Source organism: Salmo salar, chromosome 23 (genome assembly GCF_965601325.2).
Source record: "Salmo salar chromosome 23, fSalSal1, whole genome shotgun sequence".
In the NCBI taxonomy this organism is placed as follows: domain Eukaryota; kingdom Metazoa; phylum Chordata; class Actinopteri; order Salmoniformes; family Salmonidae; genus Salmo; species Salmo salar.
Window position 1 is genome coordinate 42,645,982 of NC_138313.1, and position 72,089 is coordinate 42,718,070.

Consider the following 72,089-nt stretch of genomic DNA (forward strand, 5'->3'; position numbering starts at 1 on the left):
GAATGAACCTTCAGGCTCAGGTAGACTCAGGTGAATGAACCTTCAGGCTCAGGTAGACTCAGGAGAATGAACCTTCAGGCTCAGGTAGACTCAGGTGAATGAACCTTCAGGCTCAGGTAGACCCATTCAGGTGAATGAACCTTCAGGCTCAGGTAGACTCAGGTGAATGAACCTTCAGGCTCAGGTAGACTCAGGTGAATGAACCTTCAGGCTCAGGTAGACCCATTCAGGTGAATGAACCTTCAGGCTCAGGTAGACTCAGGTGAATGAACCTTCAGGCTCAGGTAGACTCAGGTGAATGAACCTTCAGGCTCAGGTAGACTCAGGTGAATGAACCTTCAGGCTCAGGTAGACCCATTCAGGTGAATGAACCTCCCAAAACATTTTTTATTCGGAGATCGTACATTTTATTTACTTTCACAGAATAAATGTTGCTGACATGTTTCTTGTCTAAATACATGGCTCTGCCTGCACTCTCCTCTTTCCTCTGACAGTGTTCATTACACAGTTATGAAACATTGGAGACATCGACATGTTTGACAGTTATCTGATCACCAATCCATACAGCGTTCTGTGCATCTAAAGGTTAATAAAGGCCCATCAAGCTGCATTTCACTGAGTTACTCACATTGATTATGATTATGACTGTAATAGTTTTATATCATGTTCAGACCTAGTCGGGGGCCGCTGCTGACTGCTCCATTCAACTGTCTTTAGGCCCTGATACAAACAAACATTTTCAGGACAAGTGTGGATTTCTGTCAATTTTGAATCACAAGATTGCAGTGGAAAATCAAGCACAGTGTAATGTCTGTTGTGTGCAATTCCTTAGTCCCAGAGCCTAGCCTTTCCTGATAACACTGTCGTCAGATGTTTATCAAATGTTTGATCTCTATCCAGTTTAACAATGTATTTAGTCTATGTCGTGTCAATAGCTCTCCTACCACCACCACCACACCCTGCCTCTCCACCTCCACAACCACTCAGCTATGACCACAACATCAAAAAAGACACAAGCAGAGATGGTGGCTGAAGATGAGAAATAGTGTTGGACAGAGATGTCTTCATTGAGAAACTAATCCATCAGAACTAAGAGACATGGGTACTGAGTGATGATGGAACAAAGACATGGGTACTGAGTGATGATGGAACAAAGACATGGGTACTGAGTGATGATGGAACAAAGTTAAACATGTGCCTCAGTTGAATAGAAAACTAAAACTATATAAAGGAGGCTGCTGGGGGAGGACGGCTCAACAATGGCTGGAATGGAGTCAATGGAATGGGATCAAACACATGGAAACCACGTGTTTGATGTGTTAAATTACCATTCCATTAAATCCATTCCAGCCATTACTATGAGCCTGTCCTCCCCAATTAAGGTGCTACAAACCTCCTGTGGTACTGAGTGATGATGGAACAATGTAAAACATGTGCCTCAGTTTAATAGAACACGAAAACTATATGAAAGTGGTGGTATGTGGGGGGGGTGCAGCCCAAGACAGTCATCACACACTATAACATTACTGTACATTATTGCATACATTCCTGTATATCACTGTATATTATTGTTCATAGCTGTGTTGTGTAAATGTTGTCCAAAGACCTCCACTACATATGCCCTCTGCTGGCCAGACTGTCTGATATCCCAGTTCAGACAAAGAACCAGGCAGAAAGCCCAGATTCAAGGGAAGCCACTCCTACTGCTCAGAACAAACCGTTAAACCAGGAAACGAAACTTATCTCTGGGAATCTGCTGCTCAGTCTGATAGGGCGTTTCACAATGGCAGAAGCACATTTTGCAGATATGGATTTGATGACCTGTTCAATCTGTCTGGATCTACTGAAGGATCCGGTGACTACTCCCTGTGGACACAGTTACTGTATGGGCTGTATTAAAGAAAGCTGGGATCAGGATGATCTGAAAGGCTTTTACAGCTGTCCACAGTGCAGACAAACCTTTATCCCAAGGCCTGTTCTGAACAGGAGCACTGTGCTGGCTGAGGTGGTGGAGAAACTGAAGAAGACAGGACTCCAGGCTGCTCCTGCTCACTGTTATGCTGGACCTTTAGATGTGGGGTGTGACAGCTGCACTGGGAGAAAACTCAAAGCTGTCAAGTCTTGCCTGATGTGTCTGGCCTCTTACTGTGATACTCACCTCAAACTTCACAATGACCTCAACCGAGGAAAAAAACACAAGTTGATTGATGCCACTGGACAACTACAGGAGAAGATCTGCTCTCATCATGACAAACTGCTGGAGGTTTACTGTCGTACCGATCAGCAGTGTATCTGTTATCTGTGTACAATGGATGAACATAAAGGCCATGATACAGTGTCAGCTGCAGCAGAGAGGACTGAGAAACAGGTAAAGATGGGAACAGTCAAATATCACACAATGCATTTAAAGATGTGTTCATCTCTTTTAGCCTGGCATCCAGACCAGTGAGTGAGAATAGGTGTAAGAAGAATAGAGCGAATCACACGTAGTTCGTGTGGCAAAACGTTTATGTATGTAAAGTATTTTTGTTTAAAAAGAAATGTCTCATCTGATAGGCTGGCGAGAGATTTCAAGGGTGGGGAGAGAGCGAGAGAGGGGTGGACATGGAGGGGGCTTGGCTTGAATCGCTGAACACAATGACATGACGTGAATAAGAACGTGCTTGGGCTATTACTAGCATCATAACTTCACTGAATTACAGAATGATATACTAGACATTAGAAATTATTTAGGAACAAAAAAGAACATGATTACCCACACACACATAGTATTACATTACAGAAAATTATTATGCACCATATATTGCTGTATATTATGTAAGAGATAATCAACGTGGGGCTATGCGATCTATGGAAAATAAAGTGGAAGGTGTGCTATCCAATGTCCCCTCTAAACTGCGCACTTGCGCCGCGCCCGCGCTCTTCCTCCAGGATAATAGTTTGCACTATATAGATCAACATTTATTCTGTGATCGAATCAACATTATATCAGCCCCTTTTCAACGCAACAAACCAAAACAAATCTAACTATGCAAGATTGAGTCTGCTTTTCAGATCAGTTCATGTCAGATCAGAGCGCAGGAAGCGCGTGTGCACATTTGTTGAAATTCTTTGCTAGTTAGCGAGTTATTAGCCTAGTTATAGATAGCTATAGGTCAGCAATGGGGAGTTACTGCTTCCTACAGCAGCACAAAATGTATAGGCTACATGTCAAGCTACCTTTATAAAGCCAATCAGGTAGAAAGATTATGTCAAAATTAAAGGGGCAGTGTTATATTTTGATACAGGCTTGAATATGCAAGTAAGCCAATAGGCAGAGGGGTAACCTACATTGTCTAATTCTCTGTGTGGTGATAATAATACATTTTATTTTGTACCCCTGTTTCTTGTATCATAGAACACAATACAATGGTATTTACAGTCACCTATTTGGCCCACAGTGTTACAGACCAAGTAAAGCATTGTTAATTAATGTCAAGCCCTTCATAATGTAAAAACATTTCATGCAATGTAGACCTGCATTGAACACCACATATAGGCTACTGTATGTTATGGGATTTGCTCCATTGATTTTGTTAGTAGACTTACATTATGCTCAGACAGTAGCCACAATGCATTGTGCGACTGTCTAAAACTGTAAGGGTACCGCCTCAGTGTTCACTGTAAATGCGCGCCGGACGTTGCACGTTTCTGCTCACAAGACTTAAAATTTGCTCTGTGCCCCAAAACGTGATGGAACATTGATGCAAACCTTTCATGGAATTGCATTAATAACAGTTCTGTTCTGGAACACTACAGATCGCTTTCGTTCCCGGTTCTGTTTCCGATCCTCTAAAAATGAGTTCTGTTCCATGAACTGTTCCTTCAGAACTGAAAGTGAATGTGGTTTCAACATCAGGAAAAGATGCTTTTTCAACCCTTTTTACGCCATTTTGCTTTCTGGGTACCTTGTCAGATGCACAGTAGCCTACCTGATAGTTAGTGATTTATTGGTCTGATAATGTTCTCTGCTGTCACAGTTGTTGTCGGTGAATGAGGACCAAAACGCAGCAGGTACGTGAATGCTCATCTTGATTTTTAATTATCTTTCAAAACGAACATACAAAATAACAAAAACACGAACGATCAACAAAAACAGTCTGGTAAGGCACAAGGCGAAACACAGAACAATCACCCACAAATCACACATACAAACACACCCTAATATATGGAACTCTCAATCAAAGGCAGATAGACAACACCTGCCTTCAACTGAGAGTCCCAACCCCAATCAACCAAACATAGAAACACACAACCTAGACTAACCATAGAATACTAAACATAAACCAAAACCCGGAATTACTAAATCAAACACCCTTTACACAAAACACACCACCCCGAACCACATAAAACAAATACCCCCTGCCACGCCCTGACCAAACTACAAAACAATTAACCTTATATACTGGCCAGGACGTGACAGTACCCCCCCCTTAAAGGTGCTACCCCAGAAGCACCTTAACAAAAAATAATCCCAAGCAACACCAACAAAAAGTCCCCTTTTCTAAAGGGAGGGAAGGGAGGGTGGCTGCCGTCAACGACGGCACTGTGCTACACCCCCCCTCCCCAACCCACCTATTTCTGGAGGTGGCTCTGGCTCCGGCCGTTCCAGGCTGTCGGGCCACTCTGGCATCGCCGGGGGGCAGTCGGGGCAGTCTGGCAATTCGGGACAGTCTGGGCAGTCTGGCAATTCGGGACAGTCTGGGCAGTCTGGCAATTCGGGACAGTCTGGGCAGTCTGGCAATTCGGGACAGTCTGGGCAGTCTGGCAATTCGGGACAGTCTGGGCAGTCTGGCCACTCCGGCAGTTCAGGGCAGTCTGGCCACTCCGGCAGTTCAGGGCAGTCTGGCCACTCCGGCAGTTCAGGGCAGTCTGGCCACTCCGGCAGTTCAGGGCAGTCTGGCCACTCCGGCAGTTCAGGGCAGTCTGGCCACTCCGGCAGTTCAGGGCAGTCTGGCCACTCCGGCAGTTCAGGGCAGTCTGGCCACTCCGGCAGTTCAGGGCAGTCTGGCCACTCCGGCAGTTCAGGGCAGTCTGGCCACTCCGGCAGTTCAGGGCAGTCTGGCCAGTCCGGCAGTTCAGCGCAGTCTGGCCACTCCGGCAGTTCAGCGCAGTCTGGCCACTCCGGCAGTTCAGCGCAGTCTGGCCACTCCGGCAGTTCAGCGCAGTCTGGCCACTCCGGCAGTTCAGCGCAGTCTGGCCACTCCGGCAGTTCAGCGCAGTCTGGCCACTCCGGCAGTTCAGCGCAGTCTGGCCACTCCGGCAGTTCAGCGCAGTCTGGCCACTCCGGCAGTTCAGCGCAGTCTGGCCACTCCGGCAGTTCAGCGCAGTCTGGCCACTCCGGCAGTTCAGCGCAGTCTGGCCACTCCGGCAGTTCAGCGCAGTCTGGCCACTCCGGCAGTTCAGCGCAGTCTGGCCACTCCGGCAGTTCAGCGCAGTCTGGCCACTCCGGCAGTTCAGCGCAGTCTGGCCACTCCGGCAGTTCAGCGCAGTCTGGCCACTCCGGCAGTTCAGCGCAGTCTGGCCACTCCGGCAGTTCAGCGCAGTCTGACCTCTCTGGCGACTGTTGACTGGCGGGCAGCTCTGACGACTGTTGACTGGCGGGCAGCTCTGACGATGACTGTTGACTGGCGGGCAGCTCTGACGATGACTGTTGACTGGCGGGCAGCTCTGACGATGACTGTTGACTGGCGGGCAGCTCTGACGATGACTGTTGACTGGCGGGCAGCTCTGACGATGACTGTTGACTGGCGGGCAGCTCTGACGATGACTGTTGACTGGCGGGCAGCTCTGACGATGACTGTTGACTGGCGGGCAGCTCTGACGATGACTGTTGACTGGCGGGCAGCTCTGACGATGACTGTTGACTGGCGGGCAGCTCTGACGATGACTGTTGACTGGCGGGCAGCTCTGACGATGACTGTTGACTGGCGGGCAGCTCTGACGATGACTGTTGACTGGCGGGCAGCTCTGACGATGACTGTTGACTGGCGGGCAGCTCTGATGAAGACTGTTGACTGGCGAGGCTGGGTTGACGCACTTGTAGCCTGGTGCGTGGTGCTGGTACTGGGATTACCAGATTATGTACACGCACCTCCAGGCTAGTGCGGGGAGCGGGAACAGGACGAGTCGGACTGGGTTGACGCACTTCCGGGTCCGCACGAGAGACAGGAGCTGGAAACCCAGGGCTATGGAGGCGCACAGCCGGTCTAGATCTTACCTCCTGCACAACCCGCCTTGGCTGGATGGAACTAGTAGCCCTGTACGAGCGGGGTGCTCGTACAGGGCAGACTGGGCTGTGCAGGGGCCTGATGGTAGCCGTGCGTAGAGCGGGAGTTGGGTAGCCTGGTCCTCGGAGGCGTACCGGCGACCAGATGCGCTGCGCAGGCATCCTCCTACCAGGCTGGATGCCCGCTCTAGCACGGCACCTGCGAGGGGCTGGAATAACGCGCACCGGACTGTGCGTGCGTATGGGTGAGATAGTGCGCTCCTCAGCGAAACATAGCGCTCTCCACCCCATACGCTCCTCCATATAACCACGAGTAGCTGGCTTCCGGCTCTTCTTACGCCTAGCCAAACTACCCGTGTGCCCCCCCCCAAAATTTTCTTGGGGGTGCCTCTCGTGCTTCTCCTTCAGCGCGTACTTGGCCTCGTACCACCGCCTCTCTGCCTTGGCTGCCTCAATTTCCCCCTGCGGGCGTCGATAATCCCCAGCCTGATGCCAGGGTCCGGCCCCGTCCAGAACTTCCTCCCAAGTCCACTTCTCCCGCCAGTCCAACTCGAACTCCGTCTGCTCCTTCCTCTGCTGCTTGGTCCTTTGGTGGTGGGTGATTCTGTCACAGTTGTTGTCGGTGAATGAGGACCAAAACGCAGCAGGTACGTGAATGCTCATCTTGATTTTTAATTATCTTTCAAAACGAACATACAAAATAACAAAAACACGAACGATCAACAAAAACAGTCTGGTAAGGCACAAGGCGAAACACAGAACAATCACCCACAAATCACACATACAAACACACCCTAATATATGGAACTCTCAATCAAAGGCAGATAGACAACACCTGCCTTCAACTGAGAGTCCCAACCCCAATCAACCAAACATAGAAACACACAACCTAGACTAACCATAGAATACTAAACATAAACCAAAACCCGGAATTACTAAATCAAACACCCTTTACACAAAACACACCACCCCGAACCACATAAAACAAATACCCCCTGCCACGCCCTGACCAAACTACAAAACAATTAACCTTATATACTGGCCAGGACGTGACAGTACCCCCCCCTTAAAGGTGCTACCCCAGAAGCACCTTAACAAAAAATAATCCCAAGCAACACCAACAAAAAGTCCCCTTTTCTAAAGGGAGGGAAGGGAGGGTGGCTGCCGTCAACGACGGCACTGTGCTACACCCCCCCTCCCCAACCCACCTATTTCTGGAGGTGGCTCTGGCTCCGGCCGTTCCAGGCTGTCGGGCCACTCTGGCATCGCCGGGGGGCAGTCGGGGCAGTCTGGCAATTCGGGACAGTCTGGGCAGTCTGGCAATTCGGGACAGTCTGGGCAGTCTGGCAATTCGGGACAGTCTGGGCAGTCTGGCAATTCGGGACAGTCTGGGCAGTCTGGCAATTCGGGACAGTCTGGGCAGTCTGGCCACTCCGGCAGTTCAGGGCAGTCTGGCCACTCCGGCAGTTCAGGGCAGTCTGGCCACTCCGGCAGTTCAGGGCAGTCTGGCCACTCCGGCAGTTCAGGGCAGTCTGGCCACTCCGGCAGTTCAGGGCAGTCTGGCCACTCCGGCAGTTCAGGGCAGTCTGGCCACTCCGGCAGTTCAGGGCAGTCTGGCCACTCCGGCAGTTCAGGGCAGTCTGGCCACTCCGGCAGTTCAGGGCAGTCTGGCCACTCCGGCAGTTCAGGGCAGTCTGGCCACTCCGGCAGTTCAGCGCAGTCTGGCCACTCCGGCAGTTCAGCGCAGTCTGGCCACTCCGGCAGTTCAGCGCAGTCTGGCCACTCCGGCAGTTCAGCGCAGTCTGGCCACTCCGGCAGTTCAGCGCAGTCTGGCCACTCCGGCAGTTCAGCGCAGTCTGGCCACTCCGGCAGTTCAGCGCAGTCTGGCCACTCCGGCAGTTCAGCGCAGTCTGGCCACTCCGGCAGTTCAGCGCAGTCTGGCCACTCCGGCAGTTCAGCGCAGTCTGGCCACTCCGGCAGTTCAGCGCAGTCTGGCCACTCCGGCAGTTCAGCGCAGTCTGGCCACTCCGGCAGTTCAGCGCAGTCTGGCCACTCCGGCAGTTCAGCGCAGTCTGGCCACTCCGGCAGTTCAGCGCAGTCTGGCCACTCCGGCAGTTCAGCGCAGTCTGACCTCTCTGGCGACTGTTGACTGGCGGGCAGCTCTGACGACTGTTGACTGGCGGGCAGCTCTGACGATGACTGTTGACTGGCGGGCAGCTCTGACGATGACTGTTGACTGGCGGGCAGCTCTGACGATGACTGTTGACTGGCGGGCAGCTCTGACGATGACTGTTGACTGGCGGGCAGCTCTGACGATGACTGTTGACTGGCGGGCAGCTCTGACGATGACTGTTGACTGGCGGGCAGCTCTGACGATGACTGTTGACTGGCGGGCAGCTCTGACGATGACTGTTGACTGGCGGGCAGCTCTGACGATGACTGTTGACTGGCGGGCAGCTCTGACGATGACTGTTGACTGGCGGGCAGCTCTGACGATGACTGTTGACTGGCGGGCAGCTCTGACGATGACTGTTGACTGGCGGGCAGCTCTGACGATGACTGTTGACTGGCGGGCAGCTCTGATGAAGACTGTTGACTGGCGAGGCTGGGTTGACGCACTTGTAGCCTGGTGCGTGGTGCTGGTACTGGGATTACCAGATTATGTACACGCACCTCCAGGCTAGTGCGGGGAGCGGGAACAGGACGAGTCGGACTGGGTTGACGCACTTCCGGGTCCGCACGAGAGACAGGAGCTGGAAACCCAGGGCTATGGAGGCGCACAGCCGGTCTAGATCTTACCTCCTGCACAACCCGCCTTGGCTGGATGGAACTAGTAGCCCTGTACGAGCGGGGTGCTCGTACAGGGCAGACTGGGCTGTGCAGGGGCCTGATGGTAGCCGTGCGTAGAGCGGGAGTTGGGTAGCCTGGTCCTCGGAGGCGTACCGGCGACCAGATGCGCTGCGCAGGCATCCTCCTACCAGGCTGGATGCCCGCTCTAGCACGGCACCTGCGAGGGGCTGGAATAACGCGCACCGGACTGTGCGTGCGTATGGGTGAGATAGTGCGCTCCTCAGCGAAACATAGCGCTCTCCACCCCATACGCTCCTCCATATAACCACGAGTAGCTGGCTTCCGGCTCTTCTTACGCCTAGCCAAACTACCCGTGTGCCCCCCCCCAAAATTTTCTTGGGGGTGCCTCTCGTGCTTCTCCTTCAGCGCGTACTTGGCCTCGTACCACCGCCTCTCTGCCTTGGCTGCCTCAATTTCCCCCTGCGGGCGTCGATAATCCCCAGCCTGATGCCAGGGTCCGGCCCCGTCCAGAACTTCCTCCCAAGTCCACTTCTCCCGCCAGTCCAACTCGAACTCCGTCTGCTCCTTCCTCTGCTGCTTGGTCCTTTGGTGGTGGGTGATTCTGTCACAGTTGTTGTCGGTGAATGAGGACCAAAACGCAGCAGGTACGTGAATGCTCATCTTGATTTTTAATTATCTTTCAAAACGAACATACAAAATAACAAAAACACGAACGATCAACAAAAACAGTCTGGTAAGGCACAAGGCGAAACACAGAACAATCACCCACAAATCACACATACAAACACACCCTAATATATGGAACTCTCAATCAAAGGCAGATAGACAACACCTGCCTTCAACTGAGAGTCCCAACCCCAATCAACCAAACATAGAAACACACAACCTAGACTAACCATAGAATACTAAACATAAACCAAAACCCGGAATTACTAAATCAAACACCCTTTACACAAAACACACCACCCCGAACCACATAAAACAAATACCCCCTGCCACGCCCTGACCAAACTACAAAACAATTAACCTTATATACTGGCCAGGACGTGACATCTGCAGAAGCAGATGGGGGAAAACAGTCTGAAATCCATGCTGAGAATCCAGGAGAGAGAGAAGGAGATGCAGGAGCTGAGACAGGCTGTGGACTCTCTGAAGGTGAGGATGGGACCAACTATACTTTCATTATATTCAGGCTGTCTGGGGTCCTGATGAGAGATAAGTTAATAGGGAGGTGGAAATGTCCCCCCTCACCTCTGTCCTAACAGCGCTCTGCACAAGAGGAATTGTCTGACAGTGAGAGGACCTTAACTGAGCTGATCCTCTTCATTGAGAGAAGGCGCTCTGAGGTGAATGAGCTGATCAGTGCCCAGGTGAAGGCTGAAGTGAGTCGAGCTAAAAGGCGACTGCAGCAGCTGGAACAGGAAGTGGCTGAGTTGAAGAGGAGAGATACTGAACTAAAGCAGCTTTCACACACAGAGGATCACATCCATTTCCTCCAGGTGACACTAACTTAAATGTCACAAACAAATTGCTTTTCAATGGCTATCTCTAGATCTCTTTACCTGTGGTATGTGTTTGAAATCAAATAACCTTTGTCTTTCTCAACATCATAGAGTTTCCAGTCTCTCTGTGTTCCTCCTGGATCTGAGGCCATACCCAGCATCAATATCACATTTAAACATGCGAAGAAATACGTCTCTGACCTGAAAGAGATCTGCAAGGAGGAAATGGACAGGATATCTGGGGAAGATGTGTTTAAATCAAATAATATGATTATAATATTTGTTTTTATTATTGTCTTGTTTGTAATGTTTTTTGGGAGAGGGGGCACGGGATAAATCAGCTTTAATATTGCAGATAGATTGTGGCTTGTATCAGCGTAATTGTCTGCATAATTTCCAATACCCCATACATATATTTTGAAAACATAACCTTAAATATATTTTCCTTTTTTATTAATTTCCCCGAACCCTACCACCACTCCCCTAACTGGAGTAAACTAATGGACAGAAACCTTAGGCTTCCACTTCCAGCTTATACATAGTACATACATTTCACAGACACTATATTTGACATTAGTTATCTTTTGTTTGTTTTTACTCCCATCCCTCAGCTACCCTCAACCCCTCCCATCTACCGCTGAAGACCATCCAGTTTTGATTTCTATTTGCCATATATATTTCTAATGTTCTGAACCTTTCTAATCTCACAGTTTCTACAGATTGTAAATATTAAAGATAAACACCTTTGCTAAGAGTATTATTATATTATTGATTGATTGACTGTGACTTTTCAAATCACACAGCAGTGCTATTTGCAGAGTTAGCAATTTTTCATCCATTCCTGAGACTGCGACCAAAAACAAGCTACATATGGGCAGTACCAAAACAAGCTACAGTACATATGGGCAGTACCAAAACAAGCTACATCTGGGCAGTACCAATACAAGCTATATATGGGCAGTACAAAAACAAGCTATATATGGGCAGTACAAAAACAAGCTACAGTACATATGGGCAGTACCAAAACAAGCTACAGTACATATGGGCAGTACCAAAACAAGCTACAGTACATATGGGCAGTACAAAAACAAGCTACATATGGGCAGTACAAAAACAAGTGATCTAATGATTCTGTTGGATCTCCCACATGTGTAACATTATATTGGTTGCAAGAATTTTGTATAATAATTGAAATTGAAAAAGTTAAAGTTTTGAATCTGGCGTCGTTTTGTATATCAGTTCATAAACCATGTGCCATGGAATCGGTACATAAAGAAATCTCCCAACTATTTTGCAACCTGCATGACACAGCTGTCAACCTGCATGACACAGCTGTCAACCTGTATGACACAGCTGTCAACCTGTATGGTACAGCTGTCAACCTGCATGACACAGCTGTCAACCTGTATGGCACAGCTGTCAACCTGCATGACACAGCTGTCAACCTGTACGACACAGCTGTCAACCTGTATGACACAGCTGTCAACCTGCATGACACAGCTGTCAACCTGTACGACACAGCTGTCAACCTGTATAACACAGCTGTCAACCTGTATAACACAGCTGTCAACCTGTATGACACAGCTCTCAACCTGTATGGTACAGCTGTCAACCTGTATGACACAGCTGTCAACCTGTATGGTACAGCTGTCAACCTGTATAAAAACAGCTGTCAACCTGTACGACACAGCTGTCAACCTGTATGGTACAGCTGTCAACCTGTATAACACAGCTGTCAACCTGTATGGTACAGCTGTCAACCTGTATGGTACAGCTGTCAACCTGTATAACACAGCTGTCAACCTGTATGACACAGCTGTCAACCTGTTTAACACAGCTGTCAACCTGTATGACACAGCTGTCAATGTTTTGTCTTTAAATGTAACCGGTGTACTTTTTTATGTATCACAATTGTTTTTAGCCAATTTTGGTCTGTAATGCAGGGCCGACAGACAAGTTCCTTACCTTCTCCCTTTTCCACTTGCCTCCTCCATTTTTTGCGGTAATGCTGCAATCAGTTTGATGTAATTTTGGATAAAGCAGACATTTCCATTTATGATATCATTTACAAAGATTATGCAGTTTTTTTTCTTTCTTCATATATATTTAAGAAAAAAAAAATATTAATATATATATATACTGCTCAAAAAAATAAAGGGAACACTTAAACAACACATCCTAGATCTGAATGAAAGAAATAATCTTATAAAATACTTTTTTCTTTACATAGTTGAATGTGCTGACAACAAAATCACACAAAAATAATCAATAGAAATCCAATTTATCAACCCATGGAGGTTTGGATTTGGAGTCACACTCAAAATTAAAGTGGAAAACCACACTACAGGCTGATCCAACTTTGATGTAATGTCCTTAAAACAAGTCAAAATGAGGCTCAGTAGTGTGTGTGGCCTCCACGTGCCTGTATGACCTCCCTACAACGCCTGGGCATGCTCCTGATGAGGTGGCGGATGGTCTCCTGAGGGATCTCCTCCTGGACAGTCTGTGGTGCAACGTGGCGTTGGTGGATGGAGCGAGACATGATGTCCCAGATGTGCTCAATTGGATTCAGGTCTGGGGAACGGGCGGGCCAGTCCATAGCATCAATGCATTCCTCTTGCAGGAACTGCTGACACACTCCAGCCACATGAGGTCTAGCATTGTCTTGCATTAGGAGGAACCCAGGGCCAACTGCACCAGCATATGGTCTCACAAGGGGTCTGAGGATCTCATCTCGGTACCTAACGGCAGTCAGGCTACCTCTGGCAAGCACATGGAGGGCTGTGCAGCCCCCCAAAGAAATGCCACCCCACACCATGACTGACCCACCGCCAAACCGGTCATGCTGGAGGATGTTGCAGGCAGCAGAACGTTCTCCACGGCGTCTCCAGACTCTGTCACGTCTGTCACATGTGCTCAGTGTGAACCTGCTTTCATCTGTGAAGAGCACAGGGCGCCAGTGGCGAATTTGCCAATCTTGGTGTTCTCTGGCAAATGCCAAACGTCCTGCACGGTGTTGGGCTGTAAGCACAACCCCCACCTGTGGACGTTGGGCCCTCATACCACCCTCATGGAGTCTGTTTCTGACCGTTTGAGCAGACACATGCACATTTGTGGCCTGCTGGAGGTCATTTTGCAGGGCTCTGGCAGTGCTTCTCCTGCTCCTCCTTGCACAAAGGCGGAGGTAGCGGTCCTGCTGCTGGGTTGTTGCCCTCCTACGGCCTCCTCCACGTCTCCTGATGTACTGGCCTGTCCCCTGGTAGCGCCTCCATGCTCTGGACACTACGCTGACAGACACAGCAAACCTTCTTGCCACAGCTCGCATTGATGTGCCATCCTGGATGAGCTGCACTACCTGAGCCACTTGTGTGGGTTGTAGACTCCGTCTCATGCTACCACTAGAGTGAAAGCACCGCCAGCATTCAAAAGTGACCAAAACATCAGCCAGGAAGCATAGGAACTGAGAAGTGGTCTGTGGTCCCCACCTGCAGAACCACTCCTTTATTGGGGGTGTCTTGTTAATTGCCTATAATTTCCACCTGTTGTCTATTCCATTTGCACCACAGCATGTGAAATTTATTGTCAATCAGTGTTGCTTCCTAAGTGGACAGTTTGATTTCACAGAAGTGTGATTGACTTGGAGTTACATTGTGTTGTTTAAGTGTTCCCTTAATTTTTTTGAGCATATATTTTAATCAAATAATATATTTGAGTTTAACCATAATATTTGTTGGAATATTTGTTCTGTCTTTTCTGGTGTATCAAACTAAAATTGCAACCACCTTTCTATTGCTTGTATTAAAAATAGCAATATTTTGGAGATGATTTCATTTTCAAATAACCAGAAGTGAGAGGTTGTAACTTAAATGAAAGGAAAAGGCCATTCTTGAACACTGGGTGAGCCATTCTTACTAATCGACTAGAGAACCAGTTCTGATTTAACTATAGAGAACCAGTTCTGATTTAACTATAGAGAACCAGTTCTGATTTAACTATAGAGAACCAGTTCTGATTTAACTATAGAGAACCAGTTCTGATTTAACTATAGAGAACCCGTTCTGATTTAACTATAGAGAACCAGTTCTGATTTAACTATAGAGAACCAGTTCTGATTTAACTATAGAGAACCAGTTCTGATTTAACTGTAGAGAACCAGTTCTGATTTAACTAAAGAGAACCAGTTCTGATTTAACTAAAGAGAACCAGTTCTGATTTAACTATAGAGAACCAGTTCTGATTTAACTATAGTTATGATTGAAGCCATTAGTGAGAGGTCTTATGCTTTAATATTTAAGAATTTCTGCCATCGGAATTCATGTTCATTATATAAACAGGCCCGTGTAATATTGTCTGGTTTGCCATTCCAAATAAAGTGGAATATGTTTTGCTCATATAATTTAAGTCGTTAGGTGTAGGCAGGGCCATAAATATATAGGTAAACTGGGATATGACTAATGAATTAATCAGGGTGATTATTCCAGAAATAGACAGGTGTTGTCCTCAGAGGTTGGTGGAAGGCCAATTTCAAGCTCATATAAGTGCTCTTTTTGTGTATTTGTTCTAGCTATTGTGTCTGCTGTAGAAATGCATGCAGAATGATTTGTGGTATTTGTACAGTTGATGGCTAAGTTAGCATTGCTGAGTGATGTCGTCCTCCTGAAACTTATTGTGTTGCCAACTGATAATGAATGTACCTGTGTCTTAAGTTCTAAATGTTCTCCCTTCTGAGCCCAAGACCAGTTCTTAGAGTGGGAGCAAAGTGTATACGCACGCATGCACAAACGCATGCACAAACGCACGCGCACACACACACACACACACACACACACACCACACACACACACACACACACACACACACACACACACACACACACACACACACACACACACACACACACACTGTAAAAAACAGCTAGATGTAACAGTTCTGGGCCCTCTCCTGCTATATAGTCAACTCTGACTGCTAGTGATGTGACCCAGACCCTCCATAGGGGATCTCATAAGAACCAGGCAGATGTATAACATGTTGCTCACCAACCAGACCCTCCATTGTATGTGTGGTTTCTAGAAGTAACAGAAACATCAATATTAGAAACATGCATATGGAAAGGTAGATATATGATAGCATTGACAAACACAACCAGTCTTCCCTGTGGCTCAGTTGGTAGAGCATGGTGTTTGCAATGCCAGCATGGTGTGTGCAACGCCAGGGTTGTGGGTTTGATTCCCACGGGGGGCCAGTACAAAAAAAAAAAAGTATGCATTCACTACTGTAAGTTGCTCTGGATAAGAGTGTCTGCTAAATGATGTAAATGCAACCAGATAAATGCAGGCTACACATGCTAATAGTCAAAGCTATACAACTGGAGATATGCCTAGGCCTATAGAGGCCAGTAAACCCTATCAGTCCTGAGACCACAGCAAAAATCCTCTTTTCATTTTCCCCACTTCCATTTATCTCTATGTCCAGCCTTTATATTTAGCTTCACAATGAAGTATTTTACCATTTTCCTTTCAGGACAACCAGGGCTAAAATTAGAACACAACACAATTTGACATAAACAGTTGCATTCATGAGTTTCATTGACAAATGTCAATTAACAAAATAAAATCTGCCAAAGCAAAAACCTGATAAAAAGTTCCATGAATGCTGTAAGCACAAAACTATTTAACAGGATGTATGGTCCATATTTAACAGGATGTATGGCCCATATTTAACAGGATGTATGGTCCATATTTAACAGGATGTATGGCCCATATTTAACAGGATGTATGGTCCATATTTAACAGGATGTATGGTCCATATTTAACAGGATGTATGGTCCATATTTAACAGGATGTATGGTCCATATTTAACAGGATGTATGGTTGATATTTAACAGGATGTATGGCCCATATTTAACAGGATGTATGGTCCATATTTAACAGGATGTATGGTCCATATTTAACAGGATGTATGGCCCATATTTAACAGGATGTATGGTCCATATTTAACAGGATGTATGGTCCATATTTAACAGGATGTATGGCCCATATTTAACAGGATGTATGGTCCATATTTAACAGGATGTATGGCCCATATTTAACAGGATGTATGGTCCATATTTAACAGGATGTATGGTCCATATTTAACAGGATGTATGGTCCATATTTAACAGGATGTATGGTCCATATTTAACAGGATGTATGGTCCATATTTAACAGGATGTATGGCCCATATTTAACAGGATGTATGGTCCATATTTAACAGGATGTATGGTCCATATTTAACAGGATGTATGGTCCATATTTAACAGGATGTATGGTCCATATTTAACAGGAAGTATGGTCCATATTTAACAGGATGTATGGTCCATATTTAACAGGATGTATGGCCCATATTTAACAGGATGTATGGTCCATATTTAACAGGATGTATGGTCCATATTTAATGGTAAGAGAGGCAAGCATGAATGTCAACAACAAACAGTAGTATGAATATGTTAGCATAGCAAACACTACACAGCACTGCTCACGTTGAGTGGACGCACACATCACTCATTAACACGCTCACTTTTAGAAACTCAAATGGGGTGCGTTCAGTTTGATTAAACGCTTGCTTTGTTGCGTAACAGCTTATACTGAATGGCACGTTTCCCCAAAACGCTCTTCAATGTTCTGCTCCATTTGGTGGGTGTGGCGGGGTGTGGCATGAAGCAACAAGTGGCGTATTTAAAGGAAAGCGGCCATGCTGACAGCATTCCCCAAATCACAACCCCTTGCGGTTTTTCAACTGGTCGTTCAGAACAGCACCGTATCCGTTTAATTGAATGATGCATTACATTTTATTTGTGCTGAATGCAGCCCTGATGCCCAAGGGAAGGGCGCCAGAGGTGATTGGCCAACATATGGGTGCAGAGATTGGCTGACTGACTTGTCAATAATATATTCTTAAAGGCACAGGGCCTTTTTCCTCTTCCTGGACTGGTTCCCGCTGACATTGGATCCCAACACAGCACATCAACTCCTGCGTCTGTCTGAGGGGAACCAAAAGGTGACCAGGAGTGATAAGATCCAGCCTTATCTCAACCATCAACATAGATTCAGCCACTGGAAACAGGTGTTGTGTGGAGAGGGTCTGTCTGGAGCCTGCTACTGGGAGGAAGAGTGGACCGGGTTGAGGTTGATTTAGCCGTCTCAGATAAAGCCATCAGCAGGAGAGGAAGTGGTAATGACTGTTGGTTTGGAGGTAATGACCAGTCCTGGAGGTTGTACTGTTCTGCATCTACATGCTGTTTCTACCACAATAGTAAAGAGACAGATATCCCTGCCATCTGCTCAGACTCCAGAGTAGGAGTGTACCTGGACCACAGCGCTCCTACCGACAGTGAGTCACGTGGCCGTGGAACGTTATAATGGGGAAAACGAGTGATATAAGCGACTTTGAGTGTGGTATGATCGTCGGTGCCAGCCGCGATGCATCCAGCATCTCAGAAACAGCTGCCCTCCTGGGCTTTTCACGCATGACGGTGTCTAGGGTTTACCGAGAACGGTGCGACAAACCAAAAAGCATCTAGTCAGTGGCAGTTCTGTGGGCAAAAACAGCTCGTTGATGAGAAGTCGAAGGAAAATGGCAAGAATCATGCAAGCTAAAAGGTGGGCCATGAACGGACAAATAACGGCTCAGTACAACAGTGGGGTGCAGAACAACATCTCGGACCGCAGAACTTGTCGATCCTTGTCACGGTTGGGCTATTGCAGCAGACGACCACATCGGGTTCCACTCCTATCAGATAAAAACAAGAACAAGTGGCTCCATCCCGGTTTCTGTTGCGTCATGCTGATGGCAGAGTCAGGATTTGGCCCAAGCAGCATGAGTCCATGGCCCCATCCTGCCTGGATTCAACGGTACAGGCTGGTGATGGTAGAGTACTGGTGTGGGGAATGTTTTCCTGGCACACATTAGGTCCCTTGATACCAATTGAGCAACGATTGAACACCTGTCACAAAGAATTCAGGGTGTTCTGGAGCGTCCGACCCAGGAGTAGATGGGTGTACCTAATAAACTGGCCACTGAGTGTAGATAACACTGCCTATGTCAAATCAAATCAGAGTGTTTTTGTCACATTCTCAGGATCACAGATCTAATTGCAGGCAGGGTACAGTGAAATTCTTAAGCTCCGAGCTCCAACAATGCAGGTCAAAGAGAAGTGAGTGAAACAATATTAAAATAATAATAGTAATAATACTAAATAAAATAATAGAATAGTAAAAGATGACATGACAGCAAACATAGTTTGGTTACCTTTGACCTTTTTCAAAAGGAGGAGAGAGGATACAGGAGTTGAGCAAATCTAATTGAGAAAAGGCCCATGTCATGTCTGTACTGTATACTATGAAGTCAGAGATGGGCAGTATTTCTGTTACATGTATTTGAAATACGTATTTTAATTACTTCGGAGTATATTGTAATTTAATTTACACTCCAATGTATGTTGTATTTTCAAAATTATGTCATTTGTATTTTCAAAATACTAAACTTTTCATGAAAACATTTTTTGAACCCTCTTTCACCCTGCATTGGTATCAGCATTATTATAGTACTATGGTGGGATAAGACTGTCTGCTAAATGACAACATTGGTATCAGCAGTATGATAGTACTATGGTGTGATAAGAGCGTCTGCTAAATGACAACATTGGTATCAGCAGTATGATAGTACTATGGTGTGATAAGAGTGTCTGCTAAATGACAACATTGGTATCAGCAGTATGATAGTACTATGGTGTGATAAGAGTGTCTGCTAAATGACAACATTGGTATCAGCAGTATGATAGTGCTATGGTGTGATAAGACTGTCTGCTAAATGACAACATTGGTATCAGCAGTATGATAGTACTATGGTGGGATAAGACTGTCTGCTAAATGACAACATTGGTATCAGCAGTATGATAGTACTATGGTGTGATAAGAGTGTCTGCTAAATGACAACATTGGTATCAGCAGTATGATAGTACTATGGTGTGATAAGAGTGTCTGCTAAATGACAACATTGGTATCAGCAGTATGATAGTACTATGGTGGGATAAGACTGTCTGCTAAATGACAACATTGGTATCAGCAGTATGATAGTACTATGGTGTGATAAGAGTGTCTGCTAAATGACAACATTGGTATCAGCAGTATGATAGTGCTATGGTGTGATAAGACTCTGCTAAATGACAACATTGGTATCAGCAGTATGATAGTGCTATGGTGTGATAAGACGTCTGCTAAATGATAACATTGGTATCAGCAGTATGATAGTACTATGGTGTGATAAGACTGTCTGCTAAATGACAACATTGGTATCAGCAGTATGATAGTACTATGGTGTGATAAGACTGTCTGCTAAATGACAACATTGGTATCAGCAGTATGATAGTACTATGGTGTGATAAGACTGTCTGCTAAATGACAACATTGGTATCAGCATTATTATAGTACTATGGTGGGATAAGACTGCTAAATGACAACATTGGTATCAGCAGTATGATAGTACTATGGTGTGATAAGACTGTCTGCTAAATGACAACATTGGTATCAGCAGTATGATAGTACTATGGTGTGATAAGACTGTCTGCTAAATTAACTAAATATAAATGTAAAAATGTTGATAAATACTTTGTTGAGGGAAAATGTACTTGATACGATTGTGAGAGGTTGTTGGCTCACCTAGCTGTCTGAAGGTAAATGCACACATTTTAAGTCTCTCTGGATAAGTGTCTATTAAATGACTAAAACATAAATGTGAAAGTGAACAATTTCAGTTGAGTATTATTCTAATGAGCTCCGCCCCAAAACAAGATCATATGCAAATAGTCTGGGTAGCCATCTGAACACCCCCCTCTTCTACGCTGCTGCTACTCTCTGTTATTATCTAGGCATAGTCACTTTAATAACTCTACATACATGTACATATTACCTCAATTACCTCGACACCTGTGCCCCCGCATATTGACTCTGTACCGGTACCCCCTGTATATAGTCTCCACATTGACTCTGTACCGGTACCCCCTGTATATAGTCTCCACATTGACTCTGTACCAGTACCCCCTGTATATAGCCTCCACATTGACTCTGTACCGGTACCCCCTGTATATAGTCTCCACATTGACTCTGTACCAGTACCCCCTGTATATAGTCTCCACATTGACTCTGTACCGGTACCCCCTGTATATATTCTCCACATTGACTCTGTACCGGTACCCCCTGTATATAGTCTCCACATTGACTCTGTACCAGTACCCCCTGTATATAGTCTCCACATTGACTCTGTACCGGTACCCCCTGTATATAGTCTCCACATTGACTCTGTACCGGTACCCCCTGTATATAGTCTCCACATTGACTCTGTACCGGTACCCCCTGTATATAGTCTCCACATTGACTCTGTACCGGTACCCCCTGTATATAGCCTCCACATTGACTCTGTACCGGTACCCCCTGTATATAGTCTCCACATTGACTCTGTACCGGTACCCCCTGTATATAGTCTCCACATTGACTCTGTACCGGTACCCCCTGTATATAGCCTCCACATTGACTCTGTACCGGTACCCCCTGTATATAGCCTCCACATTGACTCTGTACCGGTACCCCCTGTATATAGTCTCCACATTGACTCTGTACCGGTACCCCCTGTATATAGTCTCCACATTGACTCTGTACCGGTACCCCCTGTATATAGTCTCCACATTGACTCTGTACCGGTACCCCCTGTATATAGCCTCCACATTGACTCTGTACCGGTACCCCCTGTATATAGTCTCCACATTGACTCTGTACCGGTACCCCCTGTATATAGTCTCCACATTGACTCTGTACCGGTACCCCCTGTATATAGTCTCCACATTGACTCTGTACCGGTACCCCCTGTATATAGTCTCCACATTGACTCTGTACCGGTACCCCCTGTATATAGCCTCCACATTGACTCTGTACCGGTACCCCCTGTATATAGTCTCCACATTGACTCTGTACCGGTACCCCCGGTATATAGTCTCCACATTGACTCTGTACCGCTACCCCCTGTATATAGCCTCCACATTGACTCTGTACCGGTACCCCCTGTATATAGCCCAGCTATTGTTATTTACTGCTGCTCTTTAATTATTTGTTTTTCTTATCTCTTACTTTTTTGTGGGGGTATTTTCTTAAAACTGCATTGTTGGTTAAGGACTTGCAAGAAAGCATTTCAGCTGCTGGTCATTGTGAAATAACCTCTGTCTCGAGTTCCCTCCTCTAGTCTTTAAACGGTCAGGCTGATACATGAGTCAGTCCGGCCCTGATAGATACAACGACAACTAAAAGTCCTAATATAATACAGTTTCTAACCAGATTATTCTCCCTCTACCTCCTTGACCTTTTTCTTCTTTTTCTTTTTCTTTGATGATTCCCCTGTTGTATTCGGCACATGTGACAAATAACATTTGATTTGAAGATCAATGATAATACCCAGTGTGCTTTGCAGTTCATTTAAGTATGTTCATTTTCACATATACATTTACATGTTGGTCATTTAGCAGACACTCTCATCCAGAGTGACTTGTTCAGCAAGGTAGATATACATTATATCAGTCATAGCAAGAAATGTTTTTGTAACCGTTACTGAGAATGTTGTTAATTTTGATAAATTGATCTTTATGGTATTTTTATATTATATTTGTAGTTTTTGTCCATCACCATCAGCAGTATCCTACTGTCTGAGTGTAATAAGTCATAGTGGGAGGACTACACAACATATCATAGTGGGAGGACTACACAACATATCATAGTGGGAGGACTACACAACATATCATAGTGGGAGGACTACACAACATATCATAGTGGGAGGACTACACAACATATCATAGCGGGAGGACTACACAACATATCATAGTGGGAGGACTACACAACATATCATAGTGGGAGGACTACACAACATATCATAGTGGGAGGACTACACAACATATCATAGCGGGAGGACTACACAACATATCATAGCGGGAGGACTACACAACATATCATAGCGTGAGGACTACACAACATATCATAGCGGGAGGACTACACAACATATCATAGCGGGAGGACTACACAACATATCATAGCGGGAGGACTACACAACATATCATAGCGGGAGGACTACACAACATATCATAGCGGGAGGACAACACAACATATCATAGCGGGAGGACTACACAACATATCATAGCGGGAGGACTACTCAACATATCATAGCGGGAGGACTACACAACATATCATAGCATGACTCCCAGCCTTTATAACTCCAATTTCTTGCATAAAGACTCAAAGACTCAATCATGGACACTCTTACTGACAGTTGTGGCTGCTTTGTGTGATGTATTGTTGTCTCTACCTTCTTGACCTTTGTGCTGTTGTCTGTGCCCAATAATGTTTGTACCATGTTTTGTGCTGCTACCATGTTGTGTTGCTACCATGCTGTGCTGTCATGTGTTGCTGCCTTGCTATGTTGTCTTAGGTCTCTCTTTATGTAGTGTTGTCTCTCTTGTCATGATGTGTGTTTTGTCCTATATTTATTTATTTTTAATCCCAGGCACCCGTCCCCACAGGAGGCCTTTTGCCTTTTGGTAAGCCTTTTGCCTTCTGGTAGGCCATCATTGTAAATAAGAATTTGTTCTTAACTGACCTGCCTCGTTAAATAAAGGTTCAATAAATAAAATAATTCTACCAACACTGAAAGATCCCACTTTGCATATTTTATTGAAATTTGGAAACGTTTAGCGATAAAATTGCTTTTTCCATCAGGCCTGTCATGACATTTGTTATCTGACATGTACTTCAGAGGTTGGATGGAAACCTGGTTAATGATTTGTTGTTCTGAGTTCTCTCTGTTCTATCCAGTAACAGAACATTTACGCCCTCTTCTGGCCAGACCTGTTACCTGACATTACAGAGAGAACCAGGAAAACAGAAAACTCTTCTCAGTAAAACTGTGTCGTCTGTAGAGGTGAACGACTCCAAGATTTTTGGAGTCGACTCACTCCCAACAACTGGCCTTCTATAAAACATTTCTGTAATTGTATGTCAGTTTACATGACTAGAGACGTTATCAGATTTTTTAATACCAAACAAATTGCAGACATTTTAGGCCAGAAATGGTCAGAGAGATAGGTCTGTGTTCATCAGTGTGTCTTGTTTACAACGAATCTGTCCCCGTTTTCAAATAATAAAATCTGAGACATCATTATGCATGGTACTTTCAGAAGTTAGACCTACATTTCCACCCCGGACAGAGTGGGACTACCTTTCCACCCCAGACAGAGTGGGCCTACCTTTCCACCCCAGACAGAGTGGGACTACCTTTCCACCCCAGACAGAGTGGGCCTACCTTTCCACCCCGACAGAGTGGGCCTACCTTTCCATCCCGGACAGAGTGGGCCTACCTTTCCATCCCGAACAGAGTGGGCCTACCTTTCTACCCCAGACAGAGTGGGCCTACCTTTCCATCCCAGACAGAATGGGCCTACCTTTCCATCCCAGACAGAGTGGGCCTACCTTTCCACCCCAGACAGAGTGGGCCTACCTTTCCACCCCAGACAGAGTGGGCCTACCTTTCCATCCCGGACAGAGTGGTCATAACAATACAGTAATATGGTTTAACTGATGGCTACTCTTATTCTGTGGCTTAACCCAACTAGAGATGGTCACAAGTGTTTCCCTAAAAGCTGACTGGTTTAAACATCTATTTTACTGAAAGTTAATAGCTCAATGAATTGATAGCGACAGAATTAGATTACTTTCCAAGCAAAGTATATTTTTTGTCTCCTCTGCAATAGAAGGTTGCATCTCAGCCAATGAATGTAATAGAATCCAAACAAAGATATCCGCATATTCATTCAGACTCAGGACTTTCCTGGGTATTTAACAGTTTATTTATGGCATAAAGCATTGTGGACCAAAGCGCTGTTATAGATGACATTACAGTGCATTCGGAAGTTATTCAGACCCCTTGACTTTTTCCACATTTGGTTACATTACAGCCTTATTCTAAAATGGATTAAATAAAAATGTTCCTCGTCAATCTACACACAATACCACATAATGACAAAGCGAAAACAGGTTTAGAAATTTGTGCAAATGTATTAAAAATAAAAAACAGAAATACTTAATTTACATACGATTTCAGACCCTTTGCAATGAGACTCGAAATTGAGCTCAGGTGCATCCTGTTTCCATTGATCATTCTTGAGATGTTTCTACAACTTGATTGAAGTCCACCTTTGGTAAATTCATTTGATTGGTCATGATTTAGATTGGCACACACCTGTCTATTTAAGGTCCCACATTTGACAGTGTATGTCAGACCAAAAACCAAGCCATGAGGTCAAAGGAATTGTTCGTAGAGCACCGAGACAGGATTGTGTCAAGGCACAGATCTGTGGAAGGGTACCAAAACATTTCTGCAGCATTGAAGGTTCAAGAACACAGTGGCCTCCATCATTATTAAATGGAAGAAGTTTGGAACCACCAAGACTCTCCCTAGAGCTGGCAGTCCAGCCAAACTGAGCAATCGTGGGAGAAGGGCTTTGGTCAGGAAGGAGACCAAAAAGCTGATGGTAACTCTGACAGAGCTCCTCTGTGGAGATGGGAGAACCTTCCATAAGGACAACCATCTCTGCAGCACTCCACCAATCAGACCTTCAGACGGAAGCCACTCTTCAGTAAAAGGCACATGACAGCCCACTAGGAGTTTGCAAAAAGGCACCTAAAGGACTGACCATATGAAACAAGATTCTCTGGTCTGATGAAACCAAGATTGAACTCTTTGGCCTGAATGCCAAGCGTCACATCTGGAGGAAACCTGGCACCATCCTTACGGTGAAGCATGGTGGTGGCAGCATCATGCTGTGGGGTTGTTTTTCAGCAGCACGGACTGGGAGACTAGTCAGGATCGGAGCAAAGTACAGAGCTCTCAGGATCTCAGACTGGGCGAAGGTTCACCTTCCAACAGGACAACAACCCTTAGCACACAGCCAAGGCAACACAGGAGTGGCTTCGGGACAAGTCTCTGAATGTCCTTGAGTGGCCCAGCCAGAGTTGAACCTGATCTACCATCTCTGGAGAGACCTGAAAATAACTGTGCAGCACTGATAGCAACAACAACCACTACAGAGAAGTTGGCTGTATTTACAGCTGTCAATAGACAGGCAGAGAGAGTCACGGCTGTCGAAAGAGGAGCGGACCAAAGTGCAGCATGTGTGTCGTTCCACATTTTATTTATACTGTGAAACTACGCAATAAATAAACTGAATGACAAAAAAACAACAAACCTTGACGCAGAGGTGAATTAGAGACAACGAGGACCAGCTGCCTCTAATTGGAGATCATCTCAAACAAAACCAACATAGAAATACAAAACTAGAATATGAACATAGAAATAGAAAACATAGAAAAACACCCCCTGTCACGCCCTGACCTACTCTACCATAGAAAATAACATCTTACTATGGTCAGGACGTGACAGAGAGACAGACGGACAGACAGACAGACAGACAGAGGTTGTTTACTATGACTGGATGAAGGGACGCAGTGTTGAAGGCTTCCTTTAGGTCTCCGGGTCTCTTGGGATTTAAACTGTGAATACAGAGAGATAGTCCTAACCATTCAATCAATGTACACAATAAACAGTCATCATTAACACTATACTGAGTGGAGACTATGGATATAATATATTATCATAGAATATAATACAATATAATATAATGACCAGAATAGAATAAGGGTTTTGACATGAAAGCACAGCCAGATGTTTTGACTTGACAGTGTGTCTCTATACCTCTCAGTCTCTGAAGACACCCAGCCATGGTTAGGATTATTAGAGAAGCTTTTCCTGCTGAAAGACAGTTTCATTTCATCTGGTTTCAGAAATAATGTATTGGATATGTTCATAATACAAAGAACTCTGACTGTAAAACGTCTTCTCTTTTTAATCCTAGATATGTCTAGTGTTACTGCTGAATGTAGTACCTCTACCCCTGACCCTAGTGTCATGACTTCCTCCGAAGTCGGTCCCTCTCCTTGTTCGGGCGGTGTTCGGCGGTCGACATCACCGACCTTCTAGCCATCACTGATCCATTTTTTATTTTCCATTGGTTTTGTCTTGTCTTCCATCACACCTGGTTCCAATCCCATCAATTACATGTTGTGTATTTAACCCTCTGTTTCTCCTCATGTCCTTGTCGGTGATTGTTTGTTATATGTATTGGTGCTATTTATGTTCTGGTGTGCGACGGGTTTTGTACCCACGTTCATTATTTTGTATATGTTGGTTTTCAGAGTTTGTGAGCACTTATTAAACGACTCCGTTTATATCAAGTTCGTTCTCCTGCGCCTGACTTTCCTGCCACCATCACGCACCCATTACAGAGCTAACAGTAATAACCTGTAATATAAAGTATTACCTCATTCTCAATGATCAGTCAATACATACAGTATTCAATTCACCTACGGTATATTGTATCAATATCAAGTCCCCTCCTCATTACAACCACTTCTAAAAAATGTTAAACACTTATAATCAGTGTTATAACACATAGGTCTATTATAAGGTATTATAAAGGTTATTAAATAATTATAATATGTATTTCATAGAAACTGTTACCCTTTATGTATTCTAACCACTCTAATGTATTCCATATTAAGGGTCCTAAACTAGGAACTAAAATATGTCTCTCAACATTGCATGCAGTTCTCTCTCTCTAATCCCTCCTTCTCTTCCTCCCTCTAAACTCACCTATCTGGCAAATCCAGAAAGTTCATACCTTCCAAAAACTCTCTTCTTTGGAAACGAAACTGATCTGAGTCTCAGTGTCATCTGTCTGTGTGAGAGTGAATAACCATCAAATGGCTCAGCAGGGAGTACTGCTGGACCAGGACCAGTTATGATGTTCTGTCTGTCTGGATCTACTGAAGGAACCAGTCACTACTCCCTGTGGACACAGTTACTGTAGAAGCTGTATTGAGGACTGCTGGGATCAGAATGATCTGAAAGGGGTCTATAGCTGTCCTCAGTGCTGACAGACCTTCACTCCAAGGCCTATTCTGAGGAAAAATAACATGTTGGCTGAGATGGTGGAGGAACTGAAGAAGACAGGACTCCAGGCTGCTTCCCTTCCTGCTCTGTGCTATGCTGGACCTGGAGATGTGGCGTGTGATTCCTGCACTGGGACCAGAAAGCAGAAAGCCCTCATGTCCTGTCTGGCGTGTCTGGCCTCTTACTGTGAGACTCACCTCCAACCTCACTACGAATCTCCTGCTTTCAAGAAGCACAAGCTGGTCAAAGCCACCGCACAACTAAAGGAGAAGATCTGCTCTCTTCATGACAAACTGCTGGAGGTTTACTGTCGTACCGATCAGCAGTGTATCTGTCATCAGTGTACAATGGATGAACATAAAGGCCATGATACAGTGTCAGCTGCAGCAGAGAGGACTGAGAAACAGGTAAGACCAGAACAACTTGTTGGTGACTGTCTGATAAACAAAGAATTAAAGATACAGTAGGAACAACGACTGTTTGAATATGAGATAATTCAAATGAAATCGATCCACGGCAGAACAAATATGAACACAAACCTTGATTATATAGATATGTTAACCCAGACTCTCCAAATGTATCACCATTTCCTAAAGTCAAACACTATTATCATTCTGAATGCCCTTTTATGAGTCCAAAGTTCAGTCTCAACTCCTTGATACATGTACACCGACTGTTAGAACTATAATCATTCACATAGCAACATATAAATATCATATAAAATAGACCATCAAGATTGTAGACCTTCCTCTCTATGGACCCTATGTCACATGACTATACTATTGATCTACTGGACAAATAAAGCTTGATAGCTCATTGAAGAGTGATTCTCCACAGAGGCAGCTGGGGATGAGTCAGCAGAAGGTCCAGCAGAGATTCCAGGAGAGAGAGAAGGAGCTGAAGGAGCTCCAACAGGCTGTGGAGTCTCTTAAGGTGAGTATTGTTGACCAGAGGAGACACACCATTTTACTTCTCTCCTCCAGTCAGAGAGAGAGAGAGAGAGAGAGAGAGAGAGAGAGGGAAAGGGCCCCCTCTCCAATATCACTGACCCCACTGTTGGGAACAGGCTGTCTGGACCCCTTTCAGAGAATATACTGCTTAATGTAACCAACGGGATATGAACCCAGGTCTACTGGAGGAGAAACCAACATCTAGACCATTACACCAAGAGGACGTTCCCTATTGGGGCGAAACTGATTTTGAAGACGCTACCTCATCACATTACCAGCTCTCTCCCCCCCCCCCCCCCCTAACTCTAATGACTGTAGAGTTAGTTGGAAGGGTTTTATTTAGTATTATTGTTGTTTTTATTAAATGTTCTTTTCAGCTTTTCCCATTTTGTATCTCAAAGTAAAATATATTTATATTATAGTACAGTTGGGGGCGGTAATGAAACATATTGGATGCCAACCGCCGTTAAACTCCAAAGAAGAAGAAACGTTATATTATGTCTATGTACAGTGTTGTAATGATGTCTCTCTCTCTCTCATTCCATCACTTTCATGGTAGTTGGTTGTGTGAGTCTCTGGTTATGAATGGGGTGCTGACAGACAATCGTTGATGGATATTTATAGAGCTCTGATCAGGACGGCAATTGATTATGGGTGTATAGTTTATGGAACAGCGGCAAAGACTTGTCTTCAGAAGCTGGACAGAATCCAGTATATAGCTTTAAGGATATGTATTGGTGCATTTAAATCAACATCTGTATGTGTCTTACTAGTGGAGGCAGGTGAGATGCCTTTGGATATACGGTGTAATAAATTGTCATTATCTTATTGGGTTGAAAGGCTGTGAGGTTGAGCATCACACTGCTACTGTTCTAGATGACTGTTGGGAATATACTAGTAGACAAGGCAGTGGTTTTGGATGGACAGTTGGAAAGCTTGCTGATGAGAGTGGTTTGAGGGAGTTGGAGGTTGGTCCTCCTGTGGTGATAGGGGATGTTCCTCCATGGTTACTCCCAGATCCTGTTGTTGATCTAACCTTGGTAGAGAAAAGATGGGTCAGAAGTCAGTGATAAAGGGAAACTGGTTGACAGTTACATTGGTAGAAGTTGTTATGCTTTTTTACCTCTTTTCACAGATGGATCCAAGGACCCAGATAGTGGGCACACAGGAGCAGGTGTTTACCTTCCTGAATGTGATGTGCAGATAGAAGACTAACAGATGAACTGTCAGTATACTCAGTTGAACTGTTGGTGATAATAGTTGTCCTCCAGTGGGTGGAGGACGTACAACCTGTTGGAATTATAGTATGCTCAGATTCTCTGTCTGTATTGAATAGTTTATCATCTGGTAAATCTAATAGGAGTGACCTACTAAATCAAATCAAATTAAATGTTATTAGTCACGTGCGCTGAATACAACAGGTGTAGACCTTACAGTGAAATGCTTACTTATGAGCCCCTAACCAACCAGTTTACAAAAATACAGATAAGAATAAGAAATAAAATTAACAAGGGATTAAAGAGCTGCAGTAAAATAACAATAGCGAGACTATATACAGGGGGGTACCGGTACAGAGTCCATGTGCGGGGGCACCGGTCAGTTGAGGTAATATGTACACGTAGGCAGAGTTATTAAAGTGACTATGCATAGATGATAACAACAGAGAGTAGCAGCGGTGTAAAGAGGGGGAGGGGGAGGGCAATGCAAATAGTTCGGGTAGCCATTTGATGAAATGTTCAGGAGTCTTATGACTTGGGGGTAGAAGCTGTTTAGAAGCCTCTTGGACCTAGACTTGGCGCTCCGGGTACCGCTTGCCGTGCGGTAGCAGAGAGAACAGTCTATGACTAGGGTGGCTGGAGTCGTTTACAATTTTTAGGGCCTTCCTCTGACACCGCCTGGTATAGAGGTCCTGGATGGCAGGAAGCTTGGCCCCAGTGATGTACTGGGCCATTCGCACTACCCTCTGTAATGCCTTGCAGTCGGAGGCCGAGCAACAGCGCAGAGTACTTGGTCGGCTGTTGGAGCATGACCTGTATGTCAAGGCTGAGAAATGCCTGTTCTTTCAACAGTCCGTCTCCTTCTTAGGGTATCGCATATCTACGTCAGGAGTGGAGATGGAGAGTGACCGCATTGCAGCCATGCGTAATTGGCCGACTCAAACCACGGTGAAGGAGGTGCAGCGATTTTTAGGGTTTGCCAATTCCTACCGGAGGTTTATCCGGGGTTTTGGTCAGGTAGCTGCTCCCATTACCTCACTATTGAAGGGGGGTCCGGTGCGTTTGCAGTGGTCGGCTGTGGCGGACAGGGCTTTTAGGAAACTGAAGGCTCTGTTTACCTCGGTTCCTGTGTTGGCTCATCCGGATCCGTCTTTGCAATTCATAGTGGAGGTGGAGGCATCTGAGGCTGGGATAGGAGCTGTGCTCTCTCAGCACTCGTGTACGCCATCTAAGCTCCGCTCCTGTGCCTTCTTTTCTAAGAAGCTCAGCCCGTCGGAGCGAAACGATGTGGGGAACCGGGAGCTGTTGGCTGTCCTCAAGGCTTTGAAGGTGTGGAGACATTGGCTTGAGGGGGATAAACACCCTTTTCTCATCTGGACTGACCACCTTAATCTGGAATACATCCGGGAAGCGAGGAGACTAAATCCTTGCCAGGCAAGGTGGGCCATGTTTTTCGCCCATTTTGTGTTTACCCTCTCTTACAGACCAGGTTCCCTGAACGTTAAGGCAGACTCATTGTCCCGGCTGTATGACACAGAGGAGCGGTCCATGGATCCCACTCCCATAATTCCAGCTTCTTGCTTGGTGGCGCCGGTAGTGTGGGAGCTGGACGCGGACATTGAGCGGGCGTCACGTGCTGAGCCCATTCCCCTGAGTGTCCAGCTGGGCGTCGGTACGTTCCGTCTGCTGTCCGCGATCGGTTGTTCTACTGGGCTCACACGTCACCCTCCTCTGCTCATCCTGGGATTGATCGGACGATGCGCTGTCTTAGTGGGAGGTACTGGTGGCCCACTTTACCTAAAGACGTGAGGGTTTATGTTTCCTTCTGCTCAGTGCAAGGCTCCTAGACACCTACCCAGGGGTAAGTTACAACCCTTACCCGTTCCACAACGGCCGTGGTCGTACTTGCCGGTGGATTTTATAACCGATCTTCCACCTTCCTGTCGTCTTCTCCCTTTGGCCGGTCTCCCTACGGCCCTACAAACAGCGGAGGCTCTGTTTACACACGTCTTCCGGCACTACGGGGTGCCTGAGGATATAGTGTCTGATCGGGGTCCCCAGTTCACTTCTAGGGTCTGGAGGGCGTTCATGGAACGTCTGGGGGTCTCCGTCAGCCTTCCCTCGGGTTTTCACCCTGAGAGTAATGGGCAGGCGGAGAGAGCTAACCAGGATGTGGGTAGGTTCTGAGGTCTTATTGCCAGGACCGGCCGGGTAAGTGGGCGGAGTTTGTGCCCTGGGCAGAGATGGCTCAGAACTCGCTCCGCCACTCCTCCACTAACCTCTCTCCCTTTCAGTGTGTGTTGGGGTATCAGCCGGTTCTGGCCCCTTGGCATCAGAGTCAGACCGAGGCTCCTGCGGTGGATGACTGGTTCCGGCGCGCAGAGGAAACCCTGGGACGCTGCCCATGTCCGCCTTCAGCGCGCCAGAAAGTTGGCACAAACCGTCACCGCAGTGAGGCCCCGGTGTTTGCACCGGGGGACAGGGTCTGGCTCTCGACCAGAAACCTGCCCCTCCACCTGCCCTGCCGGAAGCTGGGTCCGCGGTTTGTGGGGCCGTTTAACCTCCCTGGGCAAGGTGGGATGCTTGCGTCCCACCTAGTCAACAGCCAGTGGAATCGCGTGGCGCGAAATACAAATACCTCATAAATGCTATAACTTCAATTTCTCAAACATATGACTATTTTACACCATTTTAAAGACAAGACTCTCGTTATTCCAACCACATTGTCCGATTTCAAAAAGGCTTTACAGCGAAAATAAGGTTGTACGTCCGCCAAAAATAATTACACAGCCATTTTCAAAGCAAGCATATATGTCACAAAAACCAAAACCACAGCTAAATGCAGCACTAACCTTTGATGATCTTCATCAGATGCCACTCCTAGGACATTATGTTATACAATACAAGCCTGTTTTGTTCAATCAAGTTCATATTCATATCAAAAACCAGCTTTTTACATTAGCATGTGATGTTCAGAACTAGCATACCCACCGCAAACTTCCGGTGAATTTACTAAATTACTCACGATTAACGTTCACAAAATACATAACAATTATTTTAAGAATTATAGATACAGAACTCCTTTATGCAATCGTGGTGTCAGATTTTAACCTCTCTAGGGTAGGTGGCACCAAATCGTCCCACCTACGTAACAGCCAGTGGAATCCTGTGGCGCGTTATTCAAATACCTTAGAAATGCTATTACTTCAATTTCTCAAACATATTACTTGTCACGGCTGTTGTCGGTGAATGAGGACCAAAACGCAGCAGGTACGTGAATGCTCATCTTGATTTTTAATTACTCTCAAAAATGAACATACAAAATAACGAAAAACGAACACTCGACAAATAAACAGTCTGGTAAGGCACAAGGCTATACACAGAACAATCACCCACAAATCACACACACAAACACACCCCAATATATGGGACTCTCAATCAAAGGCAGATAGACAACACCTGCCTTCAACTGAGAGTCCCAACCCCAATTAACCAAACATAGAAACACACACACCAGACTAACCATAGAATACAACCACATAGACCATCAACCAAAAACCCAGAAATACTAAATCAAACACCCTTTACACAAACACACCACCCCGAACCACATAAAACAAATACCCTCTGCCACGTCCTGACCAAACTACAAAAACAATTAACCTTATACTGGCCAGGACGTGACATTACTATTTTACAGCATTTTAAAGACAAGACTCTCGTTAATCTAACCACACTGTCTGATTTCAAAAAGGCTTTACAACGAAAGCAAAACATTAGATTATGTCAGCAGACTACCCAGCCAGAAATAATCAGACACCCATTTTTCAAGCTAGCATATAATGTCACAAAAACCCAGAAGACAGCTAAATGCAGCACTCACCTTTGATGATCTTCATCAGATGACACACCTAGGACATTATGTTATACAATACATGCATGTTTTGTTCAATCAAGTTCATATTTATATCAAAAACCAGCTTTTTACATTAGCATGTGACGTTCAGAACTAGCATACTCCCCGCAAACTTCCGGCGAATTTACTAACAATTTACTAAATTACTCACGATAAACGTTCACAAAAAGCATAACAATTATTTTAAGAATTATAGATACAGAACTCCTCTATGCACTCGATATGTCCGATTTTAAAATAGCTTTTTGGTGAAAGCACATTTCGCAATATTCTAAGTAGATAGCCCGGCATCACAGGGCTAGCTATTTAGACACCCAGCAAGTTTAGCCTTCTTCGTCAGAATGCACTCCCAGGACTTCTACTTCAATAACACATGTTGGTTTGGTCCCAAATAATCCATAGTTATATCCAAACAGCGGCGTTTTGTTCGTGCGTTCAAGACACTATCCGAAAGGGTAAAGAAGGGTGACGAGCACGACGCATTCGTGACAAAAAATTCGAATATTCCATTACCGTACTTCGAAACATGTCAACCGCTGTTTAAAATCAATTTTTATGCCATTTTTCTCGTAAAAAAGCGATAATATTCCGACCGGGAATCTGCGTTTAGGTAAAAAGACTAAAGAAAATAAAGCATGGGGTCGACTCGTGCACGCGCCTAAGCCCATTGTCCTCTGATCGGCCACTTGCCAAAAGCGCAAATGTGTTTCAGCCTGGGGCTGGAATGACATCATTCAGCTTTTTCCGCCTTTTGAGAGCCTATGGGAGCCGTAGGAAGTGTCACGTTACAGCAAAGATCCTCAGTCTTCAATAAACAGAGGCAAGAAGCTCAAGGAATGGTCAGACAGGCCACTTCCTGTAAGGAATCTTCTCAGGTTTTTGCCTGCCATATGAGTTCTGTTATACTCACAGACACCATTCAAACAGTTTTAGAAACTTTAGGGTGTTTTCTATCCAAAGCCAATAATTATATGCATATTCTAGTTTCTGGGCAGTAGTAATAACCAGATTAAATCGGGTACGTTTTTTATCCGGCCGTGTAAATACTGCCCCCTACCCCCAACAGGTTAATGCAACCGCTGTGTCAGATTTTAAAATAGCTTTTCGGCGAAAGCACATTGTTCAATATTCTGAGTACGGAGCTCAACCATCAATGCAAGCTATACAGCTACCCGCCAAGTCATGGCATCAATAAAACTCTAAATTAGTGTTATAAATCTTTCCTTACCTTTGCTGATCTTTGGCGGAATGCACTCGCAGGACTCCCACTTCCACAAGAAATGTTCATTAGTCCATCATTTATGTCCAAATACCTCCGTTTTGTTGGCGCGTCCAGAACACTATTCCAAAGGCACGATGCGGGAGCGCAAATCAATAGACGAAAAGCTAAATAGTTCCATTACCGTTTGTAGAAACATGTCAAACGATGTTTACAATCAATCCTTAGGGTGTTTTTAACATAAATAATCGATCATATTCCAATCGGACAATAGCATATTCATTACAGAAGAAAAATAAAAAATGCTAGCCATGTGTGAATGCTCATGAAGTAACTACATGACTTCAGACAGTCCACTGCTTGAACCGGCTGTTATTCCCTCAAAATTCACCATAGAAGCCTCAAACAACTTTCTAAAGACTGTTGACATCTAGTGGAAGCCGTAGGAAGTGCAAAATGACCCCTAAGTCACTGTAGTTTGGAAAGGGAATTAATTTAAACTACAGCCTCAGATTTTCAACTTCCTGGTTGGATTTTTTTCAGGTTTTTGCCTGCCATATGAGTTCTGTTATACTCACAGACATCATTCAAACAATTTCAGAAACTTCAGAGTGTTTTCTATCCACATCTACTAATAATATGCATATTCTAGTTTCTGGACCCAAGTAGTAGACAGTTTAATTTGGGTACGTTTTTCATCCGGCCGTGAAAATACTGCCCCCTACCCAAGAGAAGTTAATCATGTTGTGTATTTAACCCTCTATTTCCCCTCATGTCCATGTCGGTGATTGTTTGTGATGTTATGTTACGTGGGTTTGTGTATCGGTGTGCGACGGGTATATTTTACCCATGTTATTTTGTATTTTGGTTTTGGAGTTTGTTTTTTCATTAAATACTCCAGATTAACCAATTTGGTTTCTCCTGCGCCTGACTTCCCTGCCACCTACATACACAAATATGACAAAACAGCCTCGGAATAGAAAAGATGATGCATCTTCCAGCCCGACAATAAATGACATCATGCAGCCCTCACGGTTAGTAAATTTACCTCAACATGCCCCTCTCTGGTGGGAGAAGGCAGAGTCCTTGCTGCCGCTGAAGGAACAAGCTTTTGGTGGGGCTTGTTGAGTTGGCTACTTATACTTGACCTAAACTAATCTGAACTGTCTTATGCTGCCATCTATTGGAATTATTTAGCAATTGTAGCAGTACTGAATAAAGTGTGTATCCTTACTAAAGTAGTAATTACTCAGAATTGCAAAATATAAAATGTTCTAGTTCATTGTATCACTAACAACCATAAAATAACAATTTATAGCATAATGAAACTGACATAAACCAGAAAACGCTAAACATTTAGTTAAATATACATATTTGTATATAATTATCTAGATGGGTGACATTATCTGCCAAAGTAACACCTCCTTAACATATAAACACAGACACTGAAAATGAGCTTTTTTAATATATATCTGGTAGCTCTCAAAATAGCCTTTGCTTTGCTGAGCAGTTAGTTTTCAGGAGTGTGCTGCCTGCTTGCCTTCAGAGGAGTCTGTCTGTGAATAATGAAACGTTTGTAAGTTATAGACACACTTTCGCAGAGGCAGAGTTTACATTTACATGTGAGTCATTTAGGAGACACTCTTATCCAGAGTGACTAGGGGTAAAGAGCCTAAATCTGTTGATGTACAAGGGAACATCGACACATTTCTCACCTAGTCGGCTTGGGGATTCGAACCAGCCACCTTTCTATTACTGCCCAACGCTCATAACCACTAGATTACAAACCACTAAATGTTAAACACAAGTCAAATGGTAGTAGATAAATGGTAAGCTGGTTAAATAAAAGACTGCCATAATTTTGGGGAAATAGGGACATGTCTGTCTATTTCTCCAATTATCTCTAATAGATGTATTTATTTTAATGGTTTGAAGTTCTACACCATTTTAATCAGCATAACCTATTATTTCTAATGATGTAAGTTTGAGCATCGTACAATGTTTTTACCAATTGCTGGTAGTTAAAACGTAAACCAGTTATTATTATTATTGTTATATACTTTTTCCCAGTTTCGTCCAAAGAACAGATTGTAGTGGTAAAATAAAAAGGAAGACTTTTTTTGGTGCCATTTAGGGAAAATGGAATTGGGTTTGTGGCTGGATCAGTCTCTCTCTCCATCTCTCTCTCTTTCTCTCTCTCTCTTCCTCTTTCTCTCTCTCCCTCTTCTCTCTCTCTTTCTCTCTCTTAACAGCACTCTGCACAAGCAGCAATGGAGGACAGTGATCAGATCTTTACTGAGCTGATCCGCTCCATTGAGAGAAGGAGCTCTGAGGTGAAGGAGCTGATCAGAGCCCAAGAGAAGGCTCAAGTGAGTCAAGCTGAAGGACTCCTGGAGCAACTGAAGCAGGAGATAGCTGAGCTGAGGAAGAGAAGCACTGAGGTGGAGCAGCTCTCACACACAGAGGATCACATCCATTTCCTCCAGGTAACTAAACTGCCTTGTTACATGTGATATGAAAATGTATTTAATGTTTGTCTCTCTTTCTGTCTCTCTCGGTCTCTGTGTCTCTCTCTCTGTGTCTGTCTCTGTCTCTCTCTCTGTCTGGCTCACTCCCTCTCTGTCTGTCTCTCTCTCTATCTCCGTCTGTCTGTCGATCTCTCTCTCTCTCTGTCTCTCTCTCTCCAGAGTTATCAGTCTCTCTCCAGTATCAGTGTATCTTCAGACATACCTAGCATCGTTGTCCGTCCTCTTCAGTACTTTGGAGAAGTGAGTAAGACTGTGTCTGAACTGAGAGAGAAACTAGAAGACTTCCTTAAAAGAGAATGGACCAAGATCTCCACTACAGGTGTGTTGAAAATAATAAGAACATCAACTTTAGACCATTGAAAGTTCCCTACTAGTCATATACATGTGGAATATGGTATGATAACATTCCCTCTCTCTGTCAATGTGTTTGTGTGTCTGTAGTGAATATAAGGGATGTTGTACTGCCTCCAAAGCCCAAGACCAGAGAACAGTTGTTACAATGTGAGTCTCTTTATTGTGAAGTAACTAACAGTCTCTTTTTACTGACACTCCTAACAATCCCTGTAGAAATATATAGCAATAGTAGATCTAATCAAAGACTGGGTATCTATCTGACTCCTCATATTTCACTGATTTGATCTCTGCTGTGCTCTAATCAAAGACAGGGTAGATACAGTATCTGACTTAACTTATTGTTCTAACTCCCCTCATTGGTCTCTGCTCTGCTCTTCTCCCAGATTCCTGTCAGCTCACACTGGACCCAAACACAGCAGGCACACGCCTCTCTCTGTCTGAAGGGAACAGAAAGGTGACCACTACACGTCAAGTCCAACCATATCCTGACCATCCAGACAGATTCACCAACCACTACCAGGTTCTCTGTAGAGAGGGTCTGTCTGGATGCTGTTACTGGGAGGTGGAGTGGAGTGGTGATGTTGTTGTTACAGCAGTCTCATATAAAGACATCAGCAGAACAGAGACAGATGGTGTATTTGGATATAATAACAAGTCCTGGAGTTTACAGTACCAGTGCTTTAGTGGTGGTTATTGTTTCAGACACAATAATTTTAAGACTAAAGTATCAGGCCCTCAGTCCTCCAGAGTGGGAGTGTACCTGGATCACAAGGCAGGTACTCTGTCCTTCTACAGCGTCTCTGACACAATGACCCTCCTCCACAGAGTCCAGACCACATTCACTCAGCCCCTCTATCCTGGGTTTTATCTCTGTTATAGTACTGCTGAGCTGGTCGACATAGATACTAGTCATGCTGGTGTAGTCTATAGCTGAGCTGGTTAAACTGTAGTAGGGTCCACATAGATACTATTCATGCTGGTGTAGTCTATAGCTGAGCTAGTTAAACTGTAGTAGGGTCCACATAGATACTAGTCATGCTGGTGTAGTCTATAGCTGAGCTGGTTAAACTGTAGTAGGGTCCACAAAGATACTAGTCATGCTGGTGTAGTCTATAGCTGAGCTGGTTAAACTGTAGTAGGGTCCACATATATACTAGTCATGCTGGTGTAGTCTATAGCTGAGCTGGTTAAACTGTAGTAGGGTCCACATAGATACTAGTCATGCTGCTGTAGTCTATAGCTGAGCTGGTTAAACTGTAGTAGGGTCCACATAGATACTAGTCATGCTGGTGGTGATGGTCACCAGATATAATGGTCTGTTATTCTGTACAATAATTTGTCTGACTGTATAGTTGAATTAAAATGTAATGTACTTATTTTTATCAAATACAATGTTTTAATCTTGTACATTTCCATGAATCATGATGTATGGTGTTGATGTATATTGGTTGTCATTCAGAACCATTGATATGTTTTCTCAGTTGGTTCTCTGTCTCTATGTAATTCTCCTCAGTATCATTGAACAGCTTGTAGTCTCGGCCCTAATTAATGTGTTCTCTGTCACCTGGAGCTGCATGGAAAATGGTCCAGGAACAAAAGAACAATTCAGGACTAGTCAGCCCACTACAAGCTGGAATCACTTACTTTCTACTAAACTATATGGACTGGTTTCCCAGACACAGATTAATCCTAGTCCTGGACTAAAAAGAATGTTCAATGTAGATGTCCAGGAAACCGGCCCTAAATGTGTCATCTTTCATCCTCCCATACTGCTCAGTCCAGCAACATTAAACCTGTCCAGCAGGTGGTGCTATTGACCAAACAATAAAACCAGCAGATATCTTGACTTGCCACTCAGTATATCAGTAATGTTCAGAATAGTACTTTTATATCATTGGAGATTGATGGTCTTTTTAATCCACTATCCAGAGTCAGGAACAGATGAAGTTAGGTCTGCTACTGTTCAGTGATTAAATATGATTTATGGTGATGGGAAATAAAAAATACAACACTAAACTTCATCTAGTAATAGTTTTCCTTTGTTATTTATTCCAAGGTGTGTCTTTAACTTGTAAATGGATTGTGTGGAGGTGAGCTAGTGGTGTGGCTGATAGAATAGAATGTAAAGGAAGGAGGGGAGGGGAAATGGACAGATATATCAGACAGATGAGGGGAGAAAGATCTTCATACAGGAGTTAGTGTCTCTGTTCCAAATAGCTCCCTATTCCCTGTGTAGTGCACTAGGATTCTTTTGACCAGATCTAAAGTAATGTTCTAGATGTTAGATTGTTTCTCCCTGTCATTAGAACATGACAATATGGTAATGACTTTAGTGGTTTTCCTCCTCTTTGTTTTTATTGTTATGTTGTTATGTGTGTTGTCAGGTTGTTCCTCTGTGTTCCTAATTGAAAATCCATTAACAATGAATCACAAACTAATGATATTCCAGTTGTGTTTAGACAACTTCATGTCTGACATCCCCCAGTTCTGTTCAGACCCATTGAACTGGGTCACATTGTAAATGGTGACTTGTATTGATAGTCCATACTGGACCTAACTGTGGTTAACCAGACTGGAGGGGTTCTGATCACATATTCCCTCATCTCCACAACTTTACCTGATGTTCTCTCTCTCTCTGCCTCTCTCTCTCTCTCTCTCTGTGTCTCTCTCTCTCTCTAAACCGTATAGAAAGCAGACAACCTCAATATGGTTTAATTCCTGTAGTTATCAGAACACATGGGGTGTGTCCCAATTATATCTCCTTTCTAAGTGTGAACTTGTCCACTTCCCTTCATGGATTTAAAGGAAATGACTGGTATATGTAAACTCCCTCTACCCCATGCCAACTCCAATCCAATGCTTTTACATTTGTGAGGAGTAGTGAAGGAATGCTACACTTCAGGAGGAAGGAGAGACTATTGAGACGTCCCCATGGAGAGATGATAGAGGGATGTGAAAGAGGAGAGAGGTAATGGTTGTACTCCCCCATGGAGAGATGATAGAGGGATGTGAAAGAGGAGAGAGGTAATGGTTGTACTGGACTTATTTATTCTCTCATTACTTACTTATTCTGTTTCAATAACATAATTGCAGTACACAAACTAATTACATTCGAGGATTTATTATTGTATTAAAGTAAACCTGTATTAAAATTCACCATAAAATGTACAATTAATTCCATAGCTTAACATGGGAAGTGCTCCCACCCTCCTATTAGAGTCATTGAAGTGTTGGATGAGATAGGACCCTGCCTTCACAGGGGATATTTGTTGGACCTGTAACAACAGGTGATGAGGACCTCATCCTCCAGGAACACAATGAAATCCAGGGACTGCAGTGTGCTCTAGTCTCCAGCAGGGGGCAGTAAAACCCTATGGACCTGAAAGGGAAAGTGAGGGGTAAAAATCAAAGGTTACATTGATGTTTCCACAGAGATCTGAGTCGTATTCACTAGTCACTAAACTGAAGAAAATGAACTGAAACAGGGAGGGACTAACTGAACTTGTCCAATAAAAAAAGTTTGTTTTCATTTTCTGTTTGAAAATGTTTTGCTGTTGCCCTAATTAATACGACCCTGGCAGAGTCGCAAAGAAAAAGTCATATCTCAGACTGGCCAATAAAAAGAAAGATTAAGATGGGCAAAAGAACACAGACACTGGACAGAGGAACTCTGCCTAGAAGGCCAGCATCCAGGAGTCGCCTCCTCACTGTTGATGTTGAGACTGGTGTTTTGTGGGTACTATTTAATGAAGCTGCCCGTTGAGGACTTGTGAGGCGTCTGTTTCTCAAACTAGACACACTCATATACTTGTCCTCTTGCTCAGTTGTGCACCGGGGCCTCCCACTCCTCTTTCTATTCTGGTTAGAGCCAGTTTGCGCTGTTCTGTGAAGGGAGTAGGACACAGCGTTGTACCAGATCTTCAGTTTCTTGGCAATTTCTTGCATGGAATAGCCTTCATTTCTCAGAACAAGAATAGACTGACAAGTTTTAGAAGAAAGTTCTTTGTTTCTGGCCATTTTGAGCCTGTAATTCAACCCACAAATGCTGATGCTCAACTAGTCTAAAGAAGGACAGTTTTATTGCTTCTTTAATCAGGACAACAGTTTTCAGCTGTGCTAACATAATTGCAAAAGGGTTTTCTAATGATCAATTAGCCTTTTAAAATGATAAACTTGAATTAGCTAACACAACGTGCCATTGGAACACAGGAGTGATGGTTGCTGATAATGGGCCTCTGTAGATATTCCATAAAAAATCAGCCGTTCCCAGCTACAATAGTCATTTACAACATTAACGATGTCTACACTGTATTTCTGATCATTTTGATGTTATTTTAATGGACAAAAATTATGCTTTTCTTTAAAAAACAATGACATTTCTAAGTGATCCCAAACTTTTGAACGGTTGTGTATATTTGACAACTTTTACTTTTATTTCACTACATTCCTAAATAAAATAATGTACTTTTTACTCCATACATTTTCCCTGACCTCCAAAAGTACTAGTTACATTTTGAATGTTTAGAAGGACAGGAAAATGGTCCAATTCACACACTTATCAAGAGAACGTCCCTGGTCATCCTGTCTCTGATCTGGTGGACTGACTAAACACAAAAGCTTTGTTTGTAAATGATGTCAGAGTGTTGCACTGTGCCTCTGACTATATGTAAAACAAGAAAATGGTACAATATGGTTTTCTTAACATAGGTAATTTTACATTTTTGTACTTTTACTTTTGATACTTGTGGTGGCTAATTTCTGCATTACCAAATGAGGAGAGTTACACACTTCACACACCAGTCAGAGTCATACTTAAAACTACATCTTTAATAATTAAAATGCTTTTGCAAAAGCACTTGACTTTCAATGATGCGCTATCTCTAATGAACCACTGAGAAGTGACTACACAAAATTACAAAGAGCTTTTATAGCCAAGATGCACCCCTTCAACGTACATGACGAACCACAGATCTTAGGAACAGTTCACAAAGGTTAAGATTTGTATGAAAGATATCTATAAAACATAGCAGACAGCAACTGCTGTATCAACAGTGTTCATTGTATAGACCAGTGTCTGGTTCTCCTACCCCAAACTGGAACCGCCTCTCCCTGGTACGGTATAGAACAGAACCATTAGCTCATCCAATGGAATGCTCTTTAGGCGTTATTATCAAAAGACATCGTAAATCTCCTCTGTCAGTGCTATCTCATAGAGGTCCATCCTCAGTAAAACACACACACATATGTAGACAATGTTCCAATCTGTCCTCTTCCCTTTCTGATATTCTGCATAGCACCAGAGACATGTAAAAGACAAGCCTGACCTCTCCCCTCTCTGGGCCCCAAGTGACTGAGCCCCAGCTAAGGGAAAAGTGCAACTAAAAGACACCAGAGTCCAAAGGGATACATTCTAATGACAATTATCTCACATAAGCATATTATGCAAATAAAACATCTTAATTATCTATGTTACCCAACTAATTCTGATTCATCCGCCACATACTTAAGTATATTTAAAACCAATTACTTTTAGACTTTTGCTCAAGTAGTATTTTACAGGGTAGCTTTCACTTTAACTTGAGTCCATTTCCATTAAGGTATCTTTACTTTTACTCAAGTATGACAATTGAGAACTTTTTTTCCACCGCTTGACTGTACTGTATTGAACTGAACTATACTGGACTGTACTGTACTGTACTGTACAATACTGTACTGAACTATACTGTTCTGTACTTTACTATACTGTACTATACTGAACTGAACTATACTGAACTGAACTATACTCTACTCTACTGAACTGAACTATACTGTACTGAACTATACTCTACTGTACTGAACTATACTGTAAAGTACTGAACTATACTGTACTGAACTATACTCTACTGTACCTAAATATAGTGTACTGTACTGTACTCCAATGTACTACTGTACTGAACTATACTGTACTGAACTCTACTCTACTGTACTGTACTGAACTATACTCTACTGTACCTAACTATACTGTACTGTACTGTACTCTAATGTACTACTGTACTGAACTATACTGTACTGAACTCTAATCTACTGTACTGTCCTTAACTGGACTGTACTATACTGAACTGAACTACACTCTACTGTACTATACTGTACTGTACTGTACTATACTCTGCTGTATTGAACTATACTCTACTGTGGTGACTATACTGAACTATATTCTACTGTACTGAACTGAACTATACTGAACTATACTCTACTGTACTGAACTATAATCTACTCTACTGAACTGAACTGAACTACTCTACTGTGCTGAACTATACTCTACTGTACTGAACTATACTGCACTGAACTGAACTATTCTACTGAACTGAACTGAACTATACTCTACTGTACTGAACTATACTCTACTGTACTGTACTGAACTGAACTATACTCTACTGTACTGAACTATACTGTACTGCACTGAACTATACTCTACTGAACTGAACTATACTATACTATACTATACTATACTGAACTATACTATACTATACTGAACTATACTGTACTGTACTGTACTGAACAATACTCTACGGTACTGAACTATACTCTACTGAACTGAACTGCACTATACTATACTATACTGAACTATACTCTACTGTACTGAACTGAACTATACAATTCTGTACTGAACTATACTATACTGTACTGAACTGAACTACTCTACTGTGCTGAACTATACTCTACTGTACTGAACTATACTCTACTGTACTATACTGAACTACACTGTTCTGAACTGAACTATACTGAACTACTCTACTGTGCTGAACTATACTCTACTGTACAGAACTATACTCTTCTGTACTATACTGAACTACACTGTACTGTACTGAACTATACTCTACTGTACTATACTGAACTACACTGTACTGAACTACTCTACTGAACTACACTGTACTGAACTGAACTATACTGAACTACTCTACTGAACTATACTGTACTGTACTGAACTACTCTATTGTGCTGAACTATACTCTACTGTACAGAACTATACTCTTCTGTACTATACTGAACTACACTGTACTGAACTGAACTATACTGTACTGAACTGAACAATACTGTACTGAACTGAACTGAACTACTCTACTGTACTGAACTGAACTCTACTGTACTGTGCCTAACTATAATCTACTGTACTGACCTATACTGTACTGAGCAATACTCTACTGTACTGAACTATACTATACTGTACTGAACTGAACTACAATCTACTGTACTGAACTGTACTGAACTACTCTACTGTGCTGAACTATACTGTACTGAACTATACTCTACTGTACTATACTGAACTACACTGTACTGAACTGAACTATACTGAACTACTCTACTGAACTACACTGTACTGAACTGAACTATACTGAACTACTCTACTGAACTATACTGTACTGTACTGAACTACTCTACTGTGCTGAACTATACTCTACTGTACAGAACTATACTCTTCTGTACTATACTGAACTACACTGTACTGAACTGAACTATACTGTACTGAACAATACTGTACTGAACTGAACTACTCTACTGTACTGAACTGAACTCTACTGTACTGTGCCTAACTATAATCTACTGTACTGACTTATACTGTACTGAGCAATACTCTACTGTACTGAACTATACTATACTGTACTGAACTGAACTACAATCTACTGTACTGAACTGAACTATACTATACTGTACTGAACTATACTATACTGTACTGAACTATACTATACTGTACTGAACTGAAGTACTCTACTGTGCTGAACTATACTCTACTGTACTGAACTATACTCTACTGTACTATAGTGAACTACACTGTACTGAACTGAACTATACTGTACTAAACTATACTCTACTGAACTATACTGTACTGAACTGAACTACTCTACTGTGCTGAACTATACTCTACTGTACAGAACTATACTCTACTATACTATACTGAACTACACTGTGCTGAACTATACTCTACTGTACTGAACTATACTCTACTGTACTATACTGAACTACACTGTACTGAACTGAACTATAATGTACTGAACTGAACTATACTCTGCTGTACTATACTGAACTACACTGTACTGAACTGAACTATACTGAACTACTCTACTGAACTATACTGTACTGTACTGAACTACTCTATTGTGCTGAACTATACTCTACTGTACAGAACTATACTCTACTGTACTATACTGAACTACACTGTACTGAACTATACTGTACTGAACTGAACAATACTGTACTGAACTGAACTGAACTACTCTACTGTACTGAACTGAACTCTACTGTACTGTACCTAACTATACTCTACTGTACTGACCTATACTGTACTGAGCAATACTCTACTGTACTGAACTATACTATACTGTACTGTACTATACTGAACTACACTGTACTGAACTGAACTATAATGTACTGAACTGAACTATACTCTGCTGTACTATACTGAACTACACTGTACTGAACTGAACTATACTGAACTACTCTACTGAACTATACTGTACTGTACTGAACTACTCTATTGTGCTGAACTATACTCTACTGTACAGAACTATACTCTACTGTACTATACTGAACTACACTGTACTGAACTATACTGTACTGAACTGAACAATACTGTACTGAACTGAACTGAACTACTCTACTGTACTGAACTGAACTCTACTGTACTGTACCTAACTATACTCTACTGTACTGACCTATACTGTACTGAGCAATACTCTACTGTACTGAACTATACTATACTGTACTGAACTACACTCTACTGTACTGAACTGAACTATACTATACTGTACTGAACTATACTATACTGTACTGTACTGAACTATACTATACTGTACTGAACTGAAGTACTCTACTGTGCTGAACTATACTCTACTGTACTGTACTGAACTTTACACTACTGTACTATAGTGAACTACTCTACTGTACTGAACTATACTGTACTGAACTGAACTATACCCTACTGAACTATACTGTACTGAACTGAACTACTCTACTGTGCTGAACTATACTCTACTGTACAGAACTATACTCTACTATACTATACTGAACTACACTGTACTGAACTATACTCTACTGTACTGAACTATACTCTACTGTACTATACTGCACTACACTGTACTGAACTGAACTATACTGTACTGAACTATACTGTACTGAACTGAACTACACTCTACTGTACTGAACTATACTCTACTGTACTGTACTGAACTGAACTATACTGTACTGCACTATACTATACCATACTATATTATACTGTACTGAATGATACTATACCATACTATACTATACTGTGCTGTACTGAACTATACTACACTGTACTGAACTACTCTACTGTGCTGAACTATACTCTACTGTACTGAACTATACTGTTGTCATGTCTTTGGGGTACCATTAAACTGAAGACATGTTTATCAATTAACTCCCTGTAATTATTATCACGCGATCAAACTGATTCATCGTTTAATTGTAATTAACTAGGAGATCGGGGCACCAAGGAAAATATTCAGATTACAAAGTTATAATTTTCCTAATATAACTTTCCTATATTATAACATTATATATTATATTCTATTATAGTATAGGCCGATTATCTTCTGGTTTAAATGGTGTATTTTACCTCGCGTCCAGTCTCATTCCAAACGTCGTAAATTGTTGTATCTGCACGAACCCAGTCTTTACTAAGAGTCATCCATACATCAATTGTCTTAAAATCATTTATTTACTAAACTAAGTAATTCACATAAAGTATACAAACAGTAATTATCATCACAAAGAATTGGTAGAGTAATGTGGCTAACAGGCATGGCTGGCCTGTTGAACAATGGGTCATAAAGGGCAGCTGAGAAGACCCTACAGTTCATTAATATTAACAATTGACATGCTAATCCTTTGCACATGAACGCTCACTCATTTGAGAACCATTGCAATCAATATATTTTTACACTCAGTGTGTCGTCGGGATCCTTGTTGGAGCGTCGTTCAGTTGGAGAGTTTTCTCTCTCTCTCTCTCTCTCTCTCTCTCTCTCTCTCTGCATGCTGGGAGTGTTTGGTGCATGCTGGGAATTGTTTGAGCAAGATAGTGCGTGTGTGGTGTAGAGTTAGATATTCAGAACTTTCTTTAGGTTTTCTCTTTCTTGGTGGCATTCTTTGTTTTCTTCTGTGCATGATTAAGGTTATTATTTTTATTTGTTTGTTGTGGTAGAATTAAGTATTTTGTTTTCGTATCGAAATTACCCTGTTTTTGGCGGGGATGGCAGCCCGAATGGGGATGCCGTCCCTGTCACTTCGGCACGGCTTTAGGTGTGTTACTGAAGCTACTGTCACGGTGGAGGAGTTTCTGGTCGCCGTAGGAGAGAAGGTAGGATATGAGAATGTTGCTTATGCGTCACGGATGAATAAAGCGGTGGTGGTTTTTCTTAAAGAAGAGTGTCTTGTTAATCGTATGGTTGAGCAAGGCGTACTTCTTAAAGGAATGTTTATTCAAGTTACGCCGCTTTTTTCTCCGTCAACAAGGGTAACGATTTCAAATGTACCGCCGTTTATTCCAAATGAGCTATTGGAGCGCGAGTTATTGCGCTTTGGGAAGTTTGCAAGTTCCATTAAGGTTGTCCCGTTGGGTTGCAAACACCCGGCGTTGAAACAGGTTATGTCTTTTCGGCGACAGGTGTTTATGTTTTTGGACTCACCGGAGCAGACTTTGGAGTTAGCGTTTAAAGTCAAGTATGACAATAAATTATATATGGCTTATGCTAGTACGGGTAGTCAACGGTGTTTTGAGTGTGGGGATGTTGGTCATAAGCGACATGCTTGCCCGAAAAGGGAGAAGGCAGAGGGAGGGGCGCAGGTGGTCCTCGTAACGCCTGGGCCCACTAATGTAGGGAGAGGTGGGCCGACAGCGGTAGAGCAGCCACAAGCACCTGCTGCTGAGGAACAAGTTATCCATGTTGAGGACAAGGAGTTGCAACTTGTGTTAGAGGGAAATGTTATGCAGCAGAAACATTTTGTTGTAGAAAGCAAGGATAGATCTGAAGAGCCAGTTCCTCAGACTGGTGATGAGGTGCCCAGTACGAGTGCTGGGGTACAGGAGGGGGTTCATATGGAGCTAGTCTCCCAGGTAGTGGAGGAAATGCCCACTATGAGTAACGGGGTACAGGAGGGGATTCATGTGGAGCTAGACTCCCAGGTAGTGGAGGAGATGCCCACTACTAGTAATAGGGTACAGGTGGGGCTAGTCTCCCAGGTAGTGGAGGAGATGCCCACTACTAGTAATAGGGTTCAGGTGGGGCTAGTCTCCCAGGTAGTGGAGGAGATGCCCACTACTAGTAATAGGGTTCAGGTGGGGCTAGTCTCTCAGGTAGTGGAGGAGATGCCCACTACGACTAATAGGGTTCAGGTGGGGCTAGTCTCCCAGGTAGTGGAGGAGATGCCCACTACTAGTAATAGGGTTCAGGTGGGGCTAGTCTCCCAGGTAGTGGAGGAGATGCCCACTATTAGTAATGGGGTTCAGGTAGAGCTAGTCTCCCAGGTAGTGGAGGAGATGCCCACTACTAGTAATAGGGTTCAGGTAGAGCTAGTCTCCCAGGTAGTAGAGGAGATGCCCACTACTAGTAATAGGGTTCAGGTGGGGATAGTCTCCCAGGTAGTGGAGGAGATGCCTGGTACGAGTGATGGGCTGCAAGTGGGGAGTGATGAAAGGGATGTGTTAGAAGTGAGTCAGGGGTCTGTGGCGTCAGTTGAGGAGGAGCAGGATATGGATATCTCTATTGGTATGATAGCAGCTGGTGACGACTCAATTTATGATCTAGAGGAGGTAAATAGGTTTTTGGATCAGACTTTTGGGAAATCTGTCAAATTGGCAGAATATTTTGATGTTGATAAGTTTGTGAGGTCAGCTGTGATGTTACAGAAGACGGTGGGGTTAGACCAGTTAAGTGAGAAGAAGCGGTTTCGCTTGAGGAAATTTGTTACTGCTGTTACAGCAGCAAAAGGTGCTGGGAAACGTGGTCAGGGTAAGAGAAAATTTAAACAATGATGTTGATCATGCTTCATAGGGTGTCTTCTTTTTTCTCTTTGGTTTCTCTGTGGTTTCTTCTGCTTTTCCTTTCTCTTTTCTATATGGAGGTACTAAGGGTAGGTTCTCTCAATATTAATGGTGGAAGGGACAGGAATAAGAGGGCTTGGGTATTAGAAATAATAAAACAGAAAAGGCTTAATGTAGTTTTTCTACAGGAGACACATAGTGATGAGGAAAATAAGGTTGACTGGGGTATGTGGTGGGAGGGGCAGCATATACTCAGTCATGGTACTAATTTCAGTGCTGGGGTGGCAATCTTGTTTTCTTCAGGCTTAGGGGTGACTGTGGTATCTACAACAGAGATTGTCAAGGGACGGGTTTTATTGGTCAAGGCGGAGGTTATGGGGTTTTTGTTTGTTTTTTTGAATGTTTATGCTCCTAATGAGGGTACAGAGCGTATTGCTGTATTTGATCAAATAAAGGAAACTTTAAGACAGTGTGACCAAGAGGGTTGTATGGTTTTAGGGGGGGACTGGAACTGTACAGTGGATTTTACTGTTGATCGCACCGCTGAAGAACCTCACCTGCGGTCAGCCACTTGCCTGTCTGGTCTACTAACTGAGTTTGAGCTTTCTGATGTGTGGAGAGTCAGGAATGCAAAAGTTAGGCAGTACACATGGCTAAAAATCAATGAAGGTCGTGTCAGTGCTGCAAGGTTAGACAGGTTGTATATATCTGATCACTACTGTAGTAGAGTTGGAAGATGTGACATTACTCCTGTGGGTTTCTCTGATCACCATTTTGTTACTGTTGATATTCATTTGTCCTGTCCACGAAGGTCATCACCTTACTGGTATTTTAATGTTAAATTGTTACATGATGTCATGTTTTGTGAAAGGTTTTTGTTGTTTTGGGAAAAATGGAGGGTTACAAAAGGAAATTTTGAGTCCTTGAGACAATGGTGGGAGGTTGGGAAGGCCCAAATACGATTATTTTGTCAACAGTATACTGCTCTGTCTCGAATTGAAGTCAAAGAGACTATCAAGGCCCTTGAACAGGACATCAAATTTATTGAATTGAAGCTGCTCACTCAGAATGACCCTGGATTAGTCATGAATTTACAGGACAAGAGACATGAACTGAGATTGTTTCTGCATGAAAGAGTGAAGGGTGCCTTGATTAGGTCTCGTTTCGCTTCCCTCAAGGATATGGATGCTCCTAGCGCTTTCTTTTTTAACCTAGGACAGTCGACACTGCAACGTAAACAGATGGTCTGCCTTCGTCTCCCTGATGGGAAGGTGACCACAGATGACAGTGAAATGCGTCAACATGCAGTGGATTTCTACTCTGCCCTCTATAAGGTGGAGGATTGTGACTCTCTGTGTACTGAACAGTTGCTACACGGTCTTCCTCAATTGGGACCTGAGCAGAGAGTCGCATTGGACTCTGACATTACACTGCAAGAGCTGTCCACAGCAGTTATGCAGCTCTCAACAGGCCGAGCCCCTGGCATTGATGGTTTACCATCTGAGTTTTATAAGCACTTTTGGGGGTCTATTGGGGAGGATTTTTATGAAGTGGTGTGTGAATCTTTTAATGAGGGTTCTCTTCCTGTATCCTGTCAACGTGCGGTGCTTTCATTATTGCCAAAAAAGGGGGATTTGGCTCTCATAAAAAATTGGAGACCTGTTGCGTTGCTGTGCGCAGAATATAAAATTGTTTCTAAATGTCTCTCAAACAGGTTGAAAGAGTATTTGGGATTGTTGGTCCACAAGGACCAGTCTTACTGTGTACCTGATCGCTCTATTGTTGACAATTTGTTTCTGATAAGAGATGTTTTAGACATTTGTAAACTGTCTGATGTAAATGTGGGTTTACTTTCGTTGGATCAGGAGAAGGCTTTTGACCGTGTGGACCACCAGTACTTGTTTAAAACAATGAAAGCCTTTGGGTTTGGGGATGTTTTTTTGTCGTGGATGAATTTACTGTATGCTGGGGCCTCGTGTATGGTGAAGGTGGGGGGTGGTTTGAGCTGCCCAATCCCTGTCCAAAGGGGCATCAGGCAGGGATGCCCAATTTCAGGGCAGTTATACAGTCTGGCGATTGAACCAATGCTTTGTTTTTTAAGAGCGAGGCTTACTGGTTTCTCTGTGCCAGGTGTAATGAAGGGTCCCACGATAGCACTGTCTGCGTATGCAGATGACGTGACAGTTTTTATTACAGGGGCTGAGGATGTTAAAGTTCTCTCAAATGCTCTAAAGGTGTATGAGGAGGCCTCCTCAGCTAGAGTCAATTGGGGAAAGAGTGAAGCGCTGTGGGCAGGTCAGCTTCAGATAGGGTCCACTCCACGGTTACCAGGGGGGCTTCAGTGGGGCAGAGATGGGATGAAGACTTTGGGGGTTTTCTAGGCTCTGATGTCTTTCAGAAAAAGAACTGGGAGGATGTAGTGGAGAAAGTGTGTGCCAGACTGTCAAGATGGAAATGGGTGCTGCCTCAGCTGTCTTATAGGGGAAGGGTACTGGTAGCTAATAATCTTGCTGCCTCTACCCTGTGGCACAGACTAATGATTTTACAGCCACCAAAGGGTCTGATTCAATAGCTTCAGAGGACCCTTGTCAATTTCTTCTGGTCTGGACAACACTGGATTAAAGCTGCAGCCCTGTACCTACCACTACACGAGGGTGGGCAAGGTTTGGTGGATATTTCCTCTAGGATCATGGCTTTCCGGCTTCATGCAGCCCAGAGGCTGTTGTACAGAGACGGTTCTAGCTGGGTCGACACAGCCTATATATTGATGAGGAGAGCGGGCTGTTTGGGCTTAGATAAGCACCTTTTCCTCTTAAAACTGGAGGGGGGTGATTTGCCTGGCCTGACTCCATTTTATGAGTCTGTTATGCAGGCTTGGAGAGTTTTTGTGAAGTCTCGTAAGGCCTGCACGCCACCAGGGATGTGGCTTTTTGAAGAGCCTCTTTTTCACAACACTGCCATCCAGTCCCGTGTTCTGGGTTCAGCTAGCCTACGTTCATGCCTGTTAGGCGTGGGGTGTACTAAACTGGGTCATCTGATGCGGAACAGGAATAGATCGTTGGAGGAGCTGGGAGAAAGAGCGGGGATCAGATCATCTCGCCTACTGAGGAAGGTCGTCGCTGAAGTCTGTGACTCCCTGCCAGTGCTTCATCTGCAGTATGTGACTGACATTTCCAATTGTGATCGGTGGAAGGAGGGTCTGGATTATGTGTTCCCTGCACTGATTGTTAGTGCTGCAGCGGGGGCATTCGTGGAGGACGTGGGGATGCTGCTTTCTTTCGATACCCCGGAGCTTGGGGAGTTCAAGGAGGTGGGAAAGAAGGCCATGTACAGAGTATGTGTAAAGGTGTCCCATGCATCTTCCCTGGAAGGGGTCAAATCGACGAGGTGGGCGGATGTGCTTGGTCCAGGTGCCTCTTCAAAAGGCTGTTGGCGATCACTGTACAAACTGCCTATTGATAAGAGGACAGCTGACCTCCAATGGAGGATAATACATGGAGCTATAGCCACTAACATGCATCTGGTACACCTGGACCCTACTGTTGGGGAGGGGTGTCCATTTTGTGCTGAGTCTGAAACTCTGGCACATCTGTTTTTACAGTGTCCCAGGTTGGTCGGGATGATTGACCTGATCACAAATTGGTTCTCAACGTTGGGAGAGGTTTTTTCTTCTCAACTGTATATATTTGGGCCAAAGTACAGGTTCAGTCGAAAGGGTGTAGTTGTGCTGCTTAATTTTGTGTTAGGGGCAGCAAAATTAGCGATATGGAAGACCCGAAAGAACAGTATTCGGGGACAGGGGTCTGTTGATGTGGTGGGAATGCTGGAGGGAATGTTGGCAGCGAGACTGAGGGTTGAGTTTGCATATTATAAACTGGTCAACAATATTGATCTGTTTATGAGTATATGGGGTATTCAGAGGCTGTTGTGTATAGTTACTGTGGAGGAGGAATTGGAGTTGTGTTTTTAATTGATGTGTAACTGTGTTTTTTTTTTTTTGTATGAGTATTTATTGTATGGTGGGCTCCCAGACCCAATAAAGATTATTTAAAACTCAAAAAAACTCTCTCTCTCTCTCTCTCTCTCTCTATCTATCTATCTCTCTCTCGGTTAGAATGGATCTTTCAAAGCGACATTCATTAATGTCCATCATAGAATGGATGTTTCGTTGGTCTTCGCGTTCAATGATATAATTTACTTAGCTGCAGACTAATAATTAATATCAAAGACTTGTTCTTATTCTGTCAGTATCAATAGTCTAAAAGTTAACCACGTGGTATAGTTCACATTCAGTAGAGTACTTGGATGGTCAAACCTATTGGCCAACTCGCAATGGAGTGGAGGCCGGGTCTGGAGAAATGTAAATCATGGTGGGTTTTATAGCGACATAGAACAGCTTGTCACATGATGCCTGGTCCTGTCTGTGTCCCTGGGGGCGTGCCGATGACTGAGTTAAGCTTGGTACAGAAATATAATTCTATCACATTAACATCAGTACATAGCATCTCAATGTATTACAAATAGCTTTATCCTTATTAATACATTCTATACAACCATGTGGATGCAAGTCTCAAGGCTGAGGCTATTATATAAACTGTTTTATGGTAATATGGCTATATTGTCTCTTCTGAGTATCACAAAATTGTACCAAGCGGACCAGTTCGTAGCTGGATTCTGCACCAATCTTTCATACCTTCTCCAGAACACAAATGTCGCTTGGCTCCCCAATTCTGTGAGTTGGAAGAATTTCCTGTGTCTCTCTATGGGCCATGTGGCCAGAGACTCTTCTCTGGAATTTTACCACTCCTTCACACAGGGACTGGGTGGGGGAAGGTAGGTTGGGGAATGATGCAAGGGGGAGGGGGTCAACTGTCCTCCCTGTACTCAAAGAGGCCAACGTCATGACATACCCCCCCCTGGTGGTTTGGATCTTGTTTATCCTGCAAGTTACAAATCAACATAAAATCATGACCACGTGATGTCCCGTTGGTAGATCATCGTTGCAGTCCCCTCTGGTGGTTGAACTGTTATAGGCTCTCTGGAAGCGGAGCAGTCCACCACAAGGATGGGCAGTTGATGTCCGGTTGGTGATCGCCGTTGCGGTCTCCTCTAGTGGTGTACCTTGGTAGGTTCCCTGGAAGCTGCAAAGTACCCCAGGAAGGGCCAGGGGATGTCCTGGTTGGTGATCGCCGTTGCGGTCCCCCCCTCTGGTGGTTTACCTTGGTGGGCTCTCTGACAGCGGGCATGCCGCCACAAGGATAGGCCGTGGGTGTCCGGATTTGGGGTCGCCGTTCCGGACCCGTCGTCCAGACTGGAAGATCTGGGCAGTAACTTAGGCAGATGTTAACAACGCACACACACTCATGAAATATATATAATTACATTCATTCCCCAATGAGCGGCGTTGATGGTTGTATGGGGACTTTGTTTATGGCTCTATCACTTCCTAAGTGTCAAAGGAACTGAACCGAAAAGGAATGAAAGCATAAACAAAACAAAAAAATATACAAAATATAGTTCTCACACAAAAAAAAAAATCTAATTGGACTGTATTCTATATACGTCCAATGTTCTGGCAAAATGATTATCATGGCATTGTCTCTAATGCCATATCTAGGGTTTTTCCTACTTGGTGTGTTGTTTAGGCGCTATCCTAAGTTGATAACTATATGATAAGTCTACAGCTGTAATGCACTAGTTTTGGGCAGTCTACAGGGATGACCTATGGACTTCTGGGAAGAAAACTGGTGAGTGCTGTAGAGTCAAAGGCCTAGAAGTAAATGTTCAACTTTACCAAGGCTGGTATATTGCTTGAGCCCTTAAGTGGTCCTAGCAAAAATCCTAATTGGATGTTCCGTTGTGCATGTGCGTTTATGCTTACACAATCGCATATGTCAAGGGAAGAAAACCAAGTATCCGGGCAGATTACAACTTGTTCAGAATGAGTCTGACGTAGTCAGGTAATTTTCAGGTCAATGCCTGGAGGTCAGTCAGAATTGGTGTCAAGGGAGTCTGTAGTAGTTTTTCTACAAGTCACTGTGTCTTCCACTTTTGTAGTGGCGATAGGTATGAAGTCTATTTCATAGCTATGTTATCCACGGAGGAGCTAACCTCACGACGGAAGTACTCTTTAAGTATTGGACCAGTCATACGTGGTGTGATCATGGTTCATGACTTCTAATAATTTTCCTCCTGAATGGAGGGTCCTATTTATTAGTGACATGTGTGTTAACCATTGGAAGAGTGCACTGGAGATTCCCCTCCACGTGTTGCACTCTGAGTGACTCCTATGTCGCTGTTGTCAATGGTAATTTGATTGGTTAGGTCTCTAACCTTCTTACTGATTGTAGCGGGACTGACTGTTGCTAGTATTGGTACTGGTACTCAAGGGGACCAGTTATCCTACCGATTTATTCTGAAATATTATCTACCGGAACACATGATTGGAGCATTTTACTAGTTGTATTGTAGTTGAACCTACACATGGCAAAGAATGGTTTATTGATGCCATTTGTTTTGGAGGTGGACAAGTCCACTGGACTTCCTTTACGACCAGTGTGGTACACCTCAGTACTATCTTAGATGTCTTCTAAGATAATCCCCGCCTAGGGGCCTGTCTGCTCCTCACTGTTCTCATAGGGGAGTTTACAACTAGATTTGATTTATGCTCTGGCGGCCTCGTACGGTGTTGTCCGTAGTCTTGACCCCCCCACCGGCCTCGATGAGGCTCATCATGGGTCTGGGCTACTATTCCCCCCCTTTGTGCCTCGGGACCCCCCCACCAGCGGGTGGTGTTGGTGTCCGATGCGCAAATGAAAAGGTCGGACCCTATGTACGAGTTGTCAGCGGCCGCGTTGTTATGAGAATGGCTGTAACCTTTCAACCAAATCTCCTGGTGTTTGTGCTTCAAAACGCTCAGTGGCTGTCGAGGCATGTCAGTCACCACCGCGTCCGCGTGTGGCAACCTCTTCATTACCTGCGAACTGAGACGAGGATATCGGTCTGTGATATCGCAAAGTGTTTCACCAGTGGGAGTCATCGGGTCAGTTGCTGGACTGACGCCATTAGTGTCATTGTAAGGGGTGACAGTCCCCAACACAGCGGAAGGTGTATCATCAGAAGCAGAGTATACTCTGCGCATCGATGTTTTTCTTGCTGAGACGGCCGCAGTGCTTGCGGAAGTGTCCAAAGGGCAAGAGAAGTTCATCTCAGCTATCGTATTGCACGACTGCAAGGAGGAGGGAAGTTGCTTATTCACAGAGACAGCTGTCTCGAAATCATGAAAAGAATGGTCAATCAGGTTGGCTGATGGAATGTGTCGAGATATCGTACTATCTCCGTGGATCGGATTCTGTACCAAGAGGTTTCTAAACGTCTTTTCCCCAAGGGGTGCTTTCGACAGATACCCCTCGTGAAGGACTGCGTTGCAGCTAGCATTAGGGGGAGACAGTGTGGTCAGTGGAGAAGGCACTGTGGCCTGTGACCATACCTGGTTGGTTTTCCAATCCATCAATGGGAGTAACCGATCCATCAAGTCTGCTCCAAGTAGCAGGGGTACAGTTTCGAGGCTGGTAACATACACAGGGTGAATGAGCGATACGTCCTGGAAGTGTAGTTTCAGCATGACTCTCAATGTGAGAGACGAGGTGGTCTGAGTGACCCCTCGAAGTTTAGTGTCGCATCGTTCCACTTTTAACCAACGTTTAGTTGGCTTCAAAGCCCTTTTGAGATCATCAAACAATGTTTGAGAGATAAGTGATATTGTCGCACCCGAATCAATTAGCGCATGACAAGCTAAGCAGTCCTCCAGGACTGTTTCCAGGTATGGCCGTTTAGATTCGTGGTTAGTGGACATATTCCCCACAAAGTGGATTGGTCTTCGCAACGACGTGATGTGCCATGTCTGTTCAAGATGGAAGCAGATTGACTTTTCAGATTTTGAGTGGGCTTGGCTTTAACGAAGCGTTTGACCTTTTTCTTCGCGACTTTTGTATCAGAGTCTATAGACAGAGCCCGGGGGCTTGTTTCTTGATCAAGCGGGCCCTGGATAGGGTCTTGAATGAGAGCGGGAGAAATTTGAACTTTAACGTCCTTGCTATGGGTGTTAATTCCTGCGGACCTGGTGTCCGGTAATTCCCCATCTAGTCCTTGTGACTTATCTTTTACCCTTTTCTCAAATTGTTCTCGCTTAAGTTCTTCCCGTAGTGGGACTTCTGGAGAACATTGGTCTACGTTTTGATCGTCCTTCAACCCTTTGTTACCCTTGTGCTCTGACACTTTTTGTGGGTTGGGTGCAGGAACATAGCGAACGGGTCGATTGTAGCGGTAGTCATGTTGATGGCTACGTACTTTACAGTTATTTCGACCGCGGAGGTTATTGGAATCATGGTTTCGTGTTAGAAACTGTTGTTGTGCGTCATCTCTCGACGCTCCAATACCTGATAATGTACCCTCTAACTGGAGTGAGTGCTCCTGGTCAAACTTCAAAACCGAGTGGTCAGGGCTCTTAGCGTTGTGAGCTTTTGATGCCTCAAAAGCTGTGCTTGCAAGCTCTCTGAGTTGTAAGATAGGCAAGCCAACGTGGGCGGCAGGGCCCAAGTAGGTAATGAAGGTGGGATACATGTTTGACAGAAACATTTGTTTGAATGGTAACAGCTCTTCCATTCCTGTTTCTGTGAGTAGGCCAAAGTAAGCTGAACGAAGCCTATGATAGTAAGCTTGTGGGTGTTCGTTCCGAGCTTGTTTGACGGTGTTAGCCAGTGAGTTATCGTGTTTGTGAGTCGCAGAACCACTGAATTCTAATATCAAAGCTGTGGCAAGTTTAGCGTAGTCATTTAGCACGTGTTGCTGTTGTAGGCGAATGAACCTCGTCACGTGTCTATTCGACGTTCGCTTCAACAGGTAAACCCTGTCAGAACCCGTAGCGTTCGGGTAGCCATCCAACGCGTCCTCTATGTCAGCTAGAAACGTCTCAGTATCGTTTGGCTGACCTGGAACGGGGTCAAAGGTGGGGAAATTCTTGACGAGTTTGTCAAGGTATTCCGCGCCAAGCGGGCGGAGAGGGTTGGCTTCAACCATGTGGAGAGATTGGGGCCGAAAGGCCAAGAGAAGAAGCCAAGCCTTGTTGTTGTTGACCAAGAGGCGCCATATTACTCAGTGCTGAAGGGCCAAGAGGAGAAGACTGAGGGACACATGAGGGAGGCAAGGTCTGAAACCTATTGTCTTCACTCCTGTGAGTACAGGGCTCCGGTTGCTTGGATGAGAAGTTGCGCTGTAGAGCGTGACCATTCTGGATTTCCTCCAGATGGTACCTAAGGGTGGAATTCTGCTGCATTGCAGAGTCCACTTGAGCGCTTAGAGTACCGATTTTGGACACGTGAATGTCACACCTGCTCCTTTCGGTCTCAAACTTATCTGTCATGGTTTGCAGATAGAGGTCTTGAGTACGGAGCGAGAGATTCAGTGATGAGATTTCCTCTGCTTGCTTAGAAATCAATATTTCCATCCTCATCACCTGAGTTCTCTCATCATTCCTTTGGTCAGCGTCTTCAATAAGTTCTGCTGATTTATCATCCAACTTTGTCATCTGTGTTCATTAACTGATCGTCTTTGGTCTGCAGCGCTTTGAGGAGAACCGTGTTATTTTGAGTGACATTCAACAAAACAGCATGCATGTTGTCAAGTTGAGCGCTCCTGTTTGTAGATAACTCTTCAGATTTATCTAGTTTGGCGTGGACATCATTGTATTTAGTTTTGGCTAAATCGAGTTGTTCCTGTAGCATATGATTTTGTTCCTGTAGAAAACGATTTTGTTGAAGAGCTTGTGCTTGTTCATTGTCATACGTTTTTGCAATTACATTTAATTGTTCAGTTTTCGAACGCAGTTCCATAGCTAGCAGAATTTTTCCCTTGTCTGCATTGGTCATTGGTTTCCCGGTTCTCTCCACCTGTCCCTTTATGTCTACCGTTACCTGCTCGTGCTTCAGCTGTGCACTGCGGTATTGGACAGATGGCAATCTCGGATGGCAAGACATCAGAGCTAGACTGGAGAGAACCTTTACGAGGCCTGCGCCCGATGGTTGATTTTGGAAAACATTGTTGTCTGCTTTTCCACTAATGGCATAATTAGGGTTGTTATCGCTGCTGAGGTCAGAGATCAATCCATTTACGGGTGGAGGTTCACTAATTAGCGGACGAGTGGGGACCACCCCCTCTGATAGCTTGCACATTATTAGAACATTTCAAAGGAAAAGATGTTTCTTCCTAATTTTCCAAAATTTGTTTTTGGAATGTGGGGAGCTGCAAAGACGATTTTAATCTATTTATAGACGTTAATGAACCATCAGTACTGTACAGTACTGTGGAAGTTGGACGTGAATGAATTTGCAAAATGCAAATTGAATTAATCAATGCCAATGATTAGTCCTACCTGGGTAGGCTCTCTGGGTATTAAACTTGAATTACCTGAGAGGTTGCTTCATCCAGGTTAATATGCAAAGTTTAAGTTGTCTCATTTAATTGGAAGAACCTAGAAAGGTATGTTCGACAATTTAACTTATTAAATTGAATGAGACGATAATCCATTCAATCTCCATTGATTGGATATCATAAGTGTAAACCGTAGGTCAAATGTTGGGACCCTTCACCACTAGGGTACGCTCCTCCCTGGGGCTGAGCGTCAGTAATGGGTTTTACTGACTGTGCTTTGCTAAAGCAGATTTGACTGATTAATCTATTTATGATATATCAAACCTGTATAGGCTATCTGGGAATTAACTTTCAATTAACCTGAGAGCATTGCTTCATCTAAGTTAAGTTTGGAAAAAGTTAATCATGTCTCATTGTAGACGCCCAATAAATTTTGGATATTATTTAAAAGATCCACTTGAAAAGGTAAATCTGGCAATTTCACTTGTTAGTTAAATTGAATGAGACGTCATATCCAGTCAATTGCGATTGTCTGGATATTTTACCGTGCTCCACGTTTGGATTTCTCCTAGAGATGTACTGGCAATTCTTCACCACCAGGGTGCAGAATGCTGAAATTAAACGGAAGTACAAAGGTCGGACTTCCAATCGCGCTACGGAGGAATTTTAAACATGGTACGGGGAGGGTAAAATGTTCCCTCTCTGTTAGCTTGCAGTAATGCTAAGCTCTTCCTAACTTTGTTCAGGAGTATCACTTCCAAGCACCAAAATAGGGTCTTTTCACTATGGAAAGGGTGGGTTTTCTAGTGACGTCTCACCTTAACCCCATTCAGCATATTCTGCTAGCGTTTATGCTGACCGGAGCGACACGGTACTTAAATACAGATACGCATACGGTCTGCCCACACTGTCTTAGTGTGGTAGGCAAATTATTCGGCTCGGTTACCGGACAGTTAACTTCTAAATTCTAACCTTACTCTAGAAGTTAATATTGACCGACAGAAATAGTACCGTTTGGCCTAACGGACTAAATCTGGAATTTATCCCTCACTGCTATCGACATAAGACCGGAGCCACTCTAAATAGCTTCTCCCAATGGAAAATACACAATCACTTTGTTTAGATAGCAGGCTGTTTGTACAATTCTGTTTGCACAATTGATATATAGAATTTCACAGCAAAGTCTAATTCTATCTTAGATTCCTCGCACGGGGGCTCCATATATGTATTATCAAAATGGCCCAACGTGCGTTTTAGTTTTAGAGTCCTCACACGGGGGCACCATATATGTCGTGTCTTTGGGGTACCATTAAACTGAAGACAATTAACTCCCTGTAATTATTATCACGCGATCAAACTGATTCATCGTTTAATTGTAATTAACTAGGAGATCGGGGCACCAAGGAAAATATTCAGATTACAAAGTTATAATTTTCCTAATATAACTTTCCTATATTATAACATTATATATTATATTCTATTATAGTATGGGCCGATTATCTTCTGGTTTAAATGGTGTATTTTACCTCGCGTCCAGTCTCATTCCAAACGTCGTAAATTGTTGTATCTGCACGAACCCAGTCTTTACTAAGAGTCATCCATACATCAATTGTCTTAAAATCATTTATTTACTAAACTAAGTAATTCACATAAAGTATACAAACAGTAATTATCATCACAAAGAATTGGTAGAGTAATGTGGCTAACAGGCATGGCTGGCCTGTTGAACAATGGGTCATAAAGGGCAGCTGAGAAGACCCTACAGTTCATTAATATTAACAATTGACATGCTAATCCTTTGCACATGAACGCTCACTCATTTGAGAACAATTGCAATCAATATATATTTACGTTCAGTGTGTCGTCGGGATCCTTGTTGGAGCGTCGTTCAGTTGGAGAGTTTTCTCTCTCTCTCTCTCTCTCTCTCTCTCTCTCTCTCTCTCTCTCTCTCTCGGTTAGAATGGATCTTTCAAAGCGACATTCATTAATGTCGTCATAGAATGGATGTTTCGTTGGTCTTCGCGTTCAATTATATAATTTACTTAGCTGCAGACTAATAATTAATATCAAAGACTTGTTCTTATTCTGTCAGTATCAATAGTCTAAAAGTTAACCACGTGGTATAGTTCACTTTCAGTAGAGTACTTGGATGGTCAAACCTATTGGCCAACTCGCAATGGAGTGGAGGCTGGGTCTGGAGAAATGTAAATCAGGGTGGGTTTTATAGTGACATAGAACAGCTTGTCACATGACGCCTGGTCCTGTCTGTGTCCCTGGGGGCGTGCCGATGACTGAGTTAAGCTTGGTACAGAAATATAATTCTATCACATTAACATCAGTACATAGCATCTCAATGTATTACAAATAGCTTTATCCTTATTAATACATTCTATACAACCATGTAGATGCAAGTCTCAAGGCTGAGGCTATTATATAAACAGTTTTATGGTAATATGGCTATATTGTCTCTTCTGAGTATCACAAAATTGTACCAAGCGGACCAGTTCGTAGCTGCACCAATCTTTCATACCTTCTCCAGAACACAAATGTCGCTTAGCTCCCCAATTCTGTGAGTTGGAAGAATTTCCTGTGTCTCTCTATGGGCCATGTGGCCAGAGACTCTTTTCTGGAATTTTACCACTCCTTCACACAGGGACTGGGTGGGGGAAGGTAGGTTGGGGGATGGTGCAAGGGGGGAGGGGGTCAACTGTCCTCCCTGTACTTAAAGAGGCCAACGTCATGACACTGTACTATACTGAACTGAACTATACTCTACTGTACTGAACTTAACTACTCTTCTGAACTGAACTATACTGTACTGAACTATACTCTACTGTACTGAACTATATTCTACTGAACTATACTCTACTGTGCTGAACTGAACTATACTCTGCTGAACTGAACTATACTCTACTGAACTGAACTATACTCTACTATTGTAAAGTGGTTGTTCCACTGGATATCATAAGGTGAATGCACCAATTTGTAAGTCGCTTTGGATAAGAGCGTCTGCTAAATGACTTAAATGTAATGTAATGTACTTTACTATACTGAACTACACTGTACTGAACTGAACTATACTGTACTGAACTGAACTGAACTACCCTACTGAACTGAACTATACTCTACTGTACTGCACTATACTCTACTGTACTGAAATATATTCTACTGAACTATACTCTACCGTGCTGAACTGAACTATACTCTGCTGAACTGAACTATACTGAACTATACTCTACTGAACTGAAATATACGCTACTTTTCTTTACTGTGCCGTTAACTTGTGAAACATAGATGTCTCTGATTAGTTCAGATTTAATCCAGATGTTTGTGTTGATATTAGTTGGCAGGGGTATTTGCTTCAAAATTGTTATTTATTGTTAATACCTTTTTAGGACTTTTTCCAATAGATATTTTCTAAAAACCCATTCCCCATCTGACTGACAAGAAATCAAAGCCTTTGCTTATTCAACATTTTTCAGATGGAGAATGGTTCAAATGTATATATGCCTTCATTTCTCAAATATAGACTCTTAGCTTTCATTCGATCCCCAATTTGGCATCCTTCTATGACCTTCACATGTTGGTGCTCATGGGTCCTTTTACATGGAAATGACCTTCACATGTTGGTGCTCATGGGTCCTTTTACATGGAAATGACCTTAGACTACCGGTCTACTTTACTTTCAAGCTTGCTTGGCTATTGAATGAGCGATAGATAAATGGTAGTCTAATTTTAGTTGTGCAGCGGGAATAAACCAGTCATGTCAGAACATCTGATAGTGATTTAGATATAATACAAGTCAAGGAAACATATGAGGCTACATGTTGCTATGCCGTCTCCTTACCATCGGTAAATACATCTCTTTTAGCATTACATTTAAATGTTTTTATTAGCCTACCATTATTATAATTCCTGCTTGTCAAACACCAACATTTCACCCAAAATAACAATATTTGCTTGTAATACAATTCTTGAACCACTAGAAGTTGTGTTCTGAGCTGTGTGTGGAGATACACACACTTTCCCATCAAGTTCAGACTTTATAAATACCAACCTTTGTGGGAAAAATGCCGCACACAAGGTTTAGTCTTTTTTGTATGTACACACCTTTGATAGATGAGGCCCTAGGTCAGGGGTCATCAACTAGATTCAGGTTACTACAGTATCAAACACAAACCTTTGATAAATGAGGCCCTTGGTCAGGGGTCATCAACTAGATTCAGGTTGCTACAGTATCAAACACAGACCTTTTGATAAATGAGGCCCTAGGTCAGGGGTCATCAACTAGCTGAGGGCTGTTTTTTTTATTGAGCGGATCGTCAGGGAGCGAAACAACATAATTATAAATAATTTGTAGACAGCAAATTGACCGCAAGAAACAACGATTATGTGTTAGAATTCTTTGGAACAGATTTCAAAAATTAAAATCACTTGGAGCTGATTTGCTGGTGTTTTTAGTCTCGTGTCCAACAATAAGAAATAAAAGTCCGACAACGGCCTCGAGGACGACCCGGAGGGCGAAGTGCAGGGTGATCCGGACGGAGACGGTGGAACTTCTGCAGCATTGAAGGGTCCAACACGTCCTCCATCTGAACCCAGCATCTCTCCTCCGGACCGTACCCCTCCAAGTCCACGAGGTACTGAAGGCCCCTCGCCCGACGTCTCAAATCCAGTATGGATCGAACGGAGTACGCCGGGGCCCCCTCGATGTCCAGAGGGGGCGGAGGGGGCGGAGGGACCTCCCGCACCTCAGACTCCTGGAGCGGGCCAGCCACCACCGGCCTGAGGAGAGACACATGGAACGAGGGGTTAATACGGTAATCGGGGGGAAGCTGTAACCTATAACAAACCTCGTTCACTCTCCTCAGGACTTTGAATGGCCCCACTCACCGCGGGCCCAGCTTCCGGCAGGGCAGGCGGAACGGCAGGTTTCGGGTTGAGAGCCAGACCCGGTCCCCCGGTGCGAACACTGGGGCCTCACTGTGGTGACGGTCTGCGCTGGTTTTCTGGCGCAGCACGGCCTGCTGGAGGTGAACATGGGTGGCTTCCCATGTCTCCTCCGCGCGCCTGAACAGGTCGTCCACCGCAGGAGCCTCGGTCTGACTCTGATGCCAAGGGGCCAGAACCAGCTGATACCCCAGTACGCACTGGAAGGGGGAGAGGTTAGTGGAGGAGTGGCGGAGTGAGTTCTGAGCCATCTCGGCCCAGGGCACGAACGCTGCCCACTCCCCCGGCCAATCCTGGCAATACGACTGAAGAAACCTGCCCACATCCTGCTTCACTCTCTCCACCTGCCCATTACTCTCGGGATGAAACCCCGAGGTAAGGCTGATCGAGACCCCCAGACGTTCCATGAACGCCTTCCAGACCCTCGAAATGAACTGGAGACCTCGATCAGACACTATATCCTCAGGCACCCCGTAGTGCCGGAAGACGTGAGTAAAAAGGGCCTCCGCAGTCTGTAGGGCCGTAGGGAGACCGGGAAGAGGGAGGAGACGGCAGGACTTAGAGAACCGATCCACAACGACCAGGATCGTGGTGTTTCACTGTGAGGGGGGAAGATCGGTAAGAAAATCCACCGACAGGTGCGACCAAGGCCGCTGTAGAACGGGTAAGGGATGTAGCTTCCCTCTGGGCAGGTGCCTAGGAGCCTTACACTGGGTGAACACCGAGCAGGAGGAAACATAAACCCTCACGTCCTTGGCCAAGGTAGGCCACCAGTACTTCCCAGCCAAACAGTGCACCGCCCGACTGATCCCAGGATGACCAGAGGATGGTGACGTGTGGTTCCAATAGATCAACTGGTCACGGACAGCAGACGGAACGTACAGACGCCCAGCGGGACACTAGAGGGGAGCGGGCTCTGCACGTAACGCCTGCTCAATGTCCGCGTCCAGCTCCCACACTACCAGCGCCAACAGGCAGGAGGCCGGGAGTATGGGAGTGGGATTCATGGGCTGCTCCTCTGTGTCATACAGTCATGACAGTGCGTCTGCCTTCACGTTCTGGGAACCTGGTCTGTAGGACAGGGAAAAATCTAAACGGGTGAAAAACATTGCCCACCTTGCCTGGCGAGGGTTCAGTCTCCTCGCTGCCCGGATGTACTCCAGATTGCGGTGGTCAGTCCAGATGAGAAAAGGGTGTTTAGCCCCCTCAAGCCAATGTCTCCAAGCCTTCAGAACCTTGACGAAAGCCAAAAGCTCCCGGTCCCCCACGTCATAGTTTCGCTCCGCCGGGCTGAGCTTCTTCGAGAAGAAGGCACAGGGGCGGAGCTTCGGTGGCGTACCCGAGCGCTGAGAGAGCACGGCTCCTATCCCAGCCTTGGACGCGTCCACCTCCACTATGAACGCCAAAGAGGGATCTGGATGGGCCAGCACGGGAGCCGAAGTAAACAGAGCCCTCAGGTGACCAAAAGCCCTGTCCGCCTCAGCCGACCACTGCAAACGTACCGGGCCCCCCTTCAGCAGTGAGGTAATGGGAGCTGCTACCTGACCAAAACCCCGGATAAACCTCCGGGTAGTAATTGGCAAACCCTAGGAACCGCTGCACTTCCTTTACCGTGGTGGGAGTCGGCCAATTACACATGGCTGAAATGCAGTCACTCTCCATCTCCACCCCCAAGGTGGAAATGCGTTACCCTAGGAAGGAGACGGACTGCTGGAAGAACAGGCATTTTTCAGCCTTGACGTACAGGTCATGCTCCAACAGTCGACCAAGCACCTTGCGCACCAGGGACACATGCTCGGCGTGTGCAGCGGAGTATATGAGAATGTCATCAATATACACCACTACACCCTGCCCGTGCAGGTTCCTGAAAATCTCATCTACAAAGGCTTGGAAGAGTGATGGAGCATTCATCAACCCGTATGGCATGACGAGGTACTCATAATGCCCTGAGATTGTACTGAACGCCGTCTTCCACTCGTCTCCCTCCCTGATACGCATCAGGTTCTAAGCGCTCCTGAGATCTAGTTTGGTGAAGAAGCGCGCCCGTGCATCGACTCCATCGCCGTGGCGATAAGAGGTAGCGGGTAACTGTACCTCACCGTGATCTGATTCATGCCACGGTAGTCAATACACCGGCACAGACCTCCCTCCTCCTTCACAAAAAAGAAACTCGAGGAGGTGGGTAAAGTGGAGGACCGAATGTACCACTGACTTAGGGATTTGGAGAAATATGTTTCCATAGGCTCCATCTCTGCCTGTGACAGGGGATACACGTGACTCCTGGGAAGTGCAGCGTCTACCAGGAGATTTATCGCACAATCCCCCCGTCGATGGGGTGGTAATTGAGTCGCCTTCTTTTTGGAGAAGGCGAGAGCCAAATCGGCATATTTGGGGGGAATGCACACGGTGGAGACCTGGTCTGGACTTTCCACCGTAGTAGCACCAACGGAAACCCCTAAACACCTCCCTGAGCACTCTTGCGACCACCCCGTGAGAGCCATCTGTTGCCATGAAATGGTGGGGTCATGACGAGCTAACCAGGGAAGGCCTAGTACCACGGGAAACGCAGGAGAGTCAATGAGGAAGAGACTGATTCTCTCCTCGTGACGCCCCTGTGTCACCGTGCCCAGAAGAGTGGTGGCCTCCCTAATCAACCCTGACCCTAATGGTCGACTATCTAAGGTGTGAACTGGGAAGGGCATAGCCACAGGAATGATGGGGATCCCTAAACTGTGGGCAAATGATCTGTCAATGAAATTCCCAGCCGCGCATGAATCGACGAGCGCCTTATGCTGGGAATGCAAGGAAAACTCAGGAAAAGTAACATACAAAAACAACTGTGCAACAGAGGGCTCTGGGTGAGAATGGTGCCTTCGCACCTGGGGTGACGCCAGAGTGCCCTGCCTGCTGCCTCGACCCCCAGAGGAACCAACTCGGCACCGACCGGCAGTGTGACCTCTGCGGCCACAGATGGTGCACGAGACGGAACCTCCTCCGGTCTCCCTGAGCGCAGCACCTCCCAGCTCCCTGGGCATCGGAGCGGTGGTGCTGGGGGATGGAACCGACAGACCCTGATCTGGACGTCCGCGGGTAGCCAGCAGGTTATACAGCCGAATGGACAGGTCCACCAGCTGGTCGAATGTGAGGGTGGTGTCCCTGCAGGCCATCTCTAGACGGACGTCCTCGCGCAAACTGCAACAATAGTGGTCCGGCGGCCAGGGTCCGAAAGTCCAAAGCGAACTCCTGTGCGCTCCTCGTCCCCTGCCGCAGGTGGAAAAGACGTTCACATGCCGCTCTAACCCTCGGGCGGGTGGTCGAAGACTGCCCGGAAACGACGGGTGAACTCCTCAAAGTGGTCCAGCACCGCATCTCCTTCCACCCACACGGCGTTGGCCCACTCCAGGGCTTTCCCCGAGAGGCATGAGACGAGGGCGGACACCCTTTCACGGCCCGAAGGAGCCGGGTGGATGGTTGTCAGGTATAACTCCAACTGCAGCAGGAAACCTTGGCAGCGGGCAGCCGTCCCATCGTACTCCCCGGGGAGGGCGAGGCGAATCCCACTGGAACCCTGGTGCAGGGGGAGCGAGTAGTGGAGGCCCCTGTTGTGCTGGTGGAGGTGCTGAAGGAACTCTCCGTCTCTCTCAGCGGTCCATCGCTTGGACGACGCGATCCATGGCGGCGCCGAGATGGTGGAGCATCGCTGTGTGTTCCTGGACGCGCTCCTCGACCCCCATACCAGGGGCACCTGCTCCTGCTGACTCCATTTTGTGGTGTGGAATTCTGTAAGGGGTGCGTAACCGGTGGCAGGGAAGTCAGACGCAGGAGAGCAGAACTAAGTAATAGCCGAAGCAGTTTAATAGCGAAACCAACGGCATAAAGAGTAACAAGACATGGGTACAAAACCCGTCGCGCACCAGTCAACATGTGCACAAGCACTTACAATAAACAATTCCACACAAAGACATGGGGGGAACAGAGGGTTAAATATACAACACTTAATGAGGGAAATGAGAAGCAGGTGTGTAGGAAAACAAGACAAAATAAATGTAAAATGAAAAGTGGATCGACGATGGCTAGAAGACCGGTAACGCCGACCGCCGAACACCGCCCGAACAAGGAGAGGAACCGACTTCGGTGGAAGTCGTGACAGCGGTGTGGAGGGCTGCCTTAATCCACATCCATGGCGCCCGGGGAACAGTGGTTTAACTGACTTGCTCAGAATGACAGATTTTTAAAGTATTACCTCATTCTCAATGATCAGTCAATACATACAGTATTCATTTCAACTACAGTATATTATATCAATATCAAGTCCTCCCCTCATTATAACCACTTATGAATTATTATAGACTCTTACAATCAGTGTTATAACACATAAGTGTATTATAAGGTATTTTAAAGGTCATTAAAATAATGATTAATATGTACTTCTGTCACGTCCTGACCATAGAGTGCTCTTATTTTCTATGGTAGAGTAGGTCAGGGCGTGACTGGGGGGGTTTATCGAGTTAATTTTTTCTATGTTGTGTTCTAGTTTCTTTTTTCTATGTTGGGGTTTTTGTATGATTCCCAATTAGAGGCAGCTGGTCATTGTTGTCTCTAATTGGGGATCATATTTAAGTAGTTGTTTTTCCCACCTGTGTTTGTGGGAGATTATTTTGAGTTAGTGCATGTTGCACCTCTGTCGTCATGGTTTGTTGTTTGTTTCTAGTTTATTTGTTTGTTTGGCTAAGTTTCACATAATAATAAAGATGTTGAATGATATTCACGCTGCGCCTTGGTCTGTTTCTACACACAAGCGTGACAACTTCATAGAAACTGTTACCCTTTAAATATTCTAACAACTCACATTGTTAGATTTTTTCCATATTAAGGGCCCTAACCTAGGAACTAAACTCTGTCTCCTTCTAGACGTTGCGTGCAGTTTGCTCTGCCTCCCTCCCTCCTTCCCTCCCTCTAACCCCTCCCTCCCTCCCTCTAACCCCACCTCTCTGGTAGAACCAGGAAGTCCCTCCCCTCCCACAAACTATTTTCTGAGAAAACAAACTGATCTGAGTCTCTCTGTCGTCTGTCTGTGTGAGAGTGAACAACCGTCCACATGGCTCAGCAAGGAGTTCTGCTGGACCAGGACCAGTTCTGTTGTTCTGTCTGTCTGGATGTACTGAAGGAACCAGTCACCATCTCCTGTGGACACAATTACTGTAGAAGCTGTATTGAGGGCTGCTGGGAACAGGATGTTCTGAAAGGGGTCTATAGCTGTCCTCAGTGCAGACAGACCTTCACTCAAAGGCCTAATCTGAGGAAAAATAACATGTTGGCTGAGATGGAGAAACTGAAGAGGACAGGACTCCAGGCTGCTCCCCCTCCTGCTCTGTGTTATGCTGAACCTGGAGATGTGGCGTGTGATTTCTGCACTGGGTCCAGAAAGCAGAAAGCCCTCATGTCCTGTCTGGTGTGTCTGGCCTCTTACTGTGAGACTCACCTCCAACCTCACTATGAATCCCCTGCTTTCAAGAAGCACAAGCTGGTCAAAGCCACCGCACAACTACAGGAGAAGATCTGCTTTCATCATGACAAACTGCTGGAGGTTTACTGTCGTACCGATCAGCAGTGTATCTGTCTGCTGTGTGTGATGGATGAACATAAAGGCCATGATACAGTGTCAGCTGCAGCAGAGAGGACTGAGAAACAGGTAAGACCAGAACAACTTGTTGGTGACTGTCTGATAAATAAAGAATTAAAGATACAGTAGGAACTAAGACTGTTTGAATATGAGATCATTCAAATTAAATCGATCCAAGGCAGAACAAATATGAACACAAACCTTCAGTATATAGATTTTCTTAACCAAAATGCTCCAAATGTATCACCATTTTCTAATGTCAAACACTATTATCATTCTGAATGCCCTTTTATGAGTTCAAAGTTCAGTCTCAACCTCTTGATACACGTAGGCCCACCATAAAAACTATAATCATTCACATAGCAACATAATATAATATTGGAAAGGGACTTCCTCAACATTTTAATCCCTATCTTCTTTGGGCCCTATGTCACATGACTATATTATTGATCTACTGGACAAATAAAGCTTGATAGCTCATTGAAGAGTCATTCTCCACAGAGGCAGCTGGGGATGAGTCAGCAGAAGGTCCAGCAGAGATTCCAGGAGAGAGACAAGGAGCTGAAGAGTCTCCAAAAAGCTGTGAAGTCTCTCAAGGTGAGTATTGTTGACCAGAGGAGACACCATTTCACTTCTCTCCTCCAGTCAGAGAGAGAAGGAGAGGGGCCCCTATCCAATCCCACTGACCCCACTGTTGGGAACAGGCTGTCTGGACCACTTTCAGAGAATAGACTGCTTCATGTAACCGACTGGGCTACCTCATCGCATAAGCATGAGTAATCATGACCGACTCATGTCCACTATACATTAAAATGGAGCTGTCTCTCGCTCTCAATTGAATTACATTCATAGGGCTTTATTGGCATGGGAAATATATGTTTACATTGCCAAAGCAAGTGAAATAGACAATAAACATAAGTGAAATAAACAATCAGAAATTAACAGTAAACATTACACTCACAAAAGTTTCAAAGGAATAGAGACATATCAAATGTTATTATTCAATAGCAAACAGAGTGAGCCGTGCGCCAGACTGAGTTCTGGAGGTGAAATGGAAATGAATGAGGGAGAGTTAAGTGAGGTAGAAGGTGTGGTGAAGAGCTCAGAACCAGAGCCTGGCATCAATGGACAAGATAAAGAAGAATCTGGTGCAGTAGGAATTATATTTTTGGAGAAAGTGGATCCATACCTTTTGGCAGATCCATTTGTG

General features: G+C 44.5%; 2 protein-coding genes across 4 annotated transcripts in view; both read left to right on the top strand.

Moving 5' to 3' along the window:
* Positions 1 to 1,735: 1,735 nt before the first annotated feature.
* On the top strand, positions 1,736 to 39,480 carry LOC106584676 (tripartite motif-containing protein 16). 2 transcript variants are annotated; one of them, XM_082968142.1, is made up of 6 exons: positions 1,736 to 2,368; positions 28,495 to 28,590; positions 37,212 to 37,445; positions 37,647 to 37,806; positions 37,929 to 37,988; positions 38,225 to 39,480. In XM_082968142.1, the coding sequence occupies exons 1-6, from the start codon at positions 1,784 to 1,786 to the stop codon at positions 38,773 to 38,775; spliced, it is 1,686 nt and encodes a 561-aa protein (XP_082824268.1). In that variant the 5' UTR covers positions 1,736 to 1,783; the 3' UTR covers positions 38,776 to 39,480. The 2 variants fall into 2 exon arrangements, with proteins under 2 accessions (XP_082824268.1, XP_082824267.1); XM_082968141.1 differs by lacking the exon at positions 1,736 to 2,368 and adding an exon at positions 27,455 to 28,064.
* Positions 39,481 to 70,299: 30,819 nt separating this feature from the next.
* The window catches only part of LOC106584638 (tripartite motif-containing protein 16-like), a 16,165-nt gene continuing 14,375 nt past the window's right edge, over positions 70,300 to 72,089 (top strand). The window contains exons 1-2 of one of the 2 annotated variants that reach the window (XM_082968138.1): positions 70,300 to 70,948; positions 71,381 to 71,476. In XM_082968138.1, coding sequence (XP_082824264.1) covers positions 70,355 to 70,948; positions 71,381 to 71,476 — 690 coding nt within the window. In that variant the 5' untranslated portion in view covers positions 70,300 to 70,354. The remainder of the gene's footprint in view (positions 70,949 to 71,380; positions 71,477 to 72,089) is intronic. The other variant, XM_045705913.2, reaches the window with a different exon arrangement.

Coding starts and splice junctions, on each gene's coding strand:
- LOC106584676 (XM_082968142.1), top strand. CDS start 1,784: ATGGCAGAAGCACATTTTGCAGATATGGATTTGATGACCTGTTCAATC. Junction 28,591..37,211: donor AGGCTGTGGAGTCTCTTAAG/GTGAGTATTGTT, acceptor CTCTCTTAACAG/CACTCTGCACAAGCAGCAAT. Junction 37,446..37,646: donor ATCACATCCATTTCCTCCAG/GTAACTAAACTG, acceptor CTCTCTCTCCAG/AGTTATCAGTCTCTCTCCAG.